We start from the raw sequence: 72,089 nt of genomic DNA, 5'->3' as shown, positions 1-72,089 counted from the left end.
AGCTCACAGAAACAGTGTTTGGGATCCATGTGTGCGTCAGGTCTTAAAGGGACAGAAGTTATTTATTATTCAAACTACAACCAGACAAACGATCACTTACGAGCACACATATTCTGAATGCCTTCGGCAGAATTCAAATGAGCCATTTCAATCTAGATTAATTCCAAGATTACAGTGAGATTAATCTAGATTAAAAAATTTTTTATCTTTGCCCACCACTACAATAAACACATTATAATCTGTCCAAAGCAGGCCAAATAAATCTTGTCTAAACAGTCTTGCGTGTATGACATCTTAGGTTGCAGCAGGATTCATATTTAAACGGTCTTTGTGCGTTTAATATTCACAGATGCAACAGAATAAATTTAGCAGAATAAAGTCTACCTTACAATCAGCCCTGAATCCGTTTTCTTTAAGAATTGAACAGCTTTTCATGAGGTGAATTATAGCTCAACGCGTCTCAAAACGATGTAGCTGAAGTAACGTTACAGCGCTTCACTAGATGTGTTTGTATTAGTTGATGTGGGCGTCGATTCTGGACGTCAGTATTTGAATCTGAAAGAGCGCGTGCTCCGTGGGCGTGGTCGCATTAACGGATAATGAAGTGGCTCACGAAAGACTGACATCTATAAATTTTCAACCAGATTACATAAACACAGCTTATTTTTTTCCGATTTGGTTTACATTGTTTAAAACCAAAATTTCAATGTTTCTTTAGACATATGTCTCATGTTTGTGAGACAAGTATTCACTAAGCTAGAGTTCCTTTCCTGTAGACTATCTGAATGAACGTCTTTGAGAGAGAGGCTGCAGATTGTCATTCATGTTTATTTTCTTTATTTTGCAAAAAGCAAAACATTTTGTTTTTATTTGAAACTTAACAGATTATAATGATGTATAACACTTCCCTGAAGGATACAAAAACGACAGAGTTATTTGAGTCTCTTTGGCACTGATAAGAAAAAAAGAGAGCTCGAGGGGGTTAAAGGGATGATGAATTGAGAAATCAACTTTCCCTTGAGCTTTTGATATATAAAAGGTCATGGTAATATAAGAATATCCTTTAAGCTTCAGAGCTGAAAACTTCCTTGTTAGTCAAAGAAAAGCTTTTATTGACACCAGGGCCAGCAAACGATCGAACATCAGAATGTGCCAGGCTATTACGTCAGAGTGTAGTGAAGCACCGTCTCAACAGAAGAAGAACAACGCCTGATTCTGTAGCCCCGCCCACCGACTCGTGCCACTAACATAACACAGGCCTACATGGAGCTAAACCGGATAGAATTTCTAAACATACTGCATTCATTCGAATTCCAATATTATGAATGCTTGGATGAACTTTATTTTTAATGAATATCCACCTCACATGGGGAAGACATTGCTCGTCTTCATTTTACTAGATTCGTTTGTAAACAAGAGACTGGATTTGCAGACAGGATGAGATTAACCACACTTATGTGAGTAAAAATGTTTTTTATATGTGACAGTATTGCATTGTTACAGATCGTTTGATAACTATTGATTATGTGTACGTGTCTAACTGAACATTAGCATGCTGTCAAAGCCTGAAGAATCCTTTATTTGTGGTGTTGTAGGTTCATTGCAAATCAGGATCAGACTCGGACATGTAACGTTAGGGGCTAGGGCTTGCAAAGCTATGTGTTTTTCAGACGGGCTACCAAAATGTAGGCCCAAAACGGGCTATCTTAAATCGTGAAATAACCTTCCTTTCTTGATGTGCGTTCACTTTCTTGACTTGATATTTGAAGGAAAAATACAATCACGGAAGTTTTGATCATGCAGTCTGCAATGTACTTGGCGCACACGTGTGTGTGTGTGTGTGTGTGTGTGTGTGTGTGTGTGTGTGTGTGTGTGTGTGTGTGTGTGTGTGTGTGAGTGATGCATGGTTCACGCTTAGATCCACCGATTGGGTGGGCCAAGTAATAAAAAAATGACATTCCAATCAACCGCGGGTGGATGAGAGATAAATCATTGTGTTTGTTTGATAAAGATATTTTGCGAGCCCTGTGGGACGAATCATTTCAGTTGCCATTTCTCACAGGCTTTCAAAACAATTCCTTGTGTAGCCTACTCACAAGGGAGCTGAAGCTGAAGCTCATTAAATATGCAAAACTGTTATCCAATCCTAGCTGTGGGCATTTACTTCCAAGTCTTCAGTGCGGCACACCCATCAAAACTCAGTGTTTCTTGAGAGAGCCTCAAAACCAGGGTAGAAAATAGCCTATTACTTATTCATTATGATGTTTTTGAATGTAAAAACCATGCGAATAAGTTGACCTCAGACAACAATATAAAAATATAAAAAAGCCAGTTCATGACCCCTTTAAAAACAAAATGATATGTAGTGTTACATGCACTGACATTTCATAAACATTTACGATGCTATCCAGATAGCCCGCTTTCTGCCGATTCTGTATAATTTCGTTTTTTGATGAATAAAGGTCTTCGATGGGTTTGTGTAAGAAAAACATCCATATTTAACACGCTATAAAGTACAATATCTAGCTTCTGTCAGACCGCCTTCCATATGCTTACAGAAAAAATGTAACAGCCGCGATGAAGACGTCGGACAATAGCGTAAGCATTTGGCACTGCGAGAGGGGGTGTTACATTTTCTGCGTAAGTTGATTAAGGGAGGCGGTCTGCCGGAAGTTAGATATTTTACTTTATAACGTGGTACATTTTTCTTACACAAACCCATCGATTCGCTTCAGAAGGCCTTTATTTACCCCCGGAGCCGTGTGGATTACTTTTATAATGGATGGATGCACTTTTTTGGGCTTACAATTTTGGGCTGCCATTCACTGCCATTATAAAGCTTGGAAGAGCCAGGACATTTTTAATATAACTCTGATTGTATTCTTCTGAAAGAACAATGTCATATACACCTGGGATGTATTGAGGGTGAGTAAATCATTGGCTAATTTTCATTTTTGGGTGAACTATCCCTTTAAGCTTCCTTAAACTCGTTTAATCTTGATTTAAAATCTACAAGTTGGAAAGGTTGAGTTGGAATAATCAAGCAAGAGTTTGATTATAAACACAACGAGGCTATGAATGGGACTAGAGAGTAGATGAGTTTACCTGATTGGTGTGGTGGTGTTTCATTTATCCTCTTGTTAGCAACAGCTATATTCAAGACAAATAAAAGCTTTAAAAATCATATGTATGTATTTTATGTCTTAGGGTAAAAAAAAAAAAAAAAAAAAAAAAAAAAATATATATATATATATATATATATATATATATATATATATATATATATATATATATATATATATATATATATATATATATATATCAGGGCCGTGCAGAGAGTTCTTTAGGGGCAGGGGCTCAAATGTAAAAAAGGGGCAATATGTAAATATATATATATATATATATATATATATATATTTTTTTTACCCTAAGACATAAAATATATATATATATCTTATGCTCATCAAGCCTGCATTTATTTAATCAAAAATACAGAAAAAAACAGTAGCCTAATATTGTGAAATTTTATTACATTATGTTCTTTTTAACTTTTTATTAATAAAAGAATCTTGAAAATAGTATCACAGTTTCCATCATTGACATTAAATCCTCATATTAGAAGGATTTCTGAATGATCATGTGACACTGAAGAGTGGAGTAATGATGCTGAAAATACAGCTGTGATCACAGGAATAAATTATATTTTAAATTATTTTAAAATAGAAAACCATTATTTTAATAATATTTCACAATATTGCTGTTTTTTATCAAATAAATGCAGGCTTGATGAACATAAGAGACTTTCATAATGCTGTATAATATTCAAAAATGGTAATATAATAAAGTCCTTTCACGTAACCATTTCGCCGGCCTACACTTCACATAATAGGCCTGTAGGTGCTGGTGGCACTTGGGGTTTGTTAACTTTGATATTTTAATGAAATAGTAAACGGTGTATCAATATACATAAATACAAGTGAATTTGACACTTACCATTAATGCGACTTTTGCTGCTGCTGCATGGTTTTGTGCAGGGATTTGTTTGTTAAAATCCATTTTGTCAGTGATGCAATTTAAAAAATGAGACAAACCGCAGGAAATCGTTCCACAAACGTTAGTTCGTCTGTCCATGTCATTTTCAACCGATTTATGAATAAGAACAGAAAATTACCGTTTCACATCGCCCAATGGAATTTGAACTTGCTTTGCCAGATCACGATTGGTTGGTGTATATACATGACAAACGGGCATTGGTGAATTGTGTAATACTTTAAAATATATAATATATAGATTTGTAATTAAATCAACACATTAGCTTTGATTATGGATGAAAAAAAAATATTGGTTTACTTTTTTCCCATAAGGTCACACACTCTCTGAAAGGACCATATTTGGCTCGAGAGCCGCTTCCCAACAGAGGAAAATCAGCTGTCAATCAAAACGCACGCGACCCATAGCAACCAAGCCTGTAGTGCTTCAGTCAGAAATTGAAGCTTTCGCGCCTCGATCGCCCCCCGGTGGCCGGTCCCAGTATAGCTCCTAAACCCCGCCTCTCCATGTATTAGAATGGGCGCGAGACACACTAAACAATTTAATTACACTTCAAATAATTGTTTCCTAAAGATGGTTTCTGTCATTTTAGGCAGTTTTTATTACAATAATTTCATTTCAAGTGTTCGTTTTTTAAATAAGTTTAGTTTTAGTGAGTTATTTGATGCTATAAAAACGAGGGGTGTGACGTCATGATTGACAGCTGAGATTGACGGCTTCTCTGAGTGAAGTTGTCACTGAGGCACTAACAGACTTTTTTCTGGATTTTTGGGAGGAGATTGGAGCTTTAGCTTTAATTTCTACACTTCCATAACTGTTTATTTCACACCAACATAATGAATTGTTCTGCATCTGCGAGAGTGTGGGCGGGCTTTTGATTATCGCGCCTCTACTTCCTGTTCTCTACTGCGCAACTCCGGTCCCGAGATGTCAGCACCGTGAGCGGGCCTATGAAAGCTTCAACTTTGGTCAGCGGAAGTCAATGAAGTCGCGTCGTCCATATTTTTTTACGTCTATGATAGCAACGCGTTACGGCAACGCCTCAACAGAAATTGTCCGACTTCTGAGCCGTTCGTTACCATTGTATAAATTGTCATGTTATAATAATCACATTTATTTAGTTTTATTGACCACGATATTATCATTGATATTTGTCTGAGAGGGGCACTTTTGATTCATTTTGAAAAAGGGCAGGGGCTCGAGCACCCAAAGCCCCCCCCCCTCTGCACGTGCCTGATATATATACATACAGTATATATGTTGAGCTGATGTTAACCGCAGAACTTGTTTTAGGCTTTTAACCAAAACCCATTCAAAACACCCGTTGACTTCAGGACAGTGAAATCAGAAGTGCAAAAATGCTAACTAGACTCTGGGTTGACTGATTATTGCAGCACTTTAGAGGGGAACTGACTGAACTATGGCAGGTGGATTGCAGATGGAGTGGTGCCAAAATCATACACAGCAGCTTTAAGCATTGCCTCAGAGTTCAAGAGCCCTCAGAAAGTGACTTTATATTGTTGTATTTTATATTGTTTGTGCAATACTACTCTAGCATTTATTTTAGCGTGTTTAGTTAGTTAATTCATTAAAGTTGTTTGAACACAGTTCCTTTCTTGGAAGAGTGTACAAGTCTTCAATAAACACTTTGGATTCAATTCAGCACAGACTGTGAGTTTTCATTGGATTCTATTGGATTGTACTGGAGTTTAATTTGGATATACAGCAAGATCTGTTTGGACAGAACTCACTGCAGCAATAAAACACATCTCTCCCTCTCTCCCTAGATGAAAACTCTATTGTTCAGAGTCAAAGGTTGCTTTTGCATAGCTCAAGAAGACTTTGGCTGCGTTCACACTGCAGGCTGAAACGACCCAATTCCGATTTTTTTGCCCTTATGCGACCTGTATCTGATCTTTTCATGACAGTCTGAACGACACAGATCCGATCTTTTCAAATGCGACCCAGGCCACTTGGGTATGTGGTCCAAATCCGATACATATCCGATCTTTTGAAATGCGTCTTCAGTCTGAACTGCCAGGTCACATGTATCCGACCCGCACGTCGTTGATACGCGACAAACGTCATCATTGTACGTTGAAGTAGGCGGGAATGAGAAGATAAACAACTATGGCGGACGATGCTGAGACCAGTCAGTGGAAGGGAAGCGAGATTTCGGAGTTAATTAATATTTGGGTTAGCAACCACTGCTCCACAAAACGCCATGGCCAAATACCTTGCTCTCCTCCTCTTTTTTAATTTTCTTCTTAACATGAGAAGGTTGTAATGGTGCTGGCTCCATTGCGAAAATAACTTTAATAAAGCTAAACGAACTCCAATGCTGACACCCATATTTGGCTACTTCCGTAAACAACAAGTGACGTCGTTGACCGTTGAGTACTCTTCTGCGCATGCGGGTCACTTCTGGGTCATTTCACGTTCACACAGGAGATCACAAAAGGTCGCATTTAATTGGAAATGTGAACGGCCTTGCAAAAAAAACGAATTTTTTCAAAAAATCGGAATTGAGCATTAAGCCCTGAAGTGTGAACGCAGCCTTAGAGTGCTTAGTTAATTTTCAAGTTTCATAACTTTATCTCTTTTTCTTTTTAAAAAATTTAGGGGAAATAGAAACACACAAATGAGACAATTACTGACATATGGTCATATAGACTAGGGATGCGCAGTATACCGGTACTGGGAAAATATCGGTATATATATTTTATTTAAACTGGTACAATATCATGATTTTGCTCATCTTGGTATATGCTGCTGTTCCGAAGCAGTGCGCAACCCAAACTGACGTGAAACCAGCAAATGTGGCAACATAGAACAAAATGAATACAGCAGTTGAATCTCACTCAACATGCCCAAAAGTAATTAATAAAGAGATGAGTAGACGTGAAATTTGGAATTACTTTGCTTATAAAACTGCTGAAGAACCATCAAACCTTGCCAAGCATCTGTCACTTGCCATTCCATTGTACAAGACATTAAGAGATCGACAGGTGAGTGCATAATTCAAACGATCTAATTTAGACATTTATTTTCTTTTAACCCTGATCAACGCACATACATTAGATTGTATCGTTTAAATATAACGAAATCTCCAGCGTTCGATTTCAACCAGTGACGTTCAGATTTCATAATATTTGCACGCATACTATTGCACTATTTACATTCACGAAAGACATAACCAACTGTTTTTATGTGACTACTCACTAAAGATTTACATTTTTTACATAATTTTGTATGTATTTGACTAAGGAAAAATAACTTAATTTGGGCTTTAGGCTGTGTGTGTTTGTTGTTGGTATGAGCGCAAAGAAAACTCTCTCTCAAAGAGCCCTCAAAGAGCTGTATTACGAAATGCTATAAAACCGCTTGCATGTTCAAATTGGCAAGGTTTAAAAAGACGTGAGCAAGTGATTTCCGTCAGCTCTCCCGACACGACAGCGAAAGTGTTGAATCTGAGCGTGCAGATTGCTTTTATAGTGCAGGTGCGATGTCTTTTGAAACCAGAAGTAATTTGCAAATTTTGAGAGCTAGAGAAGGGAGACACGCAGTATAAGTTTCCAAATGCCTGATTTGATGTGATAATCTTTGTTCATTAATTAATAACAAACATTTGCTGTAATTTCCAGCTTCATAAACCCCAAACTTGCGAGAGTGAGTAAAATTATGCACAATACCCGTGCCAAAATTCAGACCCTGTATGGTATCGATTTAATATCGGTACTTTGCTATTAGATTGTGGTTTTGAGCCATCCCTAATATAGACCTATAAAATGAATTTGGTCTTGTAGGAATTTGAGAAATTAGAGAAATAATTGAGTATCATTTTCATTTTGGGGTCACCACACTGTAAATCCTAACGCTCAAAATAATAAATTGGTATGAGTAGGGCAAATTCAAATTAAAAAAATTAGTTCATTCAAATGAACTTTTATGAGTATTTATAACTTTCTTTTTCTTATAACTTTCTTTTTTTTTTGAGTTCACGAAACGTACACATTTGAAGTAATCTGAATTCTTTGTTTTGTTTTGTCTGCATTGTTTTGAGTTCTATGTTTCTTTTCATTTAGACAAACTTAAATTTACCTGAAATTGGTATATTTCCCAGCATGCTTTGCCATGGCACTCAAAAGGGAGAGTAAATGCTAAAATTAAGTGTTTTGTGTTAAATGTTCTATATTTTCATACTCGTTCAGCCATTGCAATGCTATGCTAATGTTATCAAAGCATTGTGCTACCAATTAACATTAGCTGAATTAGCTAGGTATAGGTATATCTAAATTACCACTACTAATAATATTTACATTGAAATTACATGATAATTTTAAGTAAATGGATGAATTAAATTTTAAAGTTAAAGGTCCCATGGCATGAAAATGTTACTGTATAAGGTTTTTTAACATTAATATGAGTTCCCCTAGCCTGTCTATGGTCCCCAAGTGTCTAGAAATTTTTAGTGGTGCAAACCGAGTTCTGGCTGTCTTTCTCTGCCTTTGAGAAAATGAAAGCTCAGACGAGCCGATCTGGAAATCTTCCCTGTATGTCGTCATGCAGGGAACGTTACCTCCCCTTCCTCTGCTTTGCCCGCCCAGAGAATTTGAAGAAAATGGATTGTTTATTTTACTCGCAATGTCAGCACAGGCTTTTACGATATTGATTCGACAGCACTGCCACAAACACTGAGTAACAGTGTTCATTAATGCCTGATCTGTGATCAGTGATTTCTGATGTGTAGCTAATCATTCAAGTTCACACAGACTTTCTCTCTAAATCGTTTGTTTATGCATCCGTGAATCAAGCCAGTGACTAAACGATCAACTTCAATTAATTTCTCTTAGTAGCCTAGCATGAAACAAATCTGTTATTTAAATTGTGATTAGATGCTAGATTTGCTAGATCGACTCCGAGCTAAACTTCGCAGTTTCCGCCTGCTATGTAAGTTCAGGTTGTTTGTATCTGAAGCTCCGGCGTGTCGATTCATAATACGTCTTACAGGCAGCTGGAAAACAATTACATGAGACTGGTATTAATAAAAACAGTCACGGTAAAATTAAACAAGGAATGAGAAACACATTAGAAGTTACTTACACACAATTTCGTCGTGATCAGCGGTTAAATCTGGACTCGCGGAAATCGCTCCAAGCAGATAAGAGGTCACGGCTTCGTTATGAGGTGAGGATAGTCTGTGAAAACAAAATGTGCAGTTTTAAGCTCGGATCTATTAACGCATCCATTACCTAATACAGCTGAATAAAAGCATATTCTTTAAATCGTAACGTTACATTACCCATGCTCTGGTTCATAGCGCCTGCAGTTTGCCTCAGAGTTGTGAAGACGAAGACAGCCTCCTGAAAATTAGTCGAAAAAGTTGGTCGCGTCCATGCAGAGTTGAAGACGGCGTCCTGTCATAGTTGATCGCGAAAAAGGAAAGCAGCAAAAAACATAGGAAATGTAAAAAAAAAAAAAAAAAGTTTAAAGCTCGTCTTCTACGCGTCATGGCCATGACCTCGACCTCGCACGTCATTGGACTAGGGCTCTACTATGGAAAGCGCCCGGGGCCAAATCTCTTTAAACGAAACGCGTGACTTATGACTGTTTTTTACGGTCTATGGTTTCAACACGCACTGTTTTCCACGTCAACGCAGCAATTTTTTACGTGTTTCTTTTGTATGTGTAGACACGCACATTCTGGTCGTGTAACATGCATACACACACAGTCGACGCACAGTTTTAACATGTTAAGAAGACACATTTGAACGTGTTTCTTAACGCGCACATTCTGTACATGTCGAAGTGTAATATATATTTTTTTTAAAGCAGACTTACCTTTAGATGTAGCCTAGGCTACATACATATTAATATAAGACATTAATTAATTGCTTAACTGACTACTGTGCTAGAGTAAAGTAGCCTAATGTTACAATGTATATTAAGTAAATGCTTAATATTATACAATTATTATAATTTATCTATATGGGTTATTGTTTGTTTTTAAAGTTAGGCTATATATAATTTCTAAAAGTATATATAGGCTAATTTACACAGCACATATTTATAACTGAAAACACACACACACACACACAACTTTATTCACTTTCACATAATGTTTTTGTAATTTGGTGTTTAGTTTGTTGTATAGTTTGTTTATACTGTTCTGTCTCTGTTTTGTTTCCAGGAACATCTGATGAGTGCTATAATAAAATGACTTCATTATATTTAAAATGTGTTTTGATATACATTTTATTTATATTATTAATATTTTATTTACCCATAAACGTGTCTTTAGGAAGCCATAAGTTATAGAGACAAGAATAACTTTTGCCATTTAAATGCCACATTAATTTACTGAGGACCCATACAGCCAATGATCATGTGTGAAAACACTTATACATAAATTGATCACTTAGAAATCAAAACTAAGGTTTGAGAAATAAAGAATATGCATACAACAAAATATATTGTTTCATAGCAGCTTCAGTAACAAGTTCAAAACAAATTCTGCTGTAAACCGGCTCTAACAAGCCAATATAGTGTCAATATTCAGCTCAAGTGACTTCAGTGTTGATTCAGTTCAGCTGATTTCAGTTTAACTGTAAATTCCTCAGTTGTGCATATTTGTGTGTAGTTAGATATATGCAAAAACAACATTTTTGGAAGAGTTAAAATAGTTTTGCACAAAGTGTTGCTTTTGCAAGCGATGTCTGATGTTTTGCATGTTGTGTGTTTTGTGTGTAGAGTTACAAGAAATGGAGCCGTATTTTCAGAAATTGTGTGTAAGCAATTAGATAAAACTGTAAATGAATCCAGTTTATTTTAGTTCAGGACTCATAGTCCAGGTGTTAGTAATCTGTGCTTAATCTTTGTTCCAGGCAACAATTTTTTAACTCGCGATTTACTAGATTAGGCCTACTCTTGGCATAATTTAAACTAGGGCTGCAACGACGCGTCGACGTCGTCGATGACGTCGACTACGAAAATACGTGCGTGAAATGCGTCGACGCGTCGGCGGCACATTATTTACGTTCTAGAATGGAACAGAAGATCTAGAATAATGGCAGCTTCTGCTCCCGGGCATAGTGAAAATGATCATTTATCATATAAAGCCAGACCGCGACATTCAAAAGTGTGGGAGTACTTTAAACAGAAGCAGAGTAAAACTGTGCTTTGTTCGCTCTGTAACGTCGGTTTCACACTGCACGCGGTGGCAGAGCAGGTGCTGTGCGCGTGGAGAGCGGGAGCTTTCACACTGCCAGTCAGTGTTGCCAAGTCCGTTTTTTTCCGCGGAATTGGGCTACTTCTACACTGTTGCCGCGGGCTGTGTCTCATGTCCGCGGGTTGAAGCAAAAAAACACACATATTTAACCCCCCGAACGCGATGTTTACCAGAGAACCTCCCCGAAACGCGATTGGGCTTGTTTCGGGCTAGTTTTGAGTAACGAATGGGTGGGTTTTGTTGTGTAAACCTGGCAACCCTGCTGCCAGTGTTCTCTCGCGCAGCTGAACCGTGGCGCGTGTATTGCAACAGACGGTCACATTTTCCTGGGTTCTTCTCCGACCCCAGTACGTCTCGTGCTTTTATTTATTATGGGCTGCATATATCTCCTGTTAATGCGACCTGGTTCCCCTCTGTCCCAAACACATATGCATAATAACTTGCTGTTTATAGGTAGTTTGCATGATTAAAGTAACATTAAAGTTAAGATATGCCTCTAGCTTTAATCATTTAAATGTGTCTTTGAAGTTTGGGCAAAAACTTCTGGCAGCTTTAGTCGTTGTTTATGCACATGTATCTTCAAAATAGACGACTAGTTATACATTAACACTATGCTGAAAGCTCCTGTATGTGAACCTTTTGCAGATAAATACAAGTGCATTTTCTTTACTATTGACACAAATCAATAAGTAAATCATACTCAACTACTATAGTAAACAACTTTTCCTAATTAGGCCTACTCTGTATACATTTTATGATGAATAGTATCATTATATATTATGTTTAAAAAGCTTCTTGTGTTCATATATTTCATTATAAAATGGCATACTATGTACACTACCCTTCCTGAAATACAATTAATATTGTCATCATTCATTGATTTCATGTTAAAATAATATACAAATTCACTACCCTCTTTGAAATACAATAATCAGTAAAAAAGAATAATAAGATTAATCTGGAAAAATAATCGTTAGATTAGTCGACTAATCGAAAAAATAATCGTTAGATTAGTCGACAGAAAAAATAATCGTTAGTTGCAGCTCTAATTTAAACCCTGTCCAGGAAACCACCTCTTGAAAATCTGCATTGATAATTCATAAAATGTGGTGTGAGCTCAATTTAAATGACAATTACAGAAAAACACAATCTGACTTAACTATAAACACACAAACTTGTACTTTTCACATTTATGATTAATAGCCATTTAAAAAATCATTCACAGTGCAGGGTGGAAAAATTAATTTTGGTATGTAAACTGTATGCTTTACTTGATTTATTTGTGTGCTTTGGTTCATTGTCTTGTTGCATCACATAACCTCTCTAAAGGTTGAAGACATGAACTGCTGTCCTGTATTTATTTATTTTTTTACATAACATTGGTTATTGCTAATGACATACAGAGTAATTATTCTACACTGTGAGCCCGGACAAGTTGAATCTACTTAAAAAATTGGAGCAAACTGGTTGCCCTAAAAATTTAGTAATGTGAACATTTTCACCGTGAACAAGTTAACATTTTAACTTAAACTTTAAACTTGTTTTAGTTAAAAAAAAGTTCAGAACCTAGATAAAACTCCCCCTGCTGCTACTCTGATTTGCATTTGTGTAGCTCACAGCATGTTCATTTACATGATAAAGCCTCCCCTAGAATTAAGGGGAGGGGGGGTCATGGGGGGACAACTGCCAAGCAAGGCCCACATCAATTTCCGTCAATTTACGGCAGTTTTCGGTGTTGCCTGCAAATTGCCGTGCACAGTCGTAAACCTGAAGTTTCACGGCAATCTACAGTGCCACATACTGACGAAAATCCCACTTTTCATGCAGTGTACTTACCCGTCTGCTGCCTGTCCTGCTTGCTCACCTGCCCTGTACATCTATCGTCAGGAACCCGTCCCATCCACCTCAAAAAAGGTACAATCTAAGTATTTATGAATTGAATAGCTTGTCAAAGAAGCTAAGCAATACGTCCCAGCTAAGAGTGGTCCGCCAGTACAATTGGTAAAGAACTTTGGAACCGTTTACACTGCTTCACAATCGAGTTGTTTGGAACCCATGGAAGCATTTTGTTTAACTTCTAATGAAGGTGGTTTTTTTTGTTGATACTTTGAGAATTTACCTTTTTTCAAGTTCACTATTGGAATGCATTATCGTTTGTTACTGGATTTGCTATTGGAGCGGACCACGATGATTGTTCATGCAGATACAGCCTAAACAAAGCCATGAGAATCAACCAAGTTGAAGATAACTGTGCTGTGTTTAATTTTTTGAAAGGAAAATAAGTTTTTGTTGTTGTTGTTCTCAAAAATGGCTGATGACAAACTTAAAGAGCTTTGCGCAACACGCAGAGGAAAACTTGGCGTGTGTACACGCAAAATGAATGAATTAAAGGAATTATTAAAAGGTGGAGACATTGAAGCCGTTGAGACAGGAATTGAACAGCTCAATGTGGCACTGGACGAATTTAAAGATGTGCATCAATCTGTGCAAGTGTTGTACGAGGAAGAGGAAAAGAAAAGTGACAGTGATGATTGGTATCAACCAAAGATGCAAACGTTTTAAACATTTTTGAATGATGTAGAAATGTGGAAGAGTGCTCAAAGCTATGAATCCCAAACTGAGGTGTCTCCCTATGACAGTATATCCATGGTGGCAGCAAATGCCAGTAAATTAGAACCTTCACGTTCTGGTGCCAGTGTTGCCTCAAAACCTTCGTCAGTGTCTTCCACACGTTTAAAAGCTGAAGCTGAAAAGGCAGCTCTATTGCAACGTACTGAAGGACTGAAGAAAAAACACGCCTTGGAAATTAAAAAAAATTAAAGTGCAAAATGAAATGGAAAGAGTTGCCCTTGAAACAGAGTTGGCTGCAGCTAATGCAAAGGTGCGAGTGTTACAGAGCATTGATGCTGAATCTATGAATTCAGGAAATGGCATGAATGCGTATCTGGAGAGCAATTATGAAAGAACCAAGGAACATGTTCATCGAGAAATCTCACCAGTGGAGTACGCAACAATTTCTAATGTTCCCAAAACACCATTGCAAAGGGTTTTAACACAGGATACAAGACCGCGGAGGTCGCAAAGGCTTGTTCCGACCTTTCAAGCCAATCCGACCAGTCAAGCAGCTACAGGTACTTCCTTTCCACATACGCCTTTAGCCACAGATACCAGTAACCTGGGTGCTGTTGCTGATCTTATTGCACAGCAGCAGAAAATGACTTTACTTCCAACTAGGCATATACCCATGTTTAACGGTGAACCTCTGAACTTCAAACCATTTATGCAGGCATTTGAACACTCTATTGAGAAAAACACCAGAGATAGCCAACACAGACTATATTACCTTGAGCAATACACCTCTGGCCAACCTAAGGAACTGGTCAGAAGTTGCCTTCATATGGATGCAGATAGAGGATATGCAGAGGCAAAACGACTATTGGAACTTCATTTTGGAGATGAATTTAAAATTACTAATGCATATATGGATAAAGCCTTAAATTGGAATAAGCTCTGAACAGTTATGCTCTTTTCCTCCGTGGATGCTGCAATGTAATGCGTACCTTCAGATACATGGACGAGTTGAACCTTCCATTAAACCTGAGGCTTTTAATCTCCAAGGTGCCTTACGAAGTAAAAGATAAATGGAGATCACATGCCTTCGACATCATGGAACGAACAGGAGCAAGAGCCACGTTTTCTGATCTTGTCCTCTTCTTGGAAAGGCAGGCCAGGATTCTACAAGACTCAGTCTTTGGTAACCTCCAAGACAGCTCCTCAAACAGAAGGTCACCAAAAGCAGCTGCTAACAGTAACAAGTTAACGAGTACCATGCAGAAGAGCAGAGGGAGCAGTTTCGCCACAACAGTATCAGTTGCACCAAAGAACGACAAAGAGAGCGCAACGCAAGTAACCAATGTGCATAAAAACCAAAACTCAATTAATCAGTTAATCAAAACTCTGTCCTGTCTGTGATGGTGAGCATGAGATTGTGTCATGTCAAGAGCTGATAAAGAAGGCTCACAATGCACGAGTTGAGCTGTTAAAGACTAAAGGTGTCTGCTTTGGCTGTCTTACAAAAGGACACATGAGTTCGACTTGCAAAAATAGACAAACCTGTTCAATTTGTTCAAAATTACATCCCGCTATCTTGCATATACCTCAAAACGAGACGAAAGAGCAGAGTAATGCAAGTCCTTCAGACAAAAGGGCGGTGAGCAGCGGGTTGGTTTCACTGAAAACAGAAGACATACGCTTTCCTTGATCCAGGGAGCTCCGCAACATTCTGCACAGAACAACTTAGGAGGAACTTGAATGCTAATGGAAAACATCAACAAATACTTCTGCGCACTATGGGGCAAAAGAAATTTGTTAACAGCCTGGTAGTCAAGGGACTGGAAGTGTGTAGCTTGGAAGGAAAGGAATTCATCAAGTTACCCGAAGTTTACACTCAGCAAGAAATTCCAGTCAACAGGGAACATATCCCTAGACAAGAAGATATTCGAAACTGGCCTTATCTTCAAGACGTTGATATTCCCAACATTAATGCTGGGATTGACCTTCTGATTGGGATTAATGCACCCAGAGTGATGGAACCTTGGAGAATTATCAATAGCCAGGGTAATGGACCCTTTGCTATTAAAACACTGCTAGGTTGGGTGGTGAATGGACTTCTCCACAATGAGGATGCATGCATCAACAAGCAAGGTCAGAAATATGTTCATGCACATCGGATTTCTGTTGATAACCTGAGTGAACTTTTGATTCAGCAATACAACCATGATTTCCCAGAAAAAACATTTGATGAGAAGAAACAAATGTCTGTAGAAGACCACAAATTCATGCAGATAATGGACAGCTCTGTTGAAATTTTGGATGGACATTATCAACTGCCTTTGCCATTCAAGGAGGATAATCCTATGATGCCAAACAGCCGTCACATGGCAGAGCAACGAGCATTGTCTTTAAAAAGAAAATTGCAAAGGAGTAGTGACTTTCATAATGAGTATACGGCATTCATGGAAATGGTCTTATCATGCGGATATGCTGAACCTGTACCCCAAGACCAATTGATGCAGGAAAATGGAAAAGTGTGGTACATTCCACACCATGGTGTGTTTCACCCAAAGAAGGGGAGCTTGCGTGTGGTATTTGACTGCTCTGCAGCTTATCAGGGTGCCTCACTGAACACCGAACTCATTCAAGGTCCCAATCTTACAAACAGCTTAATTGGGGTCTTAGTCCGTTTCCGTCTTGACAACATTGCTATCATGGCTGATGTGGAGAAAATGTACTATCAAGTAAAGGTCCCATCTAATCATATGAACTTCTTGCGCTTCCTTTGGTGGCCAAATGGGGACGTTAGTCAGCCACTGAAAGAGTACAGGATGATCGTACATCTTTTTGGCGCAACATCATCGGCTAGCTATGCTAATTATGCTTTAAAGAGGACAGCTGAGGATAACAAAGGGTGCTTCTCAGCTGACACAACTAGCACAGTTAAGAACAGCTTCTATGTGGATGATTTGTTAAAGGCAGTGGACACAGAGGACCATGCCATTAAACTTTGTAAAGAGCTGAAATCACTCTGTGCAGCTGGAGGCTTTAAGTTGACCAAATGGATTAGTAACAACAGAGCTGTATTGGCCTCTATTCCAGAGCATGAAAGGGCCAAGGACATAAAGAATCTTGATCTTGATATAGAAGATTGGCCAGTTGAAAGAGCTCTCGGTGTGCAGTGGTGTGTAAAGGAAGACACTTTCACATTCCAGGTGACAATAAAGGAGCATCCATGCACCAGACGTGGGATTCTGTCCATGGTCAGTTCTATATATGACCCACTTGGATTCATTGCACCTCTCACCTTTCCAGCAAAACGCATCTTGCAAGAGTTATGCAAGCAGAACATTGGATGGGATGAAGAATTGCCAGAGGTCCATGCCCAAGCTTGGAAGCAATGATGGCAAGATCTTCCAAGAGTGAGGGAGTTCAAGGTCATTCGATGTCTTGTACCAAACAACTTTGGAGATGTCAAAACAGCACAGATGCACCACTTTTGTGATGCGAGTGACCTTGGGTATGGAACAGTTACGTATCTTAGGTTGACCAGTAGCAACAAGGTCCATGTCACCTTCATAATGGGAAAGGCCCGAGTTGCTCCCTTAAAACTGATGACTACACCCCGAATGGAACTTACTGCTGCAGTTTTGGCCGTACGAATAGACAAGATGCTATCTGAGGAGTTGCATATGAAATTGGAAAGGTCCCTGTTTTGGACAGATAGCATGACTGTTCTAAGGTACATCCGGAATGAAAGCAGAAGATTCCTAACTTTTGTGGCAAATCGTGTAAATGTCATCAGAAGTGCGTCAGATGTCTCCCAATGGAAGTATGTAGGCACCAAACTCAATCCCGCTGACTACGCCTCTCGGGGACTACATGTCAACACATTCCTGAAAAGAACGACATGGATCAGTGGCCCAGACTTTCTAAAGGAACCATCTCATCGCTGGCCAGAGCTTCCATCTGAACCCATTCTCTCTCGAGATGACCCTGAATTAAGAAAAGGAGTTGTCACTGTCAATGCTGCTGTGAAAGAAAACTGTGACCCCACTACTTACCTCATGAATTACTTCTCAACTTGGATGAGGCTCAAGAAAGCTGTGGCATGGTTCCTGAGGTTCAAGTCTGTCCTTTTGAAATTACTTAAGAATGGCAAGAAAGATCTAAACAGACATATCATGACCACAAGAAAAGGAAAACATGAAAAGACAGGTCCACATGTTCTATCAGTCAGCGATCTAGAGGGTGCTGAAGTCGCAATCTTACAGTTTTGCCAAAGGCAGGGATTCCCACAAGAAATAGCCTGTTTGCAGAAAGGCATGCAAAATGTAAACAGAAAAAGCTCCATCTACAGGTTAGATCCTCTGATGGCCAATGGCATCTTAAGAGTTGGTGGGCGTCTAAGTAAAATGTCAATGCCCACTGAGCAGAAACACCCTGCTATTCACCCTAAGGACCATCACGTTTCCAAACTCTTACTTCAGTATATCCATCAAGAAGTTGGACGCGGTGGAAGAAATTTCATGCTCTCCAAACTCAGACAAAGATATTGGATTCCTTGCGCCAACACTCTGGCCAGAAAGGTAGTCTATGAATGCACCAAATGCAGAAGAGTCAAGTTGAGTACGGGTGAGCAAAAGATGGCAGACTTGCCAGTTGACAGATTGACCCCTGACCTTCCGCCCTTCACGCATGTAGGAGTTGATTATTTTGGGCCATTAGAGGTGAAACGAGGCCGCAGCATTGTAAAACGATATGGCGTGATTTTCACATGTCTTGCCAGTCGTGCAGTACACTTGGAGGTTGCACATTCCCTTGATACCGACTCTTGCATTCATGCATTCAGACGTTTCATTGCCAGAAGAGGTCCAGTTTCTGAGTTGCGGTCAGATAATGGAACCAACTTTGTTGCCACTGAAAAGGAACTAAAAGAGTCTTTGAAATCTTGGAACATGCAACAAATTGAAAAGAGCTTGCTCCAAAAGGGAGTGAAATGGACATTTAACCCTCCCCATGGCGCCCATTTTGGAGGGATATGGGAGAGGTTGATTCGCATGATCAAAACGACGTTACGGTCAGTCACCAGCCAGCAGTATCTGGATGATGAAGGCCTTCAGACAGTGATGTGTGAGGTTGAGGCCATTCTCAATAGCCGTCCACTCACAACTGTTTCTGATGACCCAAATGACTTGGAGCCGTTAACGCCTAACCATATACTGCAGCTTAAGGTGCAGCCTGTTCTACCTCCTGGTTTGTTCGTGAAGGAAGATCTTTACATCAGACATCGTTGGAGACAGATCCAGTACATTGCAGACTTATTTTGGAAACGCTGGGTCCGAGAGTGTCTCCCTCTTCTGCAAACACGGCAAAAATGGTCTCGTGCCAAACGCAACTTCTGTCCAGGAGACATCGTGCTAGTAGCTGATAGCACGGCGCCAAGAGGATCATGGATGCTTGCTAGAGTTATTGAAACCTTCCCCGACTCCAAAGGCTTGGTCCGCAGTGTACGGCTTGAAACCAAAACAAGCCAACTTGAAAGACCTATCAGTAAGATCTGCTTGCTAGTAGAAGGCCAGCAATCTAAAGCTGAGTGAAATCTGAATGAACTTGCGCACGTGCACACATTGTCATACAGATGCATACACTGAATCTTTGCACTCATTTATTCTTGTAATAATGCATAATGAGATTAAGGGAATAATATATGGCTCCTTTGAAAATTACTTTTAGTTAGTTATAGCTTTCTTCCTGCAATATCTATAAGGGGCCGGCTATGTAGGAGCCATTTTTGAGTTTAGGTTAATCTAAATTATTTTTTGCTATTGGAGCACGGGTACGTTTGTTAGATTAGGGTCCTTTATTTTGTATGGACTTTTATTTTGATAGTCGGTGAGAATGTTTGAAAAAAGAAAATGGCTGCCTCTCACCTTCTAAAAAACAAAGGAACATAGGAAGCTGTGGGAACGTATTAAGCATACAGTTCTTTACATCGCTATTTGAATCGCTTTTGAACAATATTTGGACATTACTTTGATATTAAATTGTGCCTTCTTTAACCACCAACCTTTTCAACCACTTACCAAACGTTTGTTGGATTACTGGAGTCCATGCTTTGTCTGTCTGCTACTACCCAACCTATTTACCCGTCTGCTGCCTGTCCTGCTTGCTCACCTGCCCTGTACATCTATCGTCAGGAACCCGTCCCATCCACCTCAAAAAAGGTACAATCTAAGTATTTATGAATTGAATAGCTTGTCAAAGAAGCTAAGCAATACGTCCCAGCTAAGAGTGGTCCGCCATTACATGCAGGTTTCATCAAATCTAATTTAATGCCTTTTTAATGCCTTTTTTCTTTAAATGCCATATTTATATATCGCTAAATGTCAATAGATGACGTCATACGGCAATTCGAATATTTGCATTCACATCCTGCCAAGTGTAAGCCCTTTAGATTTGTTTGCTTCTCTGCTGCTACCCTTTATGCTCCCATTATATATGCAGCCAAATTCCCAATAAAATTGTTTCATCTATATATTTTTCTTTTTTTGTTGTCAGACAATATAAAATGGTGACTGAAACGTGGCCCATTAAGACTACATACAGGGCTCGACATTAAGCCTTGTCCACGACGCATGCGCGAGAATATGACGTAGCACCAAGGGAATCCATGAAATGCACACTTCAGCCCGATTTTGAGAACTACGCCGAGACCTAAAGCACGATCAATGTAGAATTCAACAGCTTAGATACGCGCGTCTTCCTCTGCTTGTAAACAGATCACTTCTGGGTCATGTGTCCGAACGCCGGATCTGCGTCATATTCTCGCGCATGCGTCGTGGAGGCACACACGGAAGACAATAACAAGTTGGATAAAGGTGTTATTTTGATTTTTTTTGCGCACAAAAACTATTGTCGTCGCATCGTAAAATTATTGTAGAGTCACTGTGGTGAGATGGACTTTGTAACGATGTTTTAAGTGCCTTTTATGCGTCTTGGGAGAGTAAATGTACTGAATGCCAATGGAGGCCTATCTGAAGCCTTTCTCAGCCATCAGCTTTCAACTAAAATATCTTCATTTGTGTTCCGAATATGAACGGAGGTCTTACGGGTGTCGAACGACATGAGGGTGAGTAATTAATGACAGAATTTTCATTTTTGGGTGAACTAACCCTTTAATTAGAGTTTGTGTCCTAACCAGCGACACGCAAGTTTAATTAGAGTTTGTGTCCTAACCGGCGACACGCGATGATTCTATTTTAGAAACGGTTTATATTTCGCCAACGTAGTGGCTGGAACAACACAACACATGATCTCAGGTAATGTTTATGTGCTTTATTTAATGTTAAAAACGTGTAATGTGACTTTGAACATCATTTAGTGCTCCCAGCTTTGTAATGTAGTCGTACTAAAAGCAACAATGGATAATTCACCTCAGATTGTGAAATTAAACAAATGGAAACAAGAACTTCAAACTGTGAACAAACAAGTCTATTCTATGACAAAGATTGTTTTAGTGACTCAGTAAGTATTTTTAGTAATGTTTACATGGCGTAATATTTGTGAATTTGATTATGTACTTATCCATTTCCTTGCGAGTGCTGTCAAGATTAATCTCTGGTGTCGTACACTTGCCGCGAGAGCCCACCCACACTGTTCTGATCGGCTGTGGTTTTTGATTGATTTGTGGAATCTCGTAGTTGCGTCGTGTCTGGTGTGGACAGACAAGTTGCTTGTCGTTGGAATCTTATTATGTTGCGTGTAGTTAGGACACGGTGTTAGGGTAGGAGTTGGGTTAGTTGATCCAAAATATAAAAGTAGCCTATAAATATTTATAAAATCATGTCTACTTTTACAAATGCAAAGAATTAAATGAGTCTTGATCTGACGCATTGGGCAAACAGCTGAAATCAATGCGGTAGCCTGTGCGTTGAAGAATTATGCTGAAGGGGTACCCTGACCAAGCGTCAATATGTGACGAGTTGGGAGTGAGAACGTGTTGGTTCCTTTCAACTGGAAACTGCAGTGAATTCTATATACAGGAACATTTTTGGAGTTTGCAAAATGTAGGTAGAGGCACATTTTTCCAGTGAACCTGTTGGAATTGCAATAAGTGTGTTGGAGTGTGTATGCTATGGGGCTCTTTTAAAAATGCACTCACCTCAAAACCAGCATCTGTCTCACACACCTTCATATCCATACTCACACATGCACATGGCTCTTGAGCATCTCCTCATTTCACACTGATTTAGGAGGACGAATAAGGGAATGGCAGAAAGAATTAAGGTTCCCTATGGAACATGAGGAGGAGGACAGCACTGCTCTTTTTACGGATATGACTGTTGTCATGTTATTGGAGGCTGTCCAGGGGATCTGGGCTCTTGTTGGGGGCAAGGAAAGGCCACCAGATCATTTTACTGGTGTTTTGCAGACACCAGTAACAATCCATCTGTGACTCTTGACGTCCTGCAGCCGCTCTGCTATTATCGTATTGTTCTCTACTCATCTTGTCAACAGCGTACTGTAATTCTTCCCTGGGGAGTCATTGAAATGAAACCAGCACTGGTGATACTGCAAAAGATAATTCAGAATTGTGAGCATTGTGATTGTTTCGATGTGATGTGTGTGTGTGTGTGTGTGTGTGTGTGTGTGTGTGTGTGTGTGTGTGTGTGTGTGTGTGTGTGTGTGTGTGTGTGTGTGTGTGTGTGTGTTTTTATATTTGGTTTATGGTTGCATTAAAACATTTTAAAAATATTTAAATTATTACTATATTCACAATGTTGATTGATTGGACTGAGTCTGGTCTGCCATAATTTTTCTCCACCATTCTCTTCAACAGCGTAATTCTTCCCATGAGGGTCATTGAAATGAAACCAGTTCTGGATGTCCTTCCTCCTTTTTTAATCTTTCTTTCTCATACCAACTGGCTTATTATTAGGGCTGAATGACATATTGAATATTCTTAATGTGTCCGTGTAGCAACTCATAATGTAATTGCACATCATGTAGAAACTACACATAATGTAATAATTATCACATTATTATTGTAATAAAATGTTCTTAATGTAATAATTTTATCAAAATGTAACAAAATCTTGAGCACATAATCTAACAACAATCTTTACATTATGAGAAAATAATTACATGATCAACTCACCAAACACATATTTTCATTATTGTAATAGCTTTTAAAACATAAAAAAACTTCTACTACTACTACTACTTCTACTACTACTAGTCAAGTCAAGTCAAGTCAAGTCAAGTCAACTTTATTTATTTAACGCTTTTTACAATGCAGATTGTTTCAAAGCAGCTTCATAGTGTTAAACAGGAAAATAATGCAACAGAATTTGATTTCGGCTGTACAGCCACTCTGGAGAAAACGGTGATGTCATCCAGCTCTTTTCAATTATCACAATGATATTATGACAATGTGGGTAGATCAGTTATTTAGTTGATGTATTTAATTTAGTTTAGTAATTAAATTTATTTGGATATTTAGTTGAAAATGTAGTATCCCCAACTTAGCAAGCCAAGCCAAAGGCGACAGTGGCAAGGAACCAAAACTCCATCAGGTGGCATACTACTAGGGTTGGGTACCGTTACATTTTAACCGGTATCGGTACCAGTACCTGAAATTCAGTAACGGTACCCAACGGTACCTTTTTTCGGTACTTTTGAGATCTTTACATAAATAACTGTAAAGAACCTGCAAATCATTTATAAAAGTGTTATTAACATTATGCCAGAGCTGCCCTGGTCGCTGTCTGCCATTGTCTGTGATGTTTGATTACTGTTATATTTACTAGTAAATAGTAGGCTACTAGGTCAAGTCAAGTCAACTTTATTTATATAGTGCTTTTTACAATGCAGATTATTTAAAAGCAGCTTCACAGTGTTAAACAGGAAAATAATGAAACAGAATTTTATTCAGCCGTATAGCCGTTCTGGAGAAAACAGTGATGTCATCAGCTTATTCCAATTATCATACAGCGACAATGTGGGCATTAGAACAGTAATTAGATCAGTAATTTAGTTTATATGGTTAATTTAGTTTAATAATTAGATTTATTTGGATATTTAGTTGAAAAATGTAGTGTCCCCAACTGAGCAAGCCAAGCCAGAGGTAGGCCTACTTAATTTAAATCATAAAAACAACCATATTATTATTTTTTCTTTTTAATTTAATTTCTATGAAAAGATTTCCCACAAATTATGTGAAGTATTTTCTGGTAATCAAATGAAGACATAAGACATTCATTTATCTTTTAATGTAATTAAACTTTTTTTGTCAAACAAAGCGCTGCACAACTGAGCTTATAAGGTTAAAATAAAATAAAAACTTAAAAAAATAAAGTTTTTATAATTTATTATTATTACATTAGTGTTAGTATTATTATTATATTGAGACGTATCTAAATTTACTCTACTGTACAACAGTAATTTATTTGTCAAGTTAGCCGAACTTTTATTTTGACGGGTTGCCATGAATTTGAGTTTCTGTGTGTTTATGATATGACAGTAGTTTTTCTCAAATGAAACGGTAAAATGCTCATGAAGTGACCCTCATTGGCTCTGGAGATGACGTTTGTGTGTTCATGTCCTCATATGAGAGGCAGAGATGGAAACATTCAACCGTCACGCGCGATTCTGAGTGAGAGTGTGTGTGTGTGTAGGGTTGCCACCTTCAATGTGGCAAAATAAGGGACACCCATTTACGACCTAAAAAACAATTGCCTAAAGGACAGAAATAAAGAATACATCACAATATGATTATTTCAACATTGACAACTTGACAGCTCAACAATAAACCATAAGAAAACATGAGATCAAGTATGTGAACTTGCAACAGAACACATTTTATATTATTTTACATTTGATTATTTTATTTATTTCTAAAGAACTCTTTAGTAGCCTATTTGGTGCACTTTAAAGGGATAGTTCAAAAAAGTGATTACTGGTTCAGAATGACTGCTTAAAGGAACAGTTCAAAATGAAAATTCTGTCATCATTTACTCGCCCTTATGAGAGTAAAAACCTGTATGAGTTTCTTTGTTCTGCTGAACACAAAAGAAGATATTACGAAGAAAGTTTGTAACCAGGCTGCTTTGGGGCACCAATGACTTCCATAGTAATCTTCCTATGTGTTCAACATAACAAAGAAATGTATACGTTTGGAACAACTTGAGGGTGAGTAAATGATGACAGAATTTTCATTTTTGGGTGAACTATCCCTTTAAGCAGTCATTCTGAACCAGTAATCACTTTTTTGAATTTCAAATTTTTTTTTTAAATGTCCTAAACAGGGCTTAAAAACGTAAAAAAATATCAATCGGTTCACTCCGAGCAGAATCGATATTATAGCGTTTCCGTTTTGTGTTCCTCAATAAAAATTACTGTTCCGAAAACGGTTTGATTTGAAAAAATACCGGTTAATAACGTTATTTTAATTTAGCCTATACAGTACTTTAAACAAATATGTATAAATAGACTTATTTTCACTCAATGATAATACACAACAGAAATACATGCATTAATTACAAAGCATATTACAGCGGACCTGTTTTGGAGCGTTAGACAATCGAAAGTGACCCTCTTATGCCTAATTCTTTTCAGAAAAGTGATAACATTCTTTGTAACGTTACATAACTTTTTTTCAACATGACTTGTTTTAAAAAATGTATAAATAAAGAATAAATAAACTGGATAACTATTGCTCTTTTAATGCACTGTCAACTGGTAATTTCAAAGCAAACACTGCGCAACACGTCCTTGCATCACATAATCAAATTCAGTCAGCTAATAAAGCTTGATCATTTAATGCAATATAACATACCATTTAATACGAAGCATCAACCGTCTATATAGAAAACATTGACCTGTATTGGCAATCTGAAAGACTATAGGAAAAATGTTTGATAGATGCTATAGCCTACTTGGATAGGCTTAAACGGAATCCATAAACTAGCCTAAATCAGTCTATTTGAGCTTAAAGTCCGTACTGCTTATTTAAACGTTAGAAAAGAATGTCCTCCAATACCTGCGCTTTCATTGTAGACCTCAGCGGGGAAAGAAATGTACTTGAGGCATGAAAATGCGCGCTCTGCACTGACGGACGGTAGATTCATAGATGACTGCTGCGCGGGCATTTCACTCACGCTTGATCCGTCAACGTCACATGCTGTACTACTCATTTCATGATTGGTCACTGCCAAATAAAAATATTAAAGAGAACGATAAAATAGCGTTATTAACCGGTTAATGGTCATTTCAAATTAACGTTTCTGTTCAGAACGATTCAAATTGATTTTGATTTCGTTTTCGTTTTTGTTCCTCTTAAAATTTCGTTCGTTTCCGGTTTTCGTTTTCGTTCCTTGAACCGGTTCCGGCCCTGGTCCTAAACTTTATATGACAGGATTATTTATTATGTATGATTAATATAGCCTAGCTAAATTATAAATTAATAATAATATTTATTAGGCTCTAATATATTAATTAACCTGTCTAAAAAATTATCATTCTGTCTGCCAAGCTCTGATAATGTATGGAATATTATATTAAAATATTATCCATTAAAAAAACTATAGGCCTATACCTTTAAAAGCACGGATGTGTCTGTCACATAGACCGGTCTGTCAGCGCTGCTGCTTTAAGACACTGAAATGCTTCTCATAAAGTGTGCAGTTGGCCTGAGGTTCATCATGTGTAACTGGACAGACCCATTGATACCTTTTTGATATTCAGCTCTATATCTGGAGATCCTCTAGCGTTCAAACGGTGGACGCAACGCAAGCTCGACATGTTTTTAAAAAACCGCGCAAGTTTACAGGCACAGCACACTGGCACAGTGCATGTTCTCGAGAATCCGCCTATGTGTGGACATATGTAAAATACGGGACACGGGACGCGTCATTTTGCTTGTAAATACGGCACAATTCCGTATTTTACAGGACGGGTGGCAACCCTATGTGTGTGTGTGTGTGAGGTAAACCCATAGACTGTAAACCGTGCGTCTAAGCATTCGTTCGCACAGAAACAGCGCATGATTCGTATTTAAATGGTCTTTTCGCGGTTTAATATTCACAGACACTAGTCTATATCACAATATGCATTCTCAGGTACCGAAATTAGGCACAGATTGATTTAATGTGAATCGGTACTCGGTAGTACCGACGTGATTCGGTCGGTGCCCTTAAAAGTACCGAGTTCGGTACTCAACCCTACATACTACTACTCTTTCTACTACTACTACTACTACTACTACTACTACTACTATTACTACTCTCAGTATCACCGCCGGCCGTTTTGATGCCCTATGCACGATCACTTTATGATGCCCGCGGAGGTGGCGTTCGCATTTTATATATTGCAGAAGGGGGGGTGGGGTAGTGTTGTACAAACATTTTCTTGTGGTGCCCCCCTGAGCACTTGGTGCCCTACGCGCAGCGCGTGATGCGCGTAATGGGAGCGGCGGCACTGACTACACTCTCTACTACTACTTATTCTACTACTACTATTTATACTACTACTATTACTACTACTCGTTCTACTACTTCTTATACTACTACTACTACTACTCTTTCTACTTCTACTATTCTTTCTACTACTACTACTACTATTACTTCTACTTCTACTTCTAGTAGGGTAGGGGGATAGAAGATATGGTTTGTCCGCATGAAGCGCATATTCAAGAGTGTGTGTGTGTTAGTGTGTGAACTAAACAATACAGTACAACACACCCCTGCTAAAACTGTCGAGTTTTGTGATGTAAAAAAAAGTAGTAGTAGCAGTATCAGTAATCTGATGGACTTTGTAGGCAGGTTGAGACTGGATTTAGATTTTTTAAATGTTCTATAAAGAAATTATGAAAATAATAATAATTATAATTAACGAATTTGTTTGCCCATATAATCTTAAGATATTTAGGTTAAGCTTATTTGACTTGCTGTCTACTGATGAGGGGCTCGATGAAGCGGCTTCGACTCGAGCTCTGATATACTCCCATAGTGACTAAATGATTATGCAGGGGAAGGTAAAAAGTGGAGTTTGGGGAGGTGGTGGGATGCTGGAACATCTGAGACTGAGGAGAGGTAAGCAGCTGTTTATATACTCTGGCTGTTGGCTGTTGATTGAAGGATTAGATGGGCTCGCTCCTCCCTAAATTACATTTGGAACTTCACTAATAATAATAATTGCATGAATATTTAAATCTGTTGCATTTTGCAGGTAGTTTAAGACTTGATTTATATTTTTATATTACTAATACATTTTTTGTATTGTTTTAAAAGCTATTACAATAATGAAAATATGACATGTTTTGGTGAGTTTATAATGTAATAAATAAATTGCTCATAATGTAAAATTGTTATTACATTATGAGCTCAAGATTGTATTATGTTTTGAGAAAATTATTACATTATGAACATTTCATTACAATAATAATGTAATACTTATTACATTATGTGCAGTTATTACATTATGAGTTGCTACAGTCCGTGATGATTTTTCTGCTATATAAAATTAAGACTAAAATAAAATTAAAATGAATATCACAAAGCTTTATTTTAGTTTTAAGTTTCCTGAGGACAAGTTTCAAGATACTTCCTTTATCTGCAAGTGCGCGACTGTTAAGTATTCATGAATTAGTTCAACTCAACTAATTTACATCAACACTCAAACATTTTCATAGATGTCTCTGCAAGGCATCTACAATATTAAAAATATGTAGATAAGTATTTATGTTTATTGTTATACTGATGCATATAAATGAAAATGATTAAAACTCATTATGTGCATTAAATGAAATATATTCCTTGATATATTTTAAGTAGATTTTACTGTATTTTAGTTTAACATTTAATTAATTTAAGTAAACTTGATGAATTTAACTGGTGACAATAGCTATATATAGAGAGAGTGAGAGAGGGCATTGTCTTTTTTTATACTACCCCATCCCTACATATCAAAAAACATGCGTGAAACAGGCCCTGCTCTGCCAGATGAATGCTATAATTGTATTACACAGTTTTATTGGGAACTATTGTGTAAATGAACAAACAACAGGCAACTGCAGGGCCATCACAGTGCTTCACTTTGACATAAGTGCCATCTGCTGGACGCAAGAGACCACTATTCCACTCATGCCGTCTGTTAGCTGGTACAATAAGATGCAGACTGCGTCAGACATCAGCTCCCAGGCCTGCACAAGGGCGATTAAGCTGTTGCTGTAACTCTGTTTTAGTGATGCAGCCCAGAGCCACATCTGATGGGTATCATGCTGACGTACACACATCTATACAGAAACAAACTCAAGCGCTCATTCTCTCTTAGATGAGCTGAAATGTATGACATGCTCACCCAGGCAGCATTCTCTGCAGACCACAGCAGTCAAACTACATGTGATGTTGTGTCATTTGAATCCTTCATATTTGTGAGTGCCAAGAAGTGGAGTTGGTTCATGATGCCAGCTGTATTAGTGGAGCCGTGGCATCTTTCACTCGGGAGTGACTTTGCAGTAACCTCTTTTCAGGTGCCTACATAGTGTCTTCCACCTCACCATTGAGGACTTGGCCCAGAATACGGAATTAGAAAGCAGCTCAGACGTCTTTTTTAGTGTCTACCCTCATCCAAAGACTAATTTTCCACAACTGAGACCTCAAAATGTCGGCCTGGCCCACAATTTATAAGCCCATGGTGCAGAAAAGGAAAATGAGTCCAAAATTGTGTACAAAGGCTGTTTAGAGATATACTGTAAGTATCTGTCAAACCGCACAAAAGAAATAAGTGTCACTGTAAAAAAATCTATTAAAATAAACATTTTACAGTAAAAACTGTGAAAAGTTGAAAAAAATACAGACATTATGAGATGGCATTTTGGCAACTGTAACATATATTTTCTATACACGTTATCATTTAAAAACATGCCAAAAAATAAAATAAAATTCAAAATGTAAATGTAATTATCATTTTAGTTATGTTGTTTATTTATACAGTATATATATATATATATATATATATATATATATATATATATATATATATATGTAATAGAATAGATTTATATGTTCATTGTACTTTCTATTCATCAAATAATCATGATTTTTTAATCAGTTTTCATAAAAATATTAAAATATTTGAACATTGATATTAAGAACCATTATTAATAAATGAGCACCAATGATAATTGAAAATAATTGAGCATCATATTAGAATGATTTCCGAAGGATCATGTGACACTGAAGTCTGGAGTAATGACGCAATTACATTTTACAATATGGAAAACAGTTATTTTAAATTGTAATGATATTACAATACTGTTCAAACTTTTGACTGTTTGTATCTAAATATAATGTTAACTTACAGTAGTTAATCAAACTATAGTCATAATCATACATTTTTCAATTTATCTGCGACAGTATCTGCTAGTCTTTAAATGACCAGTAACTGAACTTTGAAGGTATTTTATGGTATTATTAGGCTATAAACGTCCTTGTCAGTGATGAGCAAGTAGCATGAGGCAAATAGATATAGTCGTTTCATAGCCACCTTGCTAAAATGACAGTCACCTTGCTAATGTGACAGAACAGTCCGCATGCAGGCAAGACACTCTCAGTGCCTTTCCTGTCCTCATGTTCCATGACCTGCCAGTAAACACAATGACAATCTGGTACAGCAGGCTTTAAACCGTGATGGGCATCTCTCCCACTCAAGATGATGAAAGCGCTGTGCTGCAACCGCTCAAACAGAAAGACGAGGCCCGAGCTGCCTCACACAGACACTGGACGAAATTCAGCCCATCATTTCTCTTCCTGACTCTCCTTCAAGATGGAGTCTGACTCCAGCTGTGATCCCAACTACCTGCTTCTTCTCTTTTTTCCCCCCTCTGTTTCAGTCTCTCTCTTTTGACACACACTCAGATTTCCTTTACTGTCTCAGACTCACCCACGGTGCTTGCTGGATCGGGTCCAGATGGGGCAGGGTTGGGTCAGGATTGAGGTCCTCTCCCAGCGGAGACAGAGAAAGAATAAACCAAGCCTCCTTTACCCTGTGCTACTACTTCTGCCTCTCTTATCTTACACATGTACACACACACACACACACACACACACACACACACACACACACACACACACACACACACACACACACACACACACACACACACACCAGCTATCATGCTTTAACCAGTACTGAAGGTTCTGGGGGGCAGTGTAACTTACATGTTTTTCACAACGCTGCATTTTTGTGGCGGTTGGAATTCTAAATAAGAATCGTAAGAAATCGAACAGATCTGATTCACTTGACGATTCTGGTTTCTTGAAAGCTCCGTAATTGAATAAATGTGCACTATAAAAAAAATAAAAATAAAGTAAACCTATTACAGTAAAATTTGTTGCGCTGTTGTTTGTAAGCAGTTACTGTGGCAGTCATGTTTTTCACCTCCAGAATCAAACTAGCATTTAGCAAATTATTCTCTAAAAAAATCGAATGAACCTTGTAGTACCAGCACCCACACAAATTGTTTTTAAATTAAAAAATTAACCAACAATACTAAGTAAAAAACATTCCTATTTTTGGTAACGTTTTTTTTTATGTTATTTGATTTCAATTAAATTACTTTGATTACAATTTTTGGTAACACTTTATTTTACAGTGTCCTTGTTACATATGTTACATGTACTTACCATAGTAATAACAGTAAATTAAGCATAATTACATGCAACTAACCCTCAACCAAACTCTAATCCTACCCTAACCCTATAAGTGCATGTAGTTAATTATTATTAATCAGTAATTAAATATATAATTACACTGTAACAATGATACCTTAAAATAAAGTGTAACCCACTTTTTATAAGGTGTCCTTGTTACAGTGTAATTAAATATTTAAAGCTGCAGTCGGTAATTTTTTTTTTCGCTCTAGCTATTATAACTTTTTATCTGTTTGAGAAATATCAACTCTGATTGCTTTTTATTACACTCAAAAAAATGATTCTTTAAACTTACTTAATTTAATTATGGACAGTGGTTCCACACAAGCAAATTGCTTTTTATTAACATTAATGGAATTTTTCTAATCTATGTAAACTCCTTGTGTTGGGACAACACAACTGAATGGGGAAGAATCTATGTGAAATAGTAATGTTGAACTAAATCAGTGGAATTGCTTCCCTATAAATAAAATCGGTTAAGTTAAATGAACATGCACACTCAAAAAAATAACTCATTGGACAAACTCAATTTACCTGAGGGGAGGTTTTCCATCCAATAAATATGTTTAACCCCAACTCATAAAAAACTAATTCATACAATGAAATGTAATTGAGTTGGTTCAACTCAATTTTATCTAATAGTTTAATTGATATTTATATACGTATAACATTACTTTTTTTTCTTGTCAAACTTAAATTTAAAAAAAAATTGGAAAACCAATTATAAGCAATTTAATTCATCATCATATACAATGTATATAATGAATATATAAGAAAAGAGGTTTGACATTAGCATAGATCACTGGCGCCACTCTTCAGCATAACGGTAACCACAAAATTAAAAAAACATTACAGAAACCTCTCTAAATGTCCAACATAACTGAACATTAAACACTAACATTACTAACAACATCATTCCCTTTACAGAAAAACATATAAAATAACACTTTAATCGCTAAATTTACTCTCCTAATGGAGTCCCTTGCAAAGCATGCTGGGAACTGCCCAGTTAGTTATGTCAACACAAATATTTAATGTAGTTTTAACACAACTGAATTAAGTAAACTTCAGATTTAAATATATTAGGTTGATTGAACACAATTAAATTAAGTTGTGACAAAATTAGATATGTTTAAGTAAAGTGAACAGAATTTAAATGTGTCACATCTATGAAGGGCTTGAATCATTTTTTTGAGTGTAGAGTCCCAAGTGTCTTCTTTCCAAAGATACCTTAATTGTGCCTGTAGCACACTGTTCTCAGGAGCTATAATTGTTTTAATTCAGGTAGGTCGTTTTCAGCTGTGAGCCCCAAAGTGGGGGTGCAGCTTATCAGGTTAATAACCAGAACTGCATGCGTCTTGCGAAAGAACATTGCAGCTGGAGCTACTTCTCTCTGTTTATGTCTATGGCGAGTCACGCAGGGACTGTACTCCTCCGCAGCGGTTCCTACTATCACAATTCACACCTGTCCCAGACAAGATGGATTGCTGCGTCTTTCCACTGTCTCCCGTGTCCCCAGGGAGAGACTCTTCGGAGGTGCACCCATGCACCCGTGGGTGGGGAACATATGGGTGGGGCACATGTGGCTTCTGATCCGCCAAGGCTGCCTGAGGCCCCTGATCCGCCAGGGCTGCCTGAGGCTCCTGATTCGCCAAAGCTACCAGATGCTCCTGATCCGTCAAGGATGCCCGAGACTCCTGATCCTTCAAGGCTGCCTGAGGTTCCTGATCCGCCAAGGCTACCAGAGACTCCTGACCCGCCATGGCCGCCCACGGCTCCTGACCCGCCTTGGCTGCCTGACATCCTAGTCCCGCCAGTCAGCCTAGTCCAGGGCGCCTGGAGGTAATGTCACAATCCACACCTGTCCCGGACTCCATTTCCCATGATCCTCCCTGTCTCACACCTGAATTCACTTCCTCATCATCTCTCCCGCTCTCCCCGGATTCCCTGCACCTGTTCGTCATCATCTACACTCCTTTATATTGACTCACTCCTCTAAACTCATTGTCCATTCTCGTTTATGTTACCTGTGTTGTTTGCTATATGTTATACTCCCGTGTGTGCGTGTTATGTATTCAGTTGTTATAATAAACCCGTCTTTGTAGAAGCCCTGGATCTCCTTGTCTCTGCTGCACCACACCACCGTAACACCTACCAGACCGGTCTGAAATTGTCCCAATATAAACACTTATTATAAGTGTACCATAATGATTCAGGGTAAGACAAAAACACTGTTTGAAAAATGGATTCATGTTGTACATTCTCATTATAAAATTTTTGTAATCTTTAAAACAAAAAAAGTTACGGAAGCAGCTTTAAGTACTGAATTATACTTACCTTTAAATGCAAGAATGTTTCACAATAATTTTTACAGTTTTGGGTATTTAGCGACCCAGACCCATATCTATATTAAAGGGGCACTTCAGTGCTGAGAAGATGAATGTGTATTTAGACTGTCATTTATGTAGTAGAAATGTGAAATTATTTTTTAATCTGGTGCCTTCTAGACTGAGAAAAGACAGAAAATGTATTTTTGTCTCATGTGGATGAAAGACAACAACTCCCAGAATGCACTTGCTTCGCTGCCCTACGAGACCACTCCCAAAGCCACGGCTATTTATCACTTGCCCACCGCGGCTCTACCCCACCGTCGTTTTGATATTCATAGTAATAAAATAATTTTGTTCAGTTAGAGTATAGACACTACAATTAAAATCTGAGCAGAGCTGAGGTAAGCGCGGCTGTCATTCTCGGCGCGTGTCCAGTCTGGCGCGTTATCAGATCGCATGTGGAAGCTAAACTCTCATAGGAATTCATTGAAAAGTTGATACACTCACTTTGCTCCGTACTGCTCCGTTATGAATGCCCGAGCCGAGCGGCAGCGGGCGGGCGCATTTACATTCTGTGAGTGAGATCCCTCCCCTGTGGGCGGGTTGAAAACATGCGGAACTAGCTCCTGTAGTCTCTAGGCTCTGGCCAAAAATCCTCCGATGACGCAAAATGACGATATTTGCGATTTTCCAGAAATAAAATGCATAATTATCTCGTCTCAGGGGGATATGAGGTGGAAAAGTACCATGATTCGAATATACTACCGGGTTTCTACTGATACAAAGCTTAAAGGAGCTGTATGTAGGACTGTGGCCAAAACTGGTACTGCAATCACTTTCAAATTACTGTTGAGGGGTGTATCCCCTCTCCCCCTCCCCCCTCCCCTTGACTCGAGGTTGCCAGATAGGCTGCAGGATCCAGCAGGAAGGTAGCCTGCTACACAGAGCTTTCAATGGCAAGTGACAAGTCGTACACAGTAAGTTTTTTTTCTTTCTGTTAATTATGTTTATGCTTCAAAAGCGATGATTTGTGAAGTAATTATGAATCGCAAAAATTTACTAGCGATTAGCCAAATATAACCGTAAATATGAACGCTCGTATGTGACAGTACATTCCCACAGGAAAAAATACTATAGTATATTATAGTAAAATTACAGCAGAGCTAAATAACATTAGCAATGGTCATACAGGTCAACTTGCAGCATGTTTTGTCCACTATATATGCGAAGAATGAATGAGGAATAATTTTTACCGAGGTAACGTTAGGCTACTGTCTCAAATACGTTTTCACATTGCCATAATAGGCGTGCTAATGTTGTTTTCCTCAGCGTCCCAGCATAATGACAGAGAAACGGGCTCTGATAATGCATTACTAATGCTAGCAATGACGACTCGCCGTTTTTATTTACCAAACAATTCCTTAACGTTACCTTTTCAATTCAATGACCCACCTCCTCCATCTGCGCTAACCTAACGTTACTTTGCAGTTTGCACGAACATGCATAACTTTGTTCGACTGTCATGAATATTTGAAATGTCCATTTACATTAAGTACAAGTTAGCCAAACATAGATGAACCTTACCTGTCCAGGAGAAAATTAGCAACGTTGGCATCAGTCTTCAAATTATTCTCCGTTTTCAGCCGTCTCCATCTTTCAAAGGCATCTCTTATAAAAATCATTGTTTTATTTCGGACACTGTCACAACGTTTTTCTGATTCATAACGAGGTCATTTAGGTTTCGGAAAGTTAGACCTTGTTTATCCAAAAAGTTTATAGCTGCAGCTGTGGTAACTAGAGCAGAGCTGGCAACCCGAATGCAGAAACACTACTGACGAGATTGGTGACAGGTGAAGGGTGGCGCTTCAGGCCAAAACACAACATGTCAACATCAACATCAGTTGAGGGCTGCAACTTCACTTTTAAAATGACAATATCTTGGCCGGACAACCGTTGTCAGTGATATAAGTATTTGAAATTAACATGATTTCTTAATGTCTAGTGACATATCAGGGCCATTTTATGATTAATAGAAATACATTTCTTACATACAGTTCCTTTAATGCTAAATCACTGAAGTTACCTTTTAATTAATGAATTAATGTTGGTACCTTTTGGAGTTTGGAAGGGTTCAGTTTGAGCAGATGCTTTTTCCTATCATCAACACTGTCATTGTCAGAGCTCATTTCCCCAATACATTCAGCTTCTGGCTCATATTCACAATCTCAACCATATTCTTAAAAATATTGTTCTAAACATCTTCAAAAATCAATATTTTGATCTAGCTTCCTCACCAGATCCACCATCAAGTAACAGTGACACCAATAGCTGATTGCATTCAGTTCTTGCTCTGCAGTAAATTGCTGAATCATTTCAAGATATGCTGATGATACTTCATATTCTTTTGTTTTCTGCCTGTGGTAATTATGAGACATCACATCATCATTGTGTATCAGACATTGCCACCTTGAGGAATAAAGGTGAATTGCACTTACTGAGGCATCAGAGATTAAATTATTTTTGCGCAGAAAAAAAATACTTACACTATTACATACCTCGGGTCACTAGCGAACCTATACACTATACACAAAAAACAATTCGAAAACAGACATTCTTTTATATTTTTATTCCTTGTTATATTGTTTATAATTGTCAGGTTATGGACGGAGACAGAGGATAAGGGGAACTCAGGGTGATATTTATTGAACAGAGACACAAACACAGGTAAATGTGGAGTAATGGTGAGTATCTGATCAAGCACTACAGAACAGTCACTTAGCTGTAGATAATGGAGGTTGTTGATTGCAGGAGATGGAACACAAGGAATGACGAACTGGAGATGAGGAAGATGAGGAATCAGAAGTAGGATGCTCAGGTGAGTAACGGGTAAGGAGTCCAAGTACGTAAGTTGAGACCAGACACTGAGGTGAAGGGAGTGTGTGTTTATGTAGTGTCTGTGATGATGAGGTGCAGGTGATCAGTACTCAGGGGATTGTGAACGAGTGAGGATCTGGTGACGATGCATGTGCGTTAGATGATGCATGTGCATGATATATGTGCGTTGGTGGGCATTGCCTGTGACTCTGTGACAGTACCCCCTCCTCCACGGGCGGCTCCTGACGACGGGGTCTACCTTGACTCCGAGGAGCAGGACGATCTGGGTGTTCAGCATGGAATTGAGTGAGGAGCAAGGGAACGAGGATGTCGTTACGGTTGACCCAGGAATGTTCCTCTGGGCCGTAGTCCTCCAAATCAACGAGGTATTCAATACGGGGACCCTGTCATCAGTAGGTACCCCAGAGTAGGTACTGGCTCCAGTTGTCCAGGTTCCAGTGGCAATATGACCTCAGGTATCTCCCAATTTCCTGGATCTTGTGCTCAGTTTGGCCGTTGGCCTGCGGGTGGTATCTAGATGACAGGCTGACGGACACTACTAGGAGCTTGAAGAAGGCATTCCATACTCGGGAGATGAACTGTGGCCCATGTGTGATACTGTAGTAGACGGCTGCATGCTTAAAATTTTCTTCCTAATATTATCATCTTACATGTAAAGAAGTTCATAAAGTCATTACTTCTGTGCTGTTTACAAACATCAGAAGTTGAAGCTTTATTTTTGGTTAATTTAGCTATTGTATCGAATAAATACCTAGGGTTGTGTTTGTTTTCTTCTAAGAGAGTCGAGAAATAAGCAGATCTAGCAGTTTTTACGGCCTTTCTGTATGCGATCATGCTCTCTTTCCATGAAATTCGAAAAACCTCTAGTTTTATTTTCTTCCAGCTGAGCTCCATTTTTCTGGATGCTGTTTTAAGGGCCTGAGTGTGCTTGTTGTACCACAGCATTGGACTATTTTCTTTAATCTTCTTTAAGCGCAGGGGAGCAACTGTGTCTAAAGTGTTGGAAAAGAGAGAGTCAATAGTTTCTGTTGCAACATTGAGTTCTTCTAAGCTATCTGGGATGCTGAGGAGATGAAACTGATAAGGAAGTTTATTTAGAAAGCAATCTTTAGTGGCGGCAGTGATGGTCCTGCCATATTTGAAGTGAGGGGATGGCTTTGCAGCCTTAGCTAAATTAAGTATACATGATACTAGGTAATGATCTGATATGTCATCGCACTGCTGCAGAATTTCAACGGTATCAACATTTTTTCCATGTGACAATATTAGGTCTAAAGTATGATTATGGCAATGAGTGGGTCCTGACGTGTTGCTAAACTCCAATAGAGTTTAGAATGTCTCTATATGCTTATCCCAATGTGTCTTTTTCATTGTCTACATGGATATTAAAATTACCAACAATTAGTACTATATCTGCAGCCAGAACTAACTCTGATAGAAAATCAGCAAATTATTTGGTAAAGTTTGTATTGTGCCCTGGTGGCCTGTATACAGTAGCCAACACAAATGTTAAACAGGATTTATCATTTACCCTACATAACGTTTCATAAAGCAGCAGGACTTCAAAGGAATTATATTTGAAACTAGACTTCTGAGAAAAACTGAAGATATTATTAAAAATTACAGCAACCCCTCCCCCTTTACCTTTCAGTAGGGATGGCAGACGCGAAACAGACGTTTCGGGGCTTTGCCGAGATCCCGAAGCGCAGATGTTTCGAAACACTGCTCCGACCTGTGATTCGAAACACCCATGTCACGTGACTATGGCTAAATGAAGCTTCGAAGTGTTTCATCAGGTGGCGCCTGCCGAAACTGCGTTGATTAAAGGGGGCGGGAACAAGCCACACAGTCACACATCTGTATAAACCTAACTCACCACAGTTTAAAAGTGAAGTAAATCCATCTTCACCTTGTGGGTTTTTGTGAGAGGAGAGTGATTTTGTGATAGCAGTGAGATTTATAGTGCGCTTTGGTTAGTTATATTTAGGCTAGATTTAAGTTAGATATAGGCTATTGTATTGACTGATAGGTATAGACAGTGACATATAGTTAGGATAGATATAGTGACACATTCATATAGGCTAAGTTAGATAGTGACAGATAGATAGCACAGCATAAGTTAGATATATAGAATTATATAGATATAGATTCATAGGTGATATATAGATAGATATATTAATAGAATATATAAAAATGGAGGCTGCACGCAAGAGATGCCGTACATCTGTGGTGTGGGAGCATTTCCATTTGGAAGCACCAAATAAAGTGAGATGTGTGTATTGTGATAGGCAGCTAGCCTTCTGCAACAATACATCATCCATGTATTTACATCATCCAAAAATATTTGTGCATGCCAGCAACAAGTGTCCCTTGTGAGAGGATTTTTTCAAAGGCTGGAGAAATTATATGTAAAAAAAGAAGTCAGCTGAGTCCTTCAACAGCAGAGCAATTCGTATTTTTGAATAAAAATGTTTTGCGACAAATGTGACACATTGTGGCTTTATTTATTTTATTAATGTTCATTTTGTATAACAAACAAAATATATATAGTTCTTTACAATGACGAGGCTACAGGTTACAAAACCAAGATCATGTAGTTGTCAGACAGATGTTAAAAACAATTTTTTTTACATGGATCATTGTCAAGGTATTTCAGATCAACACATGGAAATGACCCCTAGATGGCGCCGTAGAGACGGGTGTCAGATTGATTCGAAGCTTCGAAACAATATGGCACATTTGCTTCAACTGCTTCAGTGCTTCACAAAGCCTCGGTCTGCCCATCACTACCTTTCAGAGAACAAAACATCAGGCAGGGAAAAACCGACAGGAACAAAAGACAACAAAACTGCACAGTACTGCAAACACAAGGAGACTAAATAGGGAACAAACAAGGCAGGTGATGAGGGAGAAACAGGTGGGGCAAATTAATCAATAATCAGATAACAAGATTGGCGGAGTTGACAATAGATTGGAGACATGACATCATACCAAACACAAGCATATGGCCAGAAATTACAAAATACAAGACATGTGCTTACACAAGACAAGACAGACATATGACAGTCCCGGGCCGGTAGGAAACCGTGAAGTGGAATCGAGTGAAGAAGAGGGCCCAGAGTAGAGTTTAGATTCCCTGCCCGAGCCCGAGCCCGAACTTGGTCGGGCCGAGATCCCGGCACTATCCTCGGGCCGGGCCCTTGATCGTTTGTGTGTTGTTGTTTTTTTTCATTACTTTATTAGCCTAATTGGGTGGGCAGAAAGCTATGCCATAATCAGAAATAATATATATTTTTAACAAAGTAACACTACAACTAAGAAACAAATGTGTACAAAGTTGCACAAGTCATGATTAGTCTAAAAATGCATGTTAAACTCACAGCACACGCAGTGATGAAGCGGAGCATTCAAAAACGCTCCGAGACGCCAGTCATGAGCTTCTCACGTTAACACTACGCATTGCTTAACTAGTCTATTTCTTTTCTTGACTAGAAGTTAAAGAAAAGTAGACATTTCAAGCTTTCTATACACATATTTCTCATGTCTGAGTTTCGTTTATTTATGAGACGCACTCCAGCTCACCTGCACAGAGCGGATTATTGAGCTGAGCGTCACACCCGTCCGCTTCGCTCATTACAGGCTTGTTCTCAGAACGGCCACGTATTAAAAAATGGTCTGTCGGGGATGAAAGAGAGAGAGAAACACTTTCTCATGGATTCCCCGATTTCACCTTCTGGCCTCTTCGGCGGTGCGGTAAACCCAGAGCCTATATGGCGGCTGGGCGGGCTGGTAGTTGTCTGCACACCATGGCGGTACTGCAGGCCTACCAGGCCGACCTCCTCAAGGAGCTTGAAGAGGCTGAGGGTCCTTCTCCAGAGGACATCACGGAGCTTAGGAAAGCCACCGACTTTTCTCTCAGCATCATCAAAGAGATGGCCCGTGCCATCGGCCGCTCCATGGCTGGTTTGGTGTATGTGGAGAGACATCTCTGGTTAAATCTGTCGGGGATGAAAGAGAGAGAGAAACACTTTCTCATGGATTCCCCGATTTCACCTTCTGGCCTGTTCCGCGGTGCGATAAAAACCGTCGTCGAGAGGTTTCAGGAGATGAAAAAGCAGTCTGCGTCTTTCCAACAGTATCTCCCTCGTCAGTCCAGCTCCTCGGGGAAGGCTGCCTTAAAGGGGCAGCCTCGGCCGTCTGCTAGCTCCTCGCACCGGCAGGTGCAAAAGGAGAGTGTTGCCTCCCGCGCCTCTCCCGAGGGAGCCTGGCAAAGGAGGCGGCGCTCTTGCGGTAAGCCTTCCTGGGGGTTGTATGGGACTCCATGATGATGCGGGCACAAATGTCTCCCGCGCATGTAGAGTCCATACTGGCGATGGTCTCCAGAGCGAAGCTAGGTGGCAGCCTTACTGTGAAGCAGTTTCAGAGACTGCTGGGGCTCATGGAAGCAGCATCCAACGTCATACCTTTTGGCCTGCTGCACATGAGACCCCTACAGTGGTGGTTGACAGCCAAGGGGTTTTCCCCGAGGGGAAATCCGTTCCGTATGATCAGGGTAACGCGCAAATGCCTTCGTTCCCCCGTCATATGGAGGAAACCTTGGTTCCTGTCCCAGGGGCCGGTGCTGGGAGCATCATGTTACCGGAAAACGTTTCAACAGATGCCTTCCTCACTGGTTGGGGCGCGGTCATGGACGGCCGCTTTGCGAGAGGTCTGTGGGAAACCCAGCATTCTTCCTGGCATCCATCAACTGCCTGGAAATGCTGGCGGTCTACAAGGCTCTGAGGAGCTTTTTCCCGGACCTCCGCAGCCACCATGTCCTGATACGCTCAGATAACACTTCAGTTGTCACGTATCTGAATCATCAGGGGGGTCTGAGGTTGTGCCCTCTATGCAGACTGGTACACCAGATCCTTCTGTGGTCCCAGGGGAAACTGTCGTCTCTCAGAGCGATGTACGTCCCCGCGGACCAAAAACAGGGAGCAGACGTCCTGTCGAGGCAGGGGCTGAGGCCTGGGGAGTGGCGACTCCACCCAGAGGTGGTGGAGGCCATGTGCGAGAGATTCGGCCCAGTGGAAGTGGATCTATTTGCGTCTCGAGAGACGTCCCACTATACACTGTGGTTTTCTCTCAGACATCCGGCTCCATTAGGGCTGGACGCCGTGATGCAGACGTGGCCGAAGCGTGGCAGGTCCCACTGAGGAGGGATTTGCTCTCGCAGGCAGGGGGCACAATATTCCACCCCCGGCCGGAGCTGTGGAACCTCTGGGTCTGGCCCCTGAGGGGGCTCGGGACCTAGAAGCTGGCCTGTCAGCAGGTGTCGTCGAGACATTACTCAGGGTGTATGTGGCTGCCATTTGGGCTTTCCACTCACCTATAGGTGATGGACCCTTGGGGAAGCACCATCTGGTTGTACAGTTCCTCCTTGGGGCTCGGAGGATGAGGCCTGCGGCTTGTTCCAGAGTCCCAACCCGGGAACTGGCGGTGGTACTCGAGGGGTTGGCCGAGGCCCCCTTTGAGCCACTGGAGTCGGTTGAGGCAAAGAACCTGACCCTTAAGGTGGCCTTTCTCCTTGCGATGACCTCTCTCAAGAGAGAGGGGGATCTCCAGGCCTTGGCTGTTACGCCAACTTGCCTGGAGTTTGCCCCCGGCGGAGTTAAGGCCATCTTACACCCTAGACTGGGTTATGTGCCCAAGGTGCCATCTCATGTGGCACGGTCTTTGGTTCGTCAGGCCTTCCTTCCTCCTCACCACCTGACGGCGGAAGAGGGAAGACTTCACCTGCTCTGCCCCGTCAGAGCCCTAAGAATTTACTTAGAGAGGTCTTCCCAGTGGAGAAGGTCAGACCAGTTGTTGGTGTGCTTTGGCTCACCCAAGAAATGGCTGCCTGCATCTACACAGACAATCAGTAATTGGATTGTCCAGACTATAGCAGTGGCTTATCAGGTGCGCAATTTGCCTTCACCTATGGCCTTGAGTGTCGTCACTCGACGACGCAGTGCGAGTTCCCTCAAAGGGGAACGTCTCGGGTTACGACTGTAACCCCTGTTCCCCGAGAAGGGAACAAGATACTGCGTCTCATCGCCACACTCATCACAGGCAGAACGCTCGTTTCATCGCAAATAAGCTGTTGTGTGTGTGTATCAGCATCCCTTTGTATCTTCCGGGTATGCCGTCATCTACTACGTCATGACGCAGCACCAATCAGGATTGGATAGATTTCATTCATACTTCAGACGCGTAGCGCTGGGGGGCGTTTTCAGAGTGTTGTCACTCGCCGACGCAGTGTCTCGTTCCCTTCTCAAGGAAAAGGGGTTACAGTCGTAACCCGAGACGTTTCCCAGAGAGGTTGAGCCTATTGTAATGCTCATCCAGAGAGCAGAGAAATCACAAACGCCACACGGACGCTTTCGGTGGGGAAGAGCTGAGATTGGGCTTCTAGATAGAGGGAGCATTTTAGAAGGAACCCACTACAATCCTCCGCCGCGCCGGAGAATGTCGCTGGTCGGGCCATGGGACTTATGGTGAGGTTTAGAAACAGTGAGTGAAGCATTGCTGGATGGCAGTTGTAATGAGGCTTGCACCGCTTCGACCAGGGTGGCGAAGGGATCCGGTGGGCGATCTCCGCCTGTGTTTGTGGCGCTCTGCATGAGGTCTGGTCTTCTGTTAGGTTATGGACAGAGACAGAGGGCAAGGTGAACTCAAGGTGATATTTATTGAACAGAGACACAAACACAGGTGAACGTGGAGTAATGGTAAGTATCTGATCAAGCACTTCAGAACAGTCACTTAGCTGTGGATAATGGAGGTTGTTGATTGCAGGATATGGAACACATCTGTGATGATGAGGTGCAGGTGATCAGTACTCAGGGGGATTGTGAACGAGTGGGCGGAGCGTGGAGATCTGGTGACAATGCATGTACGTTGGTGGCGTTGGCTGTGACTCTGTGACAATATTGAATAAATTGAGGAATACTAAAAAAGGTTGATGTCTAACTTTAAAGGTCCCATGGCATGAAAATTTCATTTTATGAGTTTTTTTTAACATTAATATGAGTAACAGTGAGTAACAGTAAATTAACAATTAATGCCTGATCTGTGATCAGTGATTTCTGATGTGTAGCTAATCATAATTCTAATCTAATCAAAGTTAAAATCTAAAATCTAATCAAAGTTCACTCAGACTTTCTTTCTAGATCGTTTAATGATAGCCGTCTTGATGCCCTAAGCGTAATGCATCAGTGAATCAAGCCAGTGACTAAAACGATTGTTTCTGTTAGTAGCATGAAACAAATCAGTTATTTAAATGATTCAACAACAGAGAGCGATCAGAGAACACTCTTTATAATGTTCGTGTGACAGAGGGCTCTGTCACGATCACGGCAGCACTACATTTTACACGCACATTTGATCCATTATCCACCTGGTTTATTGTTTCCCACCCTCGGGTGCACACGAGGGTCAGGTTAACGCTTCAGTAGCATACATAACACATACATATTCACACCATGATCGCATCTTTTTCCAAATCCCCTTTATAGACATACACAGACAACAGATAAATTAATCCATAGACGTTTATTGGACTTATCTGCATATTATGTTTTGTCTTTGGTCGCAGTCTTTTTGTGTTGTGGTTAGTCCAGGTTACAGGAGGCAAATGGCAATCAATCTGTCAATCACACATCGCGAGTGCATCTGCACACTTTCCCAAACTGTCGTTATAATGAATGACCCGTTTATGCTGCACAAAGCTCTTACTGTATTCCTGTCGATGTTGTGTTTGCTGTTAGTTGTGGTGAAAGCATTTTGTGAGAGAAAACGCATTGCAATGACGAGATCACTGCATTCACGTGATCAACAGACTGTCTGTACTCAATGCTCATCACTGCAGCCTTTCATGTGATAGGAATAGATCATAAAATAATGCTATAATCCACACTTTGACGATTCGTTCATCTCGACGGCTGTAATGGTACATTACATGTGTTACAAAGTTTGTAGAATAATGTGGAAGACAAAGTCGACGTGACTGGGACTGTTTATTCAGAACTCTCAGCTACAAATAAGCTTGCGCTAGCACAGTGCTCTCAACAACTCAGTACAATAAAACTCCCTCCAGCTCTCCGTGGTTCACGAGTGCGCAGTCAGCCTCTCTCTCTCTCTCATGCATGCAGTCAGTGCCTGCAGTGCCTCGCTAAACCATGCCCCCTCCGCAACATAATCTAACACTCATTTCAAATGCAAAGATGTCAGCCAATCACAACAGTGGGCGTTTTCACTGAAGTCTCACAGCAGACACACCCCTTGAAACAGGACATTCAGCCAGAGGGGTAATAACAGTATAGAAAAAATGGCTTTTATTTCTAAATTATGACATTTGTTAATGTAAAAATCATACTAACAATATAAGTACACCTCAGGAAACATTCTAAAAAAATTGAAAAATGCCATGCCACACTGTAAAACCTAACAGTTGTATGTACTAAATAAAAATTAGTTCACTGCACTCAAATATTACTGAATGTTGTGTGGACACAATGACTGAAACAGAACTCAAACTGAATGAGTCCTAGAACATTTCTAGTTCCCAGCATGATAATTGGATAATAAATGTATTGTTAAAGTCCCTGTAAAGTCAAAACTAAACATGTGTTCTGAGTTCCTCACACCACAGATAAATGTGTTATTAACCACCCAGCCAAATTTGAATCATAAAAAAATCCGGGAAGTACATAAAATAGCTTATCAAAAACCTAAAAAAATGAGCAGCATTCTCTGCTCTCAAACGCTGGGGGTGTGTCCGCTGTCGGCGCCGAAACCACGCCCACTCGCGGGAAAGCGGCAGTAGCACACAAGACAACACTCACTGATCACGAGCGTCTATGATCACGACGCACCAGATGTCGGCGGGACGGGAGGATGAAGGCCTGGGCGGGGGATAGTCGGTTCTGCAGCGGATTATCAGTGAATCCCAGTTGTCTCCGGTGAAAGTTTGTAAAACGATCCAGTGTAAAGTCACTGCAGCGTGGGTGTCGGTGATGATCCTCGGCTCTCCATCAAGGTTGCTGTTCACAAAATTAATCCACCTCTTCATCGTTTTTGTTTTGTAAGCTGTTATGTAAGTTGTTGACTGTAGTAACTAACAGTACTGACAGTAACTCGCGATCGAGCGGGCAAACTGATGCGAATGTGCTAGTTATGATCGTGTTAGGGGAGGAGCCAGGCTCGGTGGCTCCAGTGCGTCATCGAGCCACCGTTTTAGCCCCACCCAGAAAATCCTGAACACAGCAACGGTGAAAAACTGTTTAACGGTCTAACTTCTGAATTCAGTACTTCATAGTTCACAGTCTTTGTAATGTGTTTCAGCAATACATTTCTAACATTTATAATGTGTTTAGAAACAAATCTCAGAATTGCCTTTACAGGGACTTTAAATAAGTGATAATTGCGTATTGGTGGTGACACCTGATGATGGTAATGAGCAGAATCACTGATGGAAAGAGAAACTAGAACTACAAATGACTTCAGCCACAGCTTTAGATGAAATCAACAGAAGGATAAAAGAAGACATTAAATCTCTGTAGATCTGTAGATAGGAGGATATAACAACTCCACAAACAGCATTACCAGCTTCCCACAGTACTAACCAGACTTACTTTCTATAAAATTTCTGTAATTTCTGTTAAATTGAAAATAATAGTTTCGTTTGAATTCACCATGATGGTGTTCAGTGTTTGCTTTTGTTGGGGTCTTGACCCTTGACAAAACATGTCTTTCTCTGGCTGTTTTAACTGTTTATGAAGCAAATTTGTTATGGTAAGAAAAGCCAAGAGAAAATGTGATCAGCTGGTTTTGGTTGTTTTTTGCTGATGATATTATTGTCATGTAGTGACTGAATCACTGATCTCATTCAGAGTCTAAGGCTCTGGGGCCCGTTTCAGAAAGGAGGTTAAGTGAAAACTCTGAGTAGGTTAACCCTGAAATAAGGGAAACTCTGGGTTTTCTGTTTCAGAATGGGAGGTATGTCAAACCCGAGAAAGCAGGGTAAGTCAAGCCCGTTTCTAAAAGAGAGGTAACTTATACTCAGAGTCAGTTACCAGGGTAACTTACTCTGTGAGCCTAACCTGGTCTGGAGCAGGTTTTCTTTGGTAAACCCAGAGTTTCTTTTGTTCTCCTCCCCCTTTTTAAAGCACCAGCAGTGTTTAAATACTTAATTCATTCATTCAAACTGCACAAATTCTTTTCTTACTGAGTATTTTGGTCGTATTTCAAGTATAAATATCAAAAAATTATAAATTTTTATCTAAATCTAAAGTAAGCTAAGTTTACTTAAAACAAATTAAATTATCTGCCACTTGACAAAAATACAAAGTAAGAAAAGCATTCTTTGCAGGAACATTCATTGCTTATATTTTCATCATGAGGACACTGTCAAGAGACAAAAATGGGATGTCCTTTTGATACAGTGTCCTTTTCGTACTGCCAGATGGTAGTACAAGATATATGCCATAACCACCACCACAGCCATTAAATACATTTATTTACAATTTGTATAGTCATCTTTATTTCCTACAAATACTTTATTCTTTTTCCTGTTGGGTGTTAATATTCTTCCTCCATCTCCTCTTCATCTGTCAGTGGTGCTGGTGTTTGGGCTGCCCTGAGTAGAAGTAAACTGTTTGATGTCATTACCCTAATTAATAAATGTAACAAGTGGGATCAAAGAACATTTCATTATGTGAAAGAGCATAGACCCTTTTCACATTTCTGGGTTTCCGAAGCTGAAGTCGTCATAGTTGGGTTAACTCTTATAGCGGTGAATGAGAGAATACATTAAATATATATTTGTGTGTCTCCATTTGCTCAAATAGCAAAAGAAAAACTCCACAATAGTGATTTCACAACTTTCAAAAAGATGGAAAAATTAGAGTGAGATTGATAACGGAAGTGAAAAGAGAGAAAGATGTTAATTTTAACTATCACTCCCATAGACACTGTATTAGAAACACTCTCACAGCAGCGGTAACTTGATTTTTTTTAATTTGATGCAAAAGTAATATAATACAAAGTATTAGTATTATAAATGTACATACATTAAAAAAAAATACAAAAAACGTTTCAGGATTTACGATATTGATGACCATTAAAGCACGTCATCACTGTGAAAAGGGTATATTTGGGAAAAGCTGCTGCACATTGGACTCTGAATGATATTTATTTAATATGTCAAATGTTTGTAAAGTCATTAAACCAACACCGATGAACATTTTATGCTTAAAGCTTTTCCTGATTGAATTATGTTTTTTTTTTTTTTTTCATTTTTAGCTGCAGCCACATTCTTTGTTTGCCTTTTGGATACCATGAAAATTAAACTTAATTAAAATAATTAAGAATTAAACTTGTGTATTGACCCGGAAGTATGCAAACATATTTTTGTTGGGTGCTGTTGCCATGGTGAATCGTAATTTCGGAGCTCCATTGATCGTGGCTTTTCATAGTTGGAGTGCATGAGCTTAACTCAGAGTCAGTCTACTCAGAGTTGATTAAACTACCTCAATTCAGCTGTTCTGAAACCCAAAACTCAGAGTTTCCCATCTCAGAGTAAGTCAACTCAGAGTTCAGGTTTAAACTCAGAGTTGGTTGAACCTCCTTTCTGAAACAGGCCCCTGGTTTGAGAGATTTTGTGTTATTTTTTCTGTATTATTCATAATAGAACTTATGTGATTCTACAGCACAAGATCCAGGATGATTGTGGTAACCAAACAAGATGCAGGATATAAATGAATAAAATGAATGCACAAAAGATTTCAATCTACAACCATACTCGGACACACACAGACATCAAGAATCAGAGTATGAATCTCAACAATGGTGACAATCAAAAAAAATATTCAGATAACCAGATCAACTTTGAACATAAAACAAGCTACAAAAACATCACAACAAACAGAGCAAAAGTAAAAGCAAAGAGTAAGAATCAAAGAAAATTAGTCACAATTCAGATGCATAATTTATTCATGCCACAATGCATGCTGGGACCCAATGGGGAGATTTGATCGGTGGTACCCAGCATGCACTGCAGTATGAAGCTTTTCATTGATTGTCACCATTGTTGAGATTCATACGAAGATTCTTGATAATCTGTGTGTGTCTAAGTAATGCCATAGATTAAAACCTTTTAAACATTACATGATTTTAAAATCTTGCATATTATTCAATTACCACAACAGTGCTGGAACTCATGCTGTTGAATCATGTAGCCACCATTATGAATAATACAAAAATTCACATCACATTACCGCTATACCCAGAGCATAAGTCTCTGAGTGAGATCAGTGACTTAAGCCACTACATGATGATTATTCCAACATCATTGTATAGCCAACATCACCTAATCACGTTCCTTACCATAACACATGTGGTTTTTAAACACACAGTTAAAGCAGCTAGAGAAAAACTAATGTTAAAGATTTAAGGGTCAAGAGCCCAACTAAAGCAAACACTCATCTCCATCATGGTGAGTTAAATTAAACTAGTATTTAAACAATGACAGAAATAAAGTCCGTCTTGTTAGAAATGTGTGAAGCTGGTAATGCTGTTTGGTGAGTTGTTTAATCCTCCTCTGCTGAGATCTTCAGAGATTTAATGTCTTCTTTTATCTTCTGTTATTTCATCTAAAGCTGTGGCTTAAGTCAGTTGTAGTTCTTGTGTTTCTCTTTCCTTCTGTGATTCTGCTCATTATCATCAGGTGTTCATAACTACTGCCCAATCATCACTTAATTAATCACTTAATTTCTTGATTGCAATGAGTGTCTTATTTTAGTGAACTCAATTGAAATAAGTTCAAAGTACTCATAACTATTGTTTTCTAAAATTAAGAATTAAGGTAATCAGTGTCCTCAAATTTAATGTGTTAGCTTAACATACTAGATTTTACTTTGTGTGTGCTATTGTGAGCTAGCACTAACTGCAAGCATTCTAAGTTCATTTAAAGTTTGTAATGTCAGCTGTTTTACTCAATATAGGAAAGGTTCAGCTATATCAAGTATTTGAATGCAGTGGAAAGTTTAATTGTATATTAAGAAATATCCTTTTTTAGAGGACTTGATTAAAATAAGTGCAGAGTACTTATAACTATTGCTTTTTATAAACCTAAATGGTTTGAGGTAATCGGTGTACTCAAATGAAATGAGTTAGCTGAACTTGTTGGGTTTTACAGTGCACTGTAAAACCTAACAGTTGTATGTACTAAAAAAAAATTAGTTCACTGCACTCAATTATTACTGAATGTTGTGTGGACACAATGACTGAAACAGAACTCAAACTGAATGAGTTCTAGAACATTTCTAGTTCCCAGCATGATAATTGGATAATAATTGTATTAAGTGATTAAATAAGTGATAATTGCGTATTGGTGGTGACACCTGATGATGGTAATGAGCAGAATCACTGAAGGAAAGAGGAACACAAGAACTACAACTGACTTCAGCCACAGCTTTAGATTAAATCAACTGAAGGATAAAAGAAGACATTAAATCTCTTTAGATCTCTGCAGAGAAGGATTAAACAACTCCACAAACAGCATTACCAGCCTCACACATTACTAACCAGACTAACTTTATTTCTGTCATTTCTGTTATATTGAAAATAATAGTTCTCTTTCGAGAGTACTCTCGTATTGCGTTTGCTAAACGGTATGGGGGAATTCCTTTCCTCGAGATATTGAAGCAAATTTTTATCCTAAAAATACTATATAACACGCAGTGCAGCAGCACAGCTCTCAGCAGGAAGCTGCTGCGTGCTGATTGGCTGTGCCGCTGCAACTGCAGCAACCTATGGCGAGACTGCTGGGCGGGACGGACCAATCAGGTCCTTCTATATTCCCGCCACAAGGGGCAGCAGAATTTGCATAGCCAAGGGTATATAAGACCCTGTCTCGCAAGGTTAGTCAGATTAATTCTTCTTCAGCGACTCACCTCGCTGAGCTCTGGATCGAAGCCTGTCGTCGACACGCACCCAGCGGAACTCTGCAGCCTGAGGACGTCGGACTCTCCACCTTCAGCCTGCCTTCCAGCTGCGCCATTCGGCACATATCCTTTATATTTACCATTCTGTGTGTTTGCTTACACACTCAAAAAGAGCCGAGACGTTGTTTCAAATGTCTCGTTCCTGCGCCTCGTGTAGAGGTTTTCTCTTGGACGAGGATCGGCACATCATCTGCGTCTCATGTCTCGGACGAGACCACGCGCAGGCTGCACTCAACCAGGGCGGCTGCCCGGAGTGCAACGAACTGACGCTGCAGACCCTTCGGGCTCGGCTCGCCAGTTCTGACCCGAATCCCGTCCCTTGCTCTCAGCCTCTCGAGCCACGGAAAAAAAAACGTTGCGACCAGAGGCCCCCGGAGCGCTCTGACGAGCACACGCCGGGCATTCCCCACGTGCCTCACCATCGCCTGTAATGTTCGCCGGGGAACAGCACAGCTCCCCTCGTCTGGCGGCTGCTACTGTTTCCTTCGGCGGACTGGAGGAGGAGGAGGATGACAGCCTTTCTCTTGCTGCATCCGAAAGCGGGTGGTGGGATACCATCTCGGAGCACGCCACTTCGACGCGGACTGCCAGCAGCGTCAAAACCTCAGTGGACGCTGAGCTTATGCGCCTGCTCACGAAGGCCGTGGACGACCTCGGCATTGACTGGTCTCAACCCGAGGAGCCCACGAGAAGCAGACTGGACGAGTGGTTTTTCGAGAACCGTCGCCAACCGACCGCTCAAGAGCCCGCTCCCTTCTTCCCAGAAGTCCACGAGGAACTAGCTAAATCGTGGAAGGTGGCATTTTCGTCTCGCGCCAAATCCTCTTTTTCGCCAGCGCTCTCGGTGGTCGATGGTGCTCAGAAAAAAGGATACCAAGCTCTTCCTCCCCTCGAGGAAGCCGTCGCTGCATACCTTTGCCCGCCCTCTGCCAGAGGATGGCAGTCAAAAGTTGTGCACCCTTCCAAGGCCTGCCGCACCACTTCCAGCCTCGCCGGTCGAGCATATGCCTCCGCCGGCCAGGCGGCCTCAGCGCTACACTCCATGGCGGTGCTTCAGGTCTTCCAGGCCAAACTCCTCCGTTCCCTGGATGAGTCTGTCCCTGATAACGAGGCTCTGAAGGATCTGCGCGGCGCCACTGACTTGGCCCTGCGCGCTACCAAGGCCAACGCTCAGGCGATTGGCAGATGTATGGCCAACTTGACGGTGTTGGAGCGCCATTTGTGGCTCAACCTAACTGAAATGAAAGACTCGGACAAGACCGCTTTCCTGGACGCGCCCATGTCGCCTTCAGGACTATTCTGTCTCTTCGTGGTTGGGTTGGCTTCACCGAGGCGCAAAAGGCTTCGCAGGCAATGCGACATTTCCTGCCCAAGCGTTCCAGCTCCTCTGCTAGCCGTCACGCTAAAGCTGGACCAGCCCAGCCCACCAAGGCGGCGCCACCAGCTCACCAGCCTCGCGCGGCTTCTAAGCCCGGACAGCACTCCCGCTCTACGAGCCGCAGCAGACCGCCGGAGCGTCAAGGTCCCCGACCCAGCAATGTGTCAAAACCTGAGCGGCCGAAGCCGTCCTAGCCAGAGGCACAAAGAGAAGGTGGATAACACCCGCTTCGGCCGGTTTACCACCTCGCTCTCTTCCAAAACGTTCCCCAGCTCCCTTCAATCAGGTGGCTGGGAACATCACATACACAGCCAACGAGCCCGCAAGCAAGCACGCTCGCCTGTACACAAACGGCGTTTTCACGGCGACCCATATGAGTAACAAAAAGTTTTTTCTCTGTAGGCAGTGTGCCAGCATTAAAGCATGTACCCCTACACTCAATCACTCCCCCATGTTCCCCAGCCCCCTGCACTCAGGTGGCTGGAAACACTATCCTCACAGTCAACGAGCCCGTGCTCAAACGCGCTCGCTTTTACACAAGCAGCAATATTCTATGTCCCCCGGCCCCCTGCACTCAGGCGGTGGGAAACAATTCCCTCATAAGCGCCACCGTAGTGCAACATTATCGGGCCACCGAGTCCCTGTTACTCAACGACTCGCCCTACAAATTAATTCAGCCCCTGGCTTCGAAGGCCGAGGCCTGGCAGGCCATTCCCGGCATTTCAAAATGGGTGTTGAACATAATAGAACAAGGTTACTCGCTACAGTTTGCTCGCAGACCACCGCGCTTTCGCGCCGTGGAAGAGACAACGGTGAGAAGCGGCACAAGTCACGTGCTTCGAACCGAGATATCAAAACTGTTAATAAAAGGGGCGGTGGAAGCTGTACACCCCTCACAGAGCGAGTCTGGCTTTTACAGTCGTTACTTCCTTGTACCAAAAAAGGACAGTGGTCTCAGACCCATCCTAGATCTCAATCTGAACAAAGCCCTTATGAAGCGCCCGTTCAGAATGTTGAGAATGAAACAAATCCTCGCGCACATTCGCCCGGGAGATTGGTTTTTCACTGTGGATCTAGAGGATGCCTATTTCCACATACAAATAGCCCCTCATCACAGGCCATTCTTGAGATTCGCCTTCGAGGGGAAAGTATACCAATACAGGGTGCTACCCTTTGGTCTATCTCTGGCTCCCCGCACGTTTACGAAGTGCATGGAAGCGGCGCTAACCCTGCTGAGGCTTCGGGGAATGAGAATTCTCAACTATCTCGATGACTGGCTCATAATAGCTCAGTCAGAGATACAGTTATTGAACCAAAGATCTTGGCTTCTCAACCATTTAAAATGCTTGGGCCTCAGAATCAACGTGGCAAAGAGCTCATTGTCTCCCACACAGAACGTTTCGTTTCTGGGAACAGTATTAGACTCACTGCAGATGAACGCGCGACTGACGTCACAGCGCGCGCTCTCTGTTCAGAACCGAGCGGTTTCCATCAGGTCCGGTGCACTCACTCCTCTTAAACACTTTCAGAGGATGTTGGGTCTCATGGCCTCGGCGGCGCCAGTTCTCAGACTAGGTCTGTTACACATGTGCCCCCTACAGAGCTGGCTGAATCGCCGCGTTCCAGCTCAGGCATGGCTCTCGGGCCGATTACAAATCAAGGTAGACCACAGCTGTGTGTTGGCTCTGGCTCCTTGGAAAAATCCCGTCTGGTATCAGACGGGCGTGAGCCTGGGCACTGTTACGAAGTGGAAAGTTATCTCGACAGATGCATCCAACCTAGGTTGGGGAGCCCTTCACGAGGGCAGACCAGTCTCCGGTCTCTGGTCAGACTCGGAGAAGAGCCTTCACATAAACTGTCTAGAGATGAAAGCGGTCACGCTATCGCTAAGAGCTTTCCTTCCGTACATAAAGCACCACCATGTCCTGGTCCGAACGGACAGCAGGTCAGTGGTAGCCTATATAAATCGCCAGGGCGGTCTAAGATCTATCGATCTGCACACAATGGCGGAAAAAGTCCTAATATGGGCAGAGCGCAACCTGAGCTCGCTGAGGGCGACTCATGTGCCAGGCATTCTGAATTTGGGTCCGGACATGCTTGGGCCCATGAATGGCCCAACCTTTCTCTTTATGCTTTTCCCCCAATCTCAATGTTACCTCAGGTCATAGAGAGGATCAGGGAGAGCAAGTGCGCTATGCTTTTAATAGCCCCGTTTTGGAGAAATCAGCTATGGTTCTCATTGCTGAGTCAGATGTCAGATACAGCTCCGTGGCCGATTCCGCTGAGGAGAGACCTCCTCATGCAGGCAAAACTGCAGATCTGGCATCCCCATCCCGATCTGTGGGCGCTTCATGTCTGGCCCATCAACGGATACATGAGAACCTCTCTGAAAATGTATTAAACACTATTTCTGAAGCTAGAGCCCCCGCGACCAGGCGGCTTTATTCAGGCAAATGGTCAGTCTTTTCGGACTGGTGTAAAGCACGAAGCCTGACCCCACATAATTGTGAAGTGTCAGAAGTGCTCACTTTTTTATAAGAGCTGCTGGATGCGGGTCGTTCCCCCTCCACGCTCAAAGTTTATGTGGCCGCTATAGCAGCGTACCACATTCAAGTGAACGGACTGTCACTGGGAAAGAACGATCTTATCGAGTGCTTCCTTAAAGGGGCTAGAAGGCTTCACCCACCTCGCCCCCCTTCAGTCCCTGTATGGGACCTGTCCACGGTCCTGGATGCCATGAAAGGCTCTACATTCGAGCCTCTGCATTCGGTGAGCTTAAAGCTCCTGTCACTAAAGACCGCTTTTCTGCTAGCGATCGCATCAGTTAAGCGAGTGGGTGATCTGCAAGCGCTCTCAGTGAGCGCCTCTTGTCTGGAATTTGGGCCAAACGATTCTAAAGTCGTCCTCAAACAAGGCATGGATATGAACCTAAAGTGCTTTCAACTCCGTTCAGAGCACAGGTCATTTCACTTTCAGCACTTTCATCATCGTTAGATGAAGAAGGTGCTAATTTGCTCTGTCCTGTCAGAGCGCTGAGAATATACATAGAGCGTTCTGCTGCTTTTAGGCAAACTGAACAGCTCTTTGTGTGCTTTGGCGGCCACACCCGTGGGTGCGCGGTTACAAAGCAGACCTTGTCTAAAGATCTCAGCTGCCCTATAGGCGTCAAAGCCCATTCTACGAGAGGCATTGCCTCTTCGTGGGCTTGGTCTACTGGCATTTCTCTGAATGATATCTGTGCGGCGGCAGGCTGGGCCTCCCCGTCCACTTTAATCAGGTTTTATAATTTAGATGTTCCTGCTTTACAGGCTGGGCTTCTTGCTGTGTAATACGTTTAACCCCTTAAGGCTCGATAGTCTGGTCTGGGTTAAGTATTTGGATAAGTCATAAGCACATTCCTTATACGACTCGAATTATCTGGTCATTCATTATTCTTGGCCTGACTATGACTGGTCTACATATATATATATATATACATATATACATATATATATATATATATATATATATATATATATATATATATATATATATATATACTACACGTATCTTGTGTGTTATTCTCATTAAATGGCCCGACTCAGGTCTGGCTCATATTGGGACTTCATGATATCATATTACGGGCCCACTTAGGTCGGCTTGGGTATGGTGTCTCCGGGCTTCAGAGGCGTTAAGCAAGCATGGCGTTTTGCATTTGTCCCCCATAGCGTTTAGCAAACGCAATACGAGAGTACTCTCGAAAGGGAACGCTTCGGTTACTAACGTAACCTCGGTTCCCTGAGAAGAGGGAACGAGTATTGCGTTAGCTTGCCGTGCTTCGCTTGCTCAGGAGTCGCTTCAGTCGATTAACCTGACTAACCTTGCGAGACAGGGTCTTATATACCCTTGGCTATGCAAATTCTGCTGCCCCTTGTGGCGGGAATATAGAAGGACCTGATTGGTCCGTCCCCCGCCCAGCGGTCTCGCCATAGGTTGCTGCAGTTTCAGCGGCACAGCCAATCAGCACGCAGCAGCTTCCTGCTGAGAGCTGTGCAGCTGCACTGCGTATATGGTATTTTTAGGATAAAAATTTGCTTCAATATCTCGAGGAAAGGAATTCCCCCATAGCGTTTAGCAAACGCAATACTCGTTCCCTCTTCTCAGGGAACCAAGGTTATGTTAGTAACAGAAGCGTTTTGTTTGAATTCACCATGATGGTGTTCAGTGTTTGCTTTTTTTGGGATCTTGACCCTTGACCAAACATGTTTTGCTCTGGCTGCTTTAACTGTGTTGTAACAGTACTGATTCAATCAGTCATCTGGCAGGGTGGGCCAAAGTCTGAACTCCTCACAGCCCTTGTGACTTTCCAAATAAAATCATACTTAAACAAAGGGCCTGTGTGTTGACGTAATTATCTACGCTGATTAGATCCGAGGCGTCATCATATCGCCGCAGATTGGAGATTGGAGCGTTGAACTCTTTGGGCGTCGGCTATCCCTCTATAAGAACAGGAGCGACCATCAACTCTTTGCATTCTCGCCACCACAAGGAAAAGACCTCTTGGCATTTCGCCATGGAGGGGAAGACCAACCCTGGTCTTCCCAACCCTGAGAGAAGGCCTCCCCGCACGGAGAGAGAAACCGGCAGACTTCTGGAGCGACTTTCCTAAACTTCAAAGAAATTCTCCTGGGACTTCCCCGACGATTCGAACTCAGACACTTACACGAGAAACCGTAGTAATGCAAGTATTCTATTTCACAATCAAACTGCTTGGAAAAGGTTGTCTGAATTATTCCCGTTCACGGGACTATGAATTTCTTGAGGGCTCTTGTGAAATTGCTGTGAAGCTGTCTCTCTCTCTCTCTCTCTCTGTCTTTCTCTCTCTCTCTCTCTCTCTCTCTCTCCAGTGTTTCCCCTACAATGTATTCACGGCGGCGCAGCGCCGCCGCTGGATTTTGAGCGCCACGGCAAAATCTTCACATGATCAGTAATATCACGACATTCACTTACACACTGTAAAGGAGAGAGAGAGATTGACGATGGCCAGAGAACTAAACAAAAATGTAGTCTGCTTACACTTTCACAATATCACAGGGCTGTGATATTAATCTTATTTTATTTTCGCTTCCAAGGATTAAAAAAAAGAAGATATGAGGTAAAACTATTATAAACTATGCTCACGCATCGTCTAGCACAACTTCCTTCCCTTCATAGCGCGCGCTGTCATTTCTCCCCAAACATGCATTTAACGTCAGATTCAGCACAATCTGTGATTGTTGTCAAATGCACTCTCCACTTTGGCTAAATTGCAGAACGCGTTTGATTAAATGAAAAGCACAATAATCCGCGCAATAGACAGTTTCCAAGTTCAAGGCGGGTGTGTGTGTGTGTGTGTGTGTGTGTGTGTACGCACGCTGCGAAACAGACCGACTTGCACATATGCTTTGTGTGCGCGACTAAACCATCAAATACTCAACAAAATAGCCTATATCTCAAAATGACAGGCTTGGAGAGTATTCACTTAAACACAGTTTATTAAAACCCAATGATTGCATTAAATTGAATCCGTATTGTTTTGCTCACAAATATCGAAGTCAATGAGACGCAAGATTTTAGCTACCCATTTAAGCTTGATTTTCCTGTATTACTACTTCAGTAATACAAATTGTACAAACATAAGAAATATTATTTGTCCTGATCAAACAGATCAATGTTTCTTAAGGTTTTTAAGATTGATAATTGATGAAGAAATCAATTTGGATAAAGGTTACTTTTAAATGATTAAAGGTTCCGTTATACGTAATATTGTCTGTACAACAAGCAAATCATATTCATAGACTCATGAATATTTATATTATTTTCTCCTCATTTATACCATTTGAATTAATTATTCCCCGAAACTCATTGTTGTTACAGTGTTTACGAAACATTTATTATGGCAAGAAAAGCCAAGCGAAAATGTGAACAGCTGGTGTTGGTTGTTTTTTACTGTGTATATTATCGCCATGTAATAATAATAATAATAATAATTAATTAATTACATTTATATAGTGCTTTTCTAGGCACTCACTCAAAGCGCTTTTACATAGAAGGGGGGAATCTCCTCAACCACCACCAATGTGCAGCATCCACCTGGATGATCACTTAATTGATCACTTAATTTCTTGATTGCAATGAGTTTCTTATTTTAGTGAACTCAATTGAAATAAGTTCAAAGTACTCATAACTATTGTTTTCTAAAATTAAAATAATTAAGGTAATTGGTGTCCTCAAATGTAATGAGTTAGCTTAACTTACTAGATATTACTTTGTGTGTGCTATTGTGAGCTAGCAGTAACTGCAAGCACTCTGAGTTAATTTAAAGTTTGTAATTTCAGCTGTTTTACTCAATATAGGGAAGGTTCAGCTATATAAAGTATTTGAATGCAGTGTAAAGTTTAATTGTATATTAAGAAATATCCTTTTTTTAGTGGACTTGATTAAAATAAGTGCAGAGTACTCATAACTATTGTTTTTTATAAACTTAAATGGTTTGAGGTAATCGGTGTCCTCAAATGAAATGAGTTAGCTGAACTTGTTGGGTTTTACAGTGTGCATGGGACCTTTAACAAAATTGAGGGGAAGGGTAGTGAATGATGCCCCAGGTCGATAAGGACCTGAGATATGCTCTTAAGGGTTAATTAACTACATGCACTTACTAAAGGGTTAAGGTTGGGGTTGGGTTTAGGGTTATTTGCATGTAATTATGCATAATTCATAGTTATTACTACGGTAACTACATGTAACGTGTAACAATAACCCAGTAAAATAAACTATCACCATTACTTTTTATGGCAACAAAAATGTCCCCAATACTATACATAAATGAACAACCAGCCAGTAACAACACAAAACTAAGTCTCACAAGCCTTAAGAGACAGAGGCTTGCCTTTATAATCATTTATAATTTTATTATTTTATTATGGTACTTTGTTAAAACTGTTCTTCTTGTTTCAAATAAAAATAAAAATACAGTGACTTTTGGTTCAGTGAATAAGTAAAAAAAAAAATGATATCCATATAAACCAACAAATGAGTTTGAGACTAGTTTGTGAGTGTTTTGCAATTAGAGACAGAGAATCTAACTAATGATTCTGAATCTTTAATGATTCCAGCATCAAACCATTGGCTATGTTTGAAGATGACTCAGTAGCCACAGCAGAAGAGCAGTGTAAGAAACACTTTCGAAGAATGCAGACATTCAAGAACTGTTCTGGTATTTTCTTAAAAAGTTTTCATCTTACGTATTCTAAGGAAACCGAACCCTCTACATAATGTGCAGATGATGTGTAATCTAAAAGTTATTTTGATCAACCAAACTGTTAAAAACAATAAAGCAGTGGACATCCTTTGATTGGCTCAACAATTTCACATCCCATTCACATCACAGAGCTTTTAAAAAACACATTTGCATGTATTAATATGCTTAGAAAAATCTTGTCCTTCTTGGTAATTCAAAGGAGGTCACATCCGGCTCCTAAAACAAAGCTTGCTGAAAGCTCACACTCAACTTTTCTCCCAAGATATGTAAAAAAAATGTGGTTCAAAACGAGTGGAAACGTCAAGACAGCCCCACGTGGGGTTCCAAGTCAGTAGAAGAGAGCTCTTGGCTAGGACAGGATTTTTTTTTCTTCCATGGAATCATGAATGAGGATGGATGACGCAGACAGTGGATTTAGGGCGTTGTGAACTCAGAGAAGTGTGATTTCCTCTTCCTGGCTTCAGAGGTAGCAGAGGAGAGAGGTAGGTAATCCTGGCTCAGAATGGAAGGGTTGGACCAGGATGAAAGAAGAGACCTCAGCGGAGAAAAGAGAAGGAATTAGGCTTTACCACAGGGGGGGCTCCTGGATCATGACTGCAGGAGAAGCAATGTGAGGAAGTGTTTGTCGGGGAGCCGGTGATATGAGAAGACTTTGTTGAGAAGAAGCAGACATAATCTTACTTGGGTGTCTGTGAGGGTTTCAGAATAAACCTCATGCTGATTCCCAATACTTTCTGAATCTTCTCGCTGTCTTTTTATTCCCTCATAAAAGCAGTCTTAAATGCAATATTTACTGTAGATGAATTTATTATTCATTGTAGACCTTCAAAATATTCATATTTCACCGTTTTCTAGCCAGAAAGCTTGGGGGGAAAGACATCTGAAAAGAAATAAATAAAAAATGATTGCCATTTACTCTGCAAATTAAATAAAGGCAACCTAAAAAGGGCTGATGCTTATGAAACAATAGTCAAGACTCCTGAATAATCTCATCAAAACATGGTGGTATCATACTTTGTATTAAAACCCTTTGATAGAGTTGTTGACTACTTGTTGTTTCTGCACTGAAAAAAAAAAAGCTTTTTTGTCTTATTTCAAGTACAAATATTAAAAAATTCTTAAATCAATATGTATATTGTATATATACATAGTAGAAAAAATAATCTTAATGCAAATGGAAAACAAGATTTTTTTTTCTTACCCCATTGTCAGATCATTTTACTTGTTTTAAGACAAATGCACTTGATTTAAAAAAAAAAAAAAAGTGATATTTTGACTGGAAAGAAGACCAAGTAAGAAAATATTTTTTTTGCAGTGTGAAGGTTTTAATCACTGACGTCAGCCCACACTGAATTTCTGAAAATAAAATGGTATGGTATCATTGAGTTGAAAACATAATAAAAACATTTGTGTGGCAATCAGCTTCTTCAATAATTTGTCAGTGTAATCCGTCTTCTCATTTTGAATTTCTTTGATTAAAGAATTTGTCTTAGACAAGTCGTACTCGATGGTACATTTAATGAATGCTGTATAATTTACTGGCAAAGAAAACTTTCATGGCATGGCACAACATCTGCTAAAATGCCCCAGCTGTGTGACGAGATTTACCAAATAAATCTGATCACACAATGAGTAAAACCTGCATATTGAATTAGCTTACAGTTAAAGAGCTTGTGTCTTATATACTTCATATTCTCAAAGTACATGAGTATCATATCAAAGATGGCGGCAAACTTAAAATACAATTACAACTCAAAAAAATTGTTGAACAAACTTAATTAAATTAAGGAAAACTTTTCCACGAAATTGAGTTACATTTTTCCAACAAAATCTAATTTGTTTGAAACGATTTGTTGTAATCTTGTTGTATGAACTTAAATTAATTTAGTCAAGACTACTAAAAAAATTGTGTCATTCCAACTAGAGGTTTTTTTTTTTTTGGTTAGCATTGTGGTGAAGAGGTGAGCTTGTGCTGAGGTTGTGAGTAGATGCCGTACACACACATACATGTTCTAAGATAGTTTGAGACGGGTAGAACTGATGACCATGTAGACTGTGGAAACTGAATCAAACTAAAGCCGCATTTCCACCACAGGAACTTTCCCCAGGAACTAGGAACTTTGGAGTGGTACTCAGTGTGTTTCGACTGCAGGAACCAGGGTCTAAATTAAGTTCCGGGTAAAAATCTCCCCCTCCGAAAGTCCCTGCTTGCGAGGTAGTACTTTTTCAAAGTTCAAGAACTTTCGGGGGTGGGACTTGGGCGCTGAACATGCTGATTGGTTGAGCTCACGCAGCATTTTATTTCAACCAGCATTTTTAAAAGTCTTTTGCGAGGATCGTTCTGCGTTCAGCCAATATCAGTCTTGCTCTTTCTGTCTGATGGCGTGCATTCGTCTGATCCATCTCACGGTCAATGTCCGTAATAGCTGATAACATATGTTGTCTTATTTTAAATCTAGCTTTACGAGCTTTCAGAATACGCTTTAGTATTAGTGCTCGTCTCTTTTCCGCAGTTTACATAACCAGCAAAAGCAGCCCAGCTTGAATCTCAGTCACGCGCAGTCATTCATCACCGGACTAATTTGCCTAATCTTCACGGTACTTTAGATCGCAGTGGAAACGCAGACAGTAGCAGGTCTGGGGGAAAAAAAGTTCCTGTAAAAAAGGTTTACAAATTGTTCCGGGTAATTTCGGAGGAAACATGTCTTAATATATTTTATTTATTTCTATAAAAACTAATAACCAACACAACACTTATTAACATGCTAAGTGAAGTGTAAGTTTTGTAGCAAGCAAGTAATGATCAAGTAAAACACTTGTCCTCTGGCATTAGCACAGTTTAAGGCTCATATAGAACAGACTTGTTAAATGTAGCCACCCACAGGCTAACCACAAGGTCTACACTTCACGACAATGGTAACCTCAAAAATCGACATAACATAAAATCTTTTAAATGTTAAATATAACTGAACACCAAACTTTAGTAAAACACACATTAAACAGAACTCAATTTCAATATTTACTCTCCTTATCTATATGATTTTCATTGACTTGACTTGATTGGTTGCAACGTATGGTCTTGATTCAGTAAAAAGAAAAAGATCTTGGATGACATGCGGGTGAGTAAATTATCAGGAAATGTTCATTTTGAAGTGAACTAATGCTTTAAGATGTTAAAAAGCGACATCCGTGAAACATAACTATGCATTATGCTTTAACTCAGCAGTCTGAAGAGAAGAGAATACAGTATGTGTAAGTTACCCTGAGATGAATCAAAGGTGTTCGGGTAGAGGACACTCCTAGTTGTATTTTAAAGGATATATTTCTTGGTAATTTCTGCTATTAACTTGTGTCAGCGATCTCATATTGAACCATGAAGGACAGCATTATCTTTTCTCCCCTCATGGAAGGTTTGTTTCATTACTTGTAGACTATGTGTTCAATGTTTTCTTGCCCTAAGGGTATTCTAGGTAATTGGGTGTATATTGAACTTTCTCCCCTTGAGTTTTGCACTCTAAACTTTTACATTACTGAAGTCCATCGCAACTTTTGAGACCTTGTGTTTAGTTTGAGATTAAAACTGATTAAATTAGAATCAGAATAAATTAAAATAGCATTATGCAAAAATTAAATCAAAGCCACCATTTTTTTTAAATCCTGATTGGCAGTGCACATTGTTCAGCATTCAGCACTAAGAACAACCAAGACACACCACCCACCATGTGTGTGGTCTGCTAGCAGAAGCACAGCCCATTGCTCTGGGCTATAAAGCCCTCCAGTTATGAGGGAACCTTCAGCCCTCCAGACCTCCAACTGGCTGCAAGTATCAGGAGTATAATGAGGCAATAGCCAGAGGGGCTGAGGAGACGTGAGGAGAAGAACATTTTCAGGCTTGATGTGGACCGATGGGTCTCCAAGTAAAACGGCTACAGCTAGGTGGGGCTTCAACATGACACACAAGAGAACAGTTAGCACTAAAAAAAGAGAAAAGTCCCGGTTTGGCTGCTCTGCTTCCAGTAGTTTGCTCAGTAGTTGCATCACCACCATTTATGTATGATGAAAGGACAACCACCAAAATCTGAAGTGTGGAGGCAGAGAAATGTGAAGAAAAGAGCTTTTACAAGCACAAATAAAAAGTTATCCTTAAAGACACCATGCTTTTATAAGCTTTTTTTTAATTGCTTTATAAGCACAGTTGGGTTTCCTTTGTTGACAAAGCAAGTTGATCTAATTTCTATATTTTTTTCAAAGGGGCATAAAGGCAAAAATGTCAGGGTGATGCAACTGAATCAAAATGTTATGAAGAAAATTATAAAGTTATTGGGGGAAATCAATATTAAGTAGTTTGGCATAATCTTATTCCTTATAAAAACAAACATATACTACTGGAAATGATATCAAAGTGAAGACCCCTGCAGACCCTCATGATTGTGTGTCTTACTTTGTCAATGTTACATGTACTTATAGTAATAACAGTAAATTATGCATAATTACATGCTAACCCTAGTCAAGTCAAGTCACCTTTATTTATGTAGCGCTTTATACAATAATTCTTTTTTAAAGCAGCTTTTCAGCACTAACAAAATTATGCATTTCAGCTGTTGTTCAGCTGAAGTCAGTTCAGTGTTGATTCAGTTAAAAAACAGGAATTATTAAATTAGTTAATTTCATCTATAAAGCAGTTCTGCAAAAAGTGATTGTCATCGTCCAAATCAGTTCAGTTCTCATGCAGCAGCATCAGTACAGTCAGATCAATAATATTGTTAAATATTAAGTGTCCCAACTAAGCAAGCCAGAGGAGAGAGTGGCAAGTAACCCAAACTCCATCAGGTGACAGAATGGGGAAAAAAAACCTTGGGAGAAACCAGACTCTGTCCCTTGTCAGTCCCTGTTCTCCTCTGGCCAACGAACAAATACGGTGTCGTTATGATTCAGGCTGCATCACAAGCAGAGCCGGATTAACGCAAAGGCAAACTAGGCACGTGCCTAGGGCCCGATTGGCGGGATGGGGCCCAGATAGAGGGACAAAAAAAAATATTTAAAATTAAAATGTACAAATGTCCTATCTACAATTTATTTCAATATTTATTAATTAACTAAAAATAGTGACGATGTTTATCTTAACCATAGACTGTTACATTACGTCACATTAACGCCAGCCCATGACTGTATTTATTATAATCAGGTCACGCGGCGCGGAACGCAGCATTAAGTTACAAGAAAATCTAATTCAAAATGATAATAAAAGATAAAAACAAATGTAAAAAAAGAAATAAATCAATAAAAGAATAATGGCATGGCCCTACTTTACATATGATATAATGATCATGTATGGCTCCCATAATTGTACAAAGTCCTTTATTTTACCCTTGGAGATATAAGTCAGCCTTTCCAGTCCAATGCATTCTGAAAGTTCTTTTATCCATTGTTTTATAGAAGGTGCTTCCATGCTCTTCCAGTTCATAGCAATGGCTCTTCTGGCATGTAACAATCCAAAGTCCAATAGTCTAGTGTGTTTCTTTGTTTGTGAGAAACCTGCAGGATATATTCCCAGTACACAAAGTTTGGCACAATGTGGTATTTTAAGATTAAACCGTTCTGACAAACATTTTATGACATCCTTCCAGAACTTCTGTATATCAGAACATTCCCATAGACAGTGAATTAGAGTTCCTTTATAATTTTGGCATTTTGTACATATCAGGAATATTGCTAGACATATGATTGAGTTTTTCAGGTGTTATATAAACCCTTGTCAACCATTTATACTGTAATAATTTAAGCCGCGTGTTTATGATTTGTTTTTGCGCCTTTAAACATGCTTCAGTCCATTCAAATTCCTCTATTTATTCTTGAATGGCTTTCCTCCATGCGTTTAATTTGTCTACAGCAGACTCTTTAGACTTAGACATTATTAAATTATAATATTTTGACAATTGGCCCTTTTCACCTCTTTTTTCAATTATTTCCTTAATTAATGACAGTTTGGGAATGTAAATAATATCTGTAGACCTGGAAGACATAAAACTTTTAAGCTGTGAATATTTAAAAAAAAAAAAAAATGTTTTGAGGGAATCTGGTGTTTATCACACAATTCTTGAAATGTAAGAAGTATACCATCCATATACAAGTCTTTAATAGTCTGAATACCTTTAGTTTTCCATAGTTTAAATCCTCCATCCTTATATTTATTATTATTTATTGTTAGACAGTTTCTAAATGGTCTTGATGAATGTGAAGGGGTCATGTTTGCCTTCTTGTTCTTAATTACAACATTTATAAATGTTGTAAGCTATTGCATTTTGCAGAAAATCTTAATTAAATGTGTTGATTAAATGTAAACACAGCAAATAAGATAAACTTATTTGCTCTGTTTACATAGTTTACTGATACCTACTGGTTATTTACTGGTACTACTGCCTTAACAATGACACTCCCAGTGGATGAGGATAATTTAATAGCATTTAATAGAGCCATGTAATGACCTATAAATAATGAATATCAAAAAATAGTCTGATGGACTGTTTAATATACAACACAACCAATTTGTAACCAAAGACTAGGCTATGTAAAATGTGAATTCACTTTTATTAGTAACTTTGGTAAGTTTCAGATTTCAATTCATAAATAACATCGATGGAGGGGGGCCCAAAAAATGCAGCCTGCCTAGTGTAGTCCATTTATTTAATCCGGCTCTGATCACAAGTCAGAATTCTGATCGGGATCGGTAGCATTCAAATATTCTTCTAGTTCCTTTTGTTTGAAAAGCAATTAATCATGCCAGTACAGAGCTGAAGCTGGCCATAGGGTCTATGCGGAGGACCTGTCTGGTTCTTGTGTTTCTGCCGAGGATCTGTGCCAATGGCTGTCATGTCAGTGAGGCCTTCACAGGGATTATCTATTAGACATGGTCTCTGCTGACATTCAGGGCTGTTTTTGGTTGTGTGCAGGTCCACCATCTGATCTGGATATGGACCGGATCCAGCTGACTACGGTAACCTCGGGATAAGGATGAGACAGACAGACTAACATTAGCGTAGATGCTCCCGTTTCCAGTTGACCTAATTTATGCAGCCTAACAATGCTTTAACTGTTTTGAATAATATAAATTGATAATGTGCTATGTGTATGCTAGGTTGAAGATATAAGTTTTTAAGTCTAGATTCAAGGCTAGGAAGACTGTTCCAGAGTTTAGGTGCTAAATAGGAAAAGGATCGACCGCCTGCAGATGATTTTGATATTCTAGGTATTATCAACTGGTCAGAGTTTTGAGACCGCAAAAATGTGATGGAGTATAATGTGTTAAAGGAACACTCTACTTTTTTTGAAAATAGGCTCATTTTCCAAGTCCATTAGAGTTAAACCTGAATTTTACAATTTTTGAATCCATACAGCCGATCTCTGTATCTGGTGGTAGCACTTTTAGCATAGCTTAGCATACATCATTGAATCGGATTAGACCATTAGCATCACGATCAAAAATGACCAAAGACTTTCAATATTTTTCCTATTTAAAACTTGACTCTTCTGTAGTTACATAGTATACTAAGACCGACAGAAAATTAAAAGATGTGGTTTTCTAGACCGATATGGCTAGGAACTATTCTCTCATTCCTGTGTAATAATCACAGAACTTTGCTGCCGTACCATGGGTTTAGCTCGCTCAAGTACTGCTGAGCTAAACCATTTAGTGCTTTGTAAGTAATAAGCAAGATTTTAAAATGTATGCAATGTGTGGCATGACACGAGGACTGGTGGAATAAATGATGAAGCGACTACGCCACTCTGGCACTTTGCCAGAGATAAGGACTTGCCCTTGGGCAACACAGGTTCGTGTGCAAGAAATGGGCAGAAGACGTGGGTAAAAATTATGAAAATTTTATTAAAGATAAAATTTATATCTAAAGCAACAATGGAAAACAAATGAATACTCAATAGAATGTAATATGGGTGACCTGCATTCTCAGACACCTCTATAGGAATAAGTACAGGAGCCCAGGCGCAACAGGCGGGGAGTAAGGGCACTAATAGGCCTCCACAGCACAGCACAATTTAGTAACACCTGTGTGGAAACACTCACTCACACACACACCACAGCACTTGTGAAGCAACACCACCACCAAAATCCGCCACCTTCAACACCCAGCTCCTGTAACAAAGAGATGGTGTGTTACACTTGAGGATATTCACAAAATCACTGGTAGATTCACGAACACACTGCATCTAGCACGTCAATGCACGGGATGTGAAGGCACTTTTAACCATGCCTTTCACCCATAAATACAACACATCATACACAAAATAACTTAATATACAATAAAGAATTATAAGAAAGTTATACCAACTAAATAAATTAACCAAAAAAACATTAAACAAAAGAAATAAGAACAAATATTTCACAACCAACATACAACAGAAGAAAACAAAACCAAAGAAAAACACAACAAATGTATAAAATGACAGGCAAAGCAACAGCGCCCCTGGATGATAATTCCCACGAAGCCCCGATAGCACGAAATTTAATGGCCCATAGGCGCAAGTCTACCTGTAAATTTAAAATATAAAACCAGATCAGACAGCCCAACTGAAATGCCAGCTTATTGTCACTTTCAGCACATAGCTACAAATCGGTAGAATCAGATGTCTAGCACACGTTACCATTAAGTGCACAGGTGAACCAGAACGCTGCGGGCTCGTTCTATCAATCCGCGTCAAATACGTGCACAGGGGGAACAAGGAACCGCTGATACGCAGCAGGCCAATCTATAATACAATTAACAATAACATAAAACACACTCTTTTATAAATAAACACTAACAAACTTTAAAACCACATACCGTATGGGTGCATCCGTGAGCTCACTTCATGGTAATACAATCACAACGGGAGACAAGTCTGTAGCGTCAGGAAACCGCATGTATTGAACTGCACAAGGAACCACATCAACCAAGCACCAGCCGCAAGGTTTGTCCCAAGTTACAGCTCTAAACAAGGATAATACCAATATGAAACAGCGCACTACTAAAAGTTAGCCAACATCACCAAACATACCTGACCGGCGACTAGAAATGACGCAAACGCAAGGGGGCGTGGCTCGTGACGCCATACAACCTGACGGCCAAATTTATACCTGTCCACTACACAGTGATAGGACAATCAATGAGCGGAATAATTGCATGCAGCTGGAAAGGAGGGGATTCCTAGACCTGCCACAAATGTTTAATAGGGAGCCAGTGCAGTGTTGACAGAACTGGGCTAATATGGTCACACTTTCTGGTTCTAGTAAGAACTCGAGCTGCTGCATTTTGGATCAGCTGGAGTTTGTTTATTAAGCACGCAGGGCAACCACCCAGTAGAGCATTACAATAATCTAGCCTTGAGGTGAACTAACTGTTCTGCATTTTGCATATGTTGTAATTTAATAAAAAAAAAAACGGTTTAACAGATGCTAGAAATGCGGTGTTCCAATGAAAGATTGGTATCAAAGAGCACACACCCTTTTAGTCTATGTGAGTACATTTCCAACATGTATTAAACTAGACACTCATTGATCCTCATTTAAAAAATAATTGTATACATCTTGTTTTAATTCCACAGTGTATCCATGTCTAATGTGTCATTTCAAATCACACAAAGCCTTTGACGAGATGAACACATTTAACCATCTTTGAGATGTGCACAAGCTTTGTCTAGCCCTCGTGGACCTGAACAGCTTGCGAGAATCATCACAGTGCCAGGTTGGGTTAGGTAATAACTGTGAAGCGAGGCATGGCTGGCAGAACCAGGCTGGCAGGCAAACCTTCCCCTCCAGCCTACTCTTTTTATGCAAATTGTCTTGGGCATTGCCAAAGGGATGTCACACTGGACCGTAGTGAATGCTTGAAGACTAATTGGTTGGAAGGTGCTATATTTAGTACTTTATAGAGGGGAAATATGACTAGACAAAAAATGAATGACTTAGTAAGAGTGTTTCTTATCAGGCTGTAATAAATGTATAGCCTCAGAAGTTACTCATAGATTAAAGTGTCATATTAAGCTTTCTTTGCGGAAATGGAGGATTCTTCAGTGTTTTAAGAAAAGGATAGAACCTGCTTTTTTTCTACTCCCTTGCCCTTTTTTGACCATAATGAGGATAAAGTGTTACTATGGCAACTCAAGTACTCAAGTACAATTTATCTTTGCGAGGCCTAGCTCTAGTAAGCACAATGAAGCTTCTCGTACACGGAAAAGAGGAAAATCGGAACCTTGACAGAAAAAAAGCCCCCTACATCTGTGAGGCTTATGTGGATAAAAATTCCACAATTAATTCCAATTCCAAAATTAATTTGCTGCTAGTCACAAACAGACAAGCATCAGCTTTTTTGTAGGCACAACAAGAGAAACCTTGCTGCATGCTAGGTTTTTGTTTATGAGCTAAGACTGCTTATTTTGGATCCATCAGTTATCAGTCTTCACTCCACAGCTGCAGATCAGAAACTGATCATACATTGATAAGTCTTACTTCTTACCATCTTACCAGATGTCTCATGTAAATCACACAAATGACTGCTGTTCAGGTGAAGAACTCTCAAAATATTCATGACATGTTATTTTCTTTTTTAATAAACGTTTCACAGTATTTTGTCTCATCTGTGCACATTATTGTAAGCTATTTTGTATTCTTTAATCAAAATGTCAGTCTCATAAATGACCTTACCTTTTGGCTGATATAACAAATCAACTACACTAAAATAAAATCTTTAAAAAAAAGATCTTTTAACATCCAACAGATCTATGTTTTGCCTGCAGTGTGTGCAGCTATAGTATCTGCTAGCATGTGCTAACAGGACCAATAGGCCTATAATAATACATTGTGACATGTTACATGTTTTGTAACACGTAAAACCAGCCAAACCCATCCCATATTTTTGTCCTGTTTTTTCTTGGAAATAAAATAAATAGGTGATTTTTCTGATAGGTGACTTATGAACAGAGCAGCTGAATAATGAATAATGTTTGATATAGTGCCACTGAAACCTTCCCAGGCTTTCCTGTGGTTCTGCCGTGCATGCAGGTCAGGCTGTCAGAGTATGTTACTGTAATTTGACTTAAGCTCAGAGCCCAAGGCAAAGAGGTTTGTTACCTTTGCAGAGTATTGCAGGCAACTCTTTTGATGGCAAGAGGACACAAGAGAGCAATGAAGAAGGAATGAGTGAAGTAATATCCAGAGAGCCTGGTTCAGTCAGCTGGTAACCTTTGACTTACATCTGGCCTCATGGCAAGCTTGTCTGGCACAGTGTACTTTTCAGGACATCCTCAGACCTCAGTGATAGTCATCAGATGATCCACACTGCCACAGACAAAAACATTTGTAAATGCAATGTCCTGTGAGTGGTGCTAATAGGTTAATCGCATTTGAAAATAACGTACCACCTACACTAAACCCTTCCATGAATCTAAACAATAATGTTGGGGGGGGGGGGGGGGGGATTCGGGCGGGGACGGTGAAACACTCAGTTTCAGTCAATCTAATGTAAATCTTGAGTACCTATAGAGAAGTATTGCATCCTTCATATCTTCGAAAAGTCTTTAGTTTTATCATATTTATAAAAGAAAGATACGCTGTACCGAGTCTTTCCGGGGAAAAAAAACGAGCGGCTGGAGGCACATCGTGTGGGCAGAGGTGTTGTCACAGGGTGTTTTGGTGTTGGTTCATGTTCATTGTTCCTTGTTCATGTTTAAGTTTAAGTTGATCATGTTCATGTTATGAGTGTCATGTTTCTAAGTTAGTCTTGTCATTCACTTCCTGGTTTTGTCATGTTTCATTGTCATGTGATTCCCATGCCCTCATGTGATCTTGTGTCTTGTCCTGTCATTGGTTCATTGTTTAATCACGGTTCACAGGTGTCACTTGTCTTGTCATTAGTCTCAGTGTATTTAAGCCCTCATGTTTGCCGTGTGTCCTTGTCTATTATTGTTGTTGTAACCCACTTGTTGGTGAGTGGTTTTCATAGCCAAGTCCTTGTTTTGTTTAAGTCAAGTCTTTGTTTTATGGTTTTGATTTATGTTAAGATTCATATTGAATAAACTGCACTTGGGTCTACAACTTGCCTCGTCAGTGGAATAACGTTACAGGTGTGAAGTACTTGAGTAATTTTACTTGATTACTGTACTTAAGTATCATTTTTGGAGATTTTTACTTTACTTGAGTACAGTTAAAAAATCAATACTTTTACTTTTACTTAATTACATTTTTTAAGAAAAAAAAGTACTTTTACTCCTTACAATTTTATTTACAGTCAAAAAGTACTTATTTTTTGGAGATCACTTCATTCTATTTTCCCTTGCTATTACCAAACCAATTGAATTGTGCTGATGCCCAGTTTAATTTAAATGTTATTTATTCTACCAATGAGATTCGTTTTCACATTCCATGAAATTGGTTGGATATGTTCATTGGTCCTTTGGAAGTGATGTCATGTCGCATCAATCACCACAATGCACAGCACCTTGACCTAGTAATTAGCGTGAGAGGCTTTTCAGCCCCAAAAGAGGCTTGACACCAAGCGGCACCTCCCCCAGTTTCTCTTGAAGCCAATACGGAAGTGACTTAAACTGCAATTCATCAACTGGCCGCTAGAGACAGGGTCCAAAAG

The sequence above is a fragment of the Gobio gobio genome (assembly GCF_949357685.1).
Source record: "Gobio gobio genome assembly, chromosome: 16".
NCBI lineage: Eukaryota > Metazoa > Chordata > Actinopteri > Cypriniformes > Gobionidae > Gobio > Gobio gobio.
The sequence above is the reverse complement of the archived record's forward strand: the minus strand, read 5'-3'. Positions refer to the sequence as shown.